The following is a 72,089-nucleotide window of genomic DNA, read 5'->3' as shown; positions in this document are numbered from 1 at the left end:
GCTCATACCGGACGGGGTATGAAAACGATCATATAATTAAGATTGTTAAGGAAAATGGTTCACGTGTAGTGGGGACACCCCTATGGATTCTCATGGATACTAGTAGGCTGGTAAAACGAGAAGCGGTAATGATTAATTATTATTAATGAATACGAATTTATGATATATTCTATGTTACTGATTATGCATGAAATTTTGATCCGTATGATATTATTGCTTTTATAAATTATTTCCATAAATTTCACAGTGGTAAGTGAATTATAAATGATGTTATTTATGATAAACGAATCTATTTAAATTTACTACTCCATTGGTTGTTTTGATTTTCTACCAACCTTTCTTCTGTGACGGCGATATAGTGTGATGTCTTTACTGGGCTAGTGTAGCTCACCCCTTATTTAACCATTTCAGATCATGAGGACCCGATTTTCGAGCCCGATCTGCAAGAAGGCTATGAGTAGATGCTAGATACTTTATAGTTTCCTTTATTTTTTCTATTTTTCGTATTTCTTTCAGAGAATTTGTTATGTGATGTTTGTTAGTACTTTTAAGTTATCATGTAAGGGATGTTAACCTTAACCTTTACTTCGCTTCCGCGCTCAAATTTTTATATGCATTTCTTTTTATATTTCTGGGGTCGTTACAATCTGCCCCTTTTAAAATAAATTTGGTCATCCAAATTTTTCGTGACCAGGTTTTTTGAAGACATCCTTACTCGTTTTCAAGTTTCCTCTTTAACCTAATGGTTTTGTTATAATGTTTTCACTAGGGAGCTCTCTTTAGTTCGTAATTAGTTCATTTCTAGCTCCCATAATCAAGGTATACTTGCTAAGAGTGCACCTCTCAATTCTAAATGTTATGTACAATTTTGGTAAGATATTAGGGCTTTCAAGAGCTTTTCCCTCCCGTACCCGATGACTTGATGTCTATATAGATTATCTTTTAATTAAATCGTATAGTTCCTCTAATTTCATTTAAGACTGTAAAATTTTTATAATACCCTTCATTCTCTATCCTTAGCAAGAATGAGTTTTTAATTACCTGAATACCCTGACACTATGGAATGTTTACCTTCTATCAAATTTCATGTCTTAAGTGAAAATTCTTTGTTATCTGATTTCCAAAAATTACCTTTGAAAATTCTAAAAATACTTTAGTATTGAAACTTCCTTCTCTTTACTCAGTGGGTTTGGTGCCAAAGTGAGTTACTCTCTAGTTGAGTCAAATTGTACTTCTACCCCATCAAGGTTTGAATGATTTCCAAGGCACCTCAGCACTTGATTGGATTTTTCTTAAGGTCTTTTTAAGTAAGTGATTATGAAATTTATACACTTACTGGAATTTATTAAGAGTATTTGATAGAGGGGTCATATAATGGCCTAGCTAAAAATGATTATAATCTACCTATTTCATTTCTTTTATGGTTAAATACTACACCTTTCGCTTCCCAATGTTGCAAGTGATTATTCTTAGGTATGTCACTAAGGTATGACTCGTGGGTTTATCGTATTCTCATTTAGTCTTTGTTGACTTGAAAAACATTTCCTCATGTGTTTAATTTTTAATTTGAGGGTGTCTACTTTGAAGATTCATCTTGATATATTGGTATAACATATAAATTTTACATTCTAATTTAAGAATAAACAAACAATATGCGAGGCTTATTCACATTAACAGTTTTGTTATTTGAAAATATCATCACAACTAATGGCTACTGAAGGTTCGATTGGGTTAATTATGATCATCTGAATTTATTGTTGGTCGTACTATGTCTAGAAATTTTACTTTTAGAAAGGTTGGTTTGTAGTATCCTGATCGAATGTCAATCTTGTAGGAAATTGGATTTACAGTTGTCTTCTCTCCTTTTTCTTCATGATTGGTCATAATCATGGAGCATATTTTTATCAATGGTTGAGAACATTTAAGGTCTCTTCTACATGAGAGAGTAGGAAGGTCATATACTTTCATATTGGAGCAGTCTATAGTAGTAGTTGGGTTGATCATAGGGTTTTTTATTATGCCTAGTTCACTTATAGTGATACTTAGATGGTTTAGAGAGAAATCTTTAATGTGTGGTAGTTTATGGATCCAAACTACACTTTCGTTGCACCACTCTGAATAGTGTTTATCTGGGTGTATTGTATCATTTTTGTGTTACCCTTCGGCATAAGGAATTATATTCTGAGTTATTATTATATTATCAATAATTTGTGGTTAAAACATGTTCTTAGGATAACCTCTTCTCCCACGGAAATTTAATTTAATAGCGATAAGGACTTCTGGAAGAAGAGTGCTAATCAGGTATACTCTCATCATCTGATACATAGTTTTTTTTTTCCATCAAGCATATGATGATTTAATTCTTAAGGATTTCTAAAGTAGCATTATAACTCCCATACGACATCTCAATAAGGATTTGGAGTAGCTAAGGTATTCGTTCTTCTTAAGGAAGGTTCATAAGAAATTCTATATTTTATCAAAGTACTAAATAGTTATTTAGTTTCCCAAAAATGCTTTCTTTTTAGTCTACTTTTTTTAAGATTTCTTTCTTTCTTGGTCTCTAATGAAATTAGGAAAGGTTCTTCCATCTCATAACGAATCAATTGAAGGTAAATTATTGACTGACCAAAATATCCCAAATAGTGGTTATTACTAGAGATAACATTCTGAAGCATTAAGAACCTAAGCATTTGCAAAAACACAGGTAGGGGAAAAAGGAGGCTAAAAGCTTTCTCAATTTGGGAGAATATCCATTATGATGAAGACTCAAATAATCTCTATGTGATAAGTAAATCAAGTAAATAGGTCGCGTCGAAACTCTCTAAAATGAAAGAATGGTCTAGGCCTCTAAACTCTCTATTATGTCATAATTCTAATACAGACCATGACGTTATTAACAATAACAAACTCCTTAGTCATTTAGTTCACAACATAATAAGTTTATAACTTGTAATACTAATTGCAATCTTACAATTAATTTTCCTATGCAAAACGAAAATTGGTTAGGTGATGGGATATGGTTGGTTAAAAAAGATAAGAATCATCATAAATAATTATGAAAAAAAATAGGTGTATCAGTAAACATATAAAGAAAACTTAAAAGACATGATTCAACAATGGATGAGATACTATAACGGTCATAAGCAAATGTAATTGTAGCAAATGTTTAAGCCCAAATGTCTTGCATTGGTTCGAGAGTGCATATAACAAGTCCTCAACTATAACTTGAACTATCTCTTTGAACACATTATCACATTGTTAAAGAGGAATGATTGGGAATATATCAACATTGTCCTAGAGCTAGACACTTCCTAAGGTGAAGATGTTGGCCTTAAGGATGAGAGAAGGTTCTTATCGTTCAACCCTTTAGAATATTATAATAATTATCTGATTATATAAGAGGACTCTTCTAAAACCCACTTACTTGGGGGTTTTCTTCCACTTAGGAGAATTCTTTCACACCTAAGGTCGTTCTCCCATTTGAGATATTTTCTTCTTGCTTTGGAGAATCTTTTTCTACTAAAACTCATTTCCCAACTCGAGGGAAATTCATGGTCTTTCCCAAAAATTTATCTACTTGCTCCAAGTAGGTAATCTCTTCAGTAATACTTAAGTTTTCTATGGTTTCATATCATATGATAGATTAAGATTGTTGCTTATTTGCCATCTCTAGTTGGCTTCGGAGTGAAGCCCTAATTCTTTGATCTCTAAGTTTATTACATTCCAACCCTTGTAACTTCTATTTTTTCAGGCCTTCGAAACTATAATTCCACTTCTTCAAATCTGAAAATGTTTTAGAGGAAGTTCTAAAACATCTCCTAAGGTGTGTATTACATAATTTATTTGGACTCTAAATCTCATGAGAATCCTAAACCTCATGATATAAGGGATGGTTCTAAGGAACGTGAGCTCTGATACCAATTGTAACGACTCGCTTTTTCCGTTGAGAAATGAGCACTACTCTACACATATAGCATGATAAATTTACGTAGCAATAAACGAAAACCTAAGATTTAATCATCCATCTACGGAATTAAAAGACATGAGGCTTACAAGATCCTTTATATTACATCGCTATAATATAATTAAACTGACTTTACAAGATGAATTCTTACTCTCACTAAAGATTCTTCAAAGTCTTCCTTCGACCTTAAACTTACTCTTGATCTGGACTAATTTGCATTGGGGTGTGAATTGGGGTGAGCTTCACGGACTCAGTAAGAAAAAAAGGGCAATGCCCACAACAAAGACATGCACACACTCAATCACCAAATCTTCTAAATCAATTTATTCGATAAACATTCAAAATTCCTTATTTCAGTATTATAACTTAGGGTATAAACAGTTTCATAAATAACATCATTCAGTATTCAGTATCATAATTTAAGCAGTAAGCAATTCAGTAGATATTAGTTTAGTATTTTAGTATCGTAAACTGTACTCACGAATTTCTATTCCTTTATATCAGTTTATATCATATTAAAAATAGTTTCACCGCTCGATGTCGTTTCTCTTATAGGAAGAAGAAGAGGAAGAAAAGGTGTGTACGCCTCTTCCCTCCACCAAAGAAGAAGGAAGGCCCGTATGGGGCTCTCCTCTCTCCAACTATTAAAATAGAGAGAGAGCGAGCCAGGAAGAGGGAGAGTGGTGTGAAGAGAGAGAAAGAGATCTCCGTAGAGAGAGAGAGAGAGAGAGGGAAAAGGAGTGGCGGTTGCCACCGACCTGCATGAGGCAGTCTATGACGGTGCATGGCTTTCCTCACAATGTGTCAAGGAGTCTAGGCAGCCGAGGATATGTGCGAACGGAAGCTAGAGAGAGAATCGTGTGACAGCGGCTGAATAACTTTATAAGAAGCCAAAATTTTAAAGAAAAAAATCAACCAAAAAATTCATTCTTCTTGACATGAATCACATAAGAGGAACTTCAGAGAGAGAGACTAGTTTTTCTTTTCTGTACCTTTTTTTTTAACTTCATGTCATATTATGATAACTAATCACTTATTAGATTTAAGTGATAACTGCTAAACAGTTACCACTACTAATTAATAATTAATTATTATCAATCCAAACCGGGTCAGATCCCATCATGGGTGACCCACCCGATTAAATTCAATAATATATATGCTTAAGTTGATTTGGACAGGCTTTTGGTGGGTGTGGTAAGTGTAGCAGAAATTAGTCATCTTCAACAAATGAGTCTCTTTGGTGGGATGGGTGAGGAGTCAAAATTAATAAAAAATAATAATAAAATAAAAAATTGGGAGTTGATAACCAACCAAAATAATAACATATGCCAATTTAGCTCGAAAATGAAACTATTTATAAATTAAGCTTAAGCCGCTAAAGCCTTTTTTAAGTACTTCCTTCCATGGCTCTAGCTTTTTTTAAAATCAAGAAAAAATATTAAACAATTTACATCACAAAAAAGAAAAATTCCCAAAAGGTTAGGCCACAAGGCACGTGCATTAATAACTCACAGGTCTTCATAATAGAAAATAAGGGTATAAGTAAAAGTAGAGATCCTAAAAGATGCAATAAAGAGAAATTAAGTTGTTATCATTGCGGCAAAGAATGACATATAAAAAGAAACTACAGAGGCTGGAAAAAAAACGATAATAGTGAAAAAATCAAAGAAAGGCGAATGATCAGAATAATATAACAACTATTGCTGATGATGAAGAGGTGGTTATACTTTCTTCTGTTGAGGATTATGGTCATATTAATGATCTTGATACTAAATGGGTTGTTGATTCAACAACGTTATATCATGCTACATCTAGGAGAGATGTCTTTACTATGTACAAGACAAAGAGTTTTGGCAGAGTAAAGATGGGTAACACAAGCTACACAGATATTATATGTATTGGTGATATTTGTGTGTAGACAAATATCGATTGTACGTTGACCATAAAAATATGCAACATGTGCCCGATTTACATCTGAATATGATTTCTACTCCTGATTTGGATCTAAAAAGTTATTACAACTTATTTGGTAGTAGAAAATAGAACTTACTAAAGGTTCAATTGTGGTTGCTAGAGATAGATTGTGTCACACACTTTACAAGATCAAGTAAAGTTGATTAGAGGTGTTTTAATTGTAATTGAGAATGATGCTTCGCCATACTTGTGGCAAAGTGCTTGGCTCATATGAGAGAGAAAGGGTTGCAGATTCTAGCAAATAAGTCTCTCATTCTCTTTTCTAAAGGTATGAGTTTAAACCTTTGTGATAATTACTTATATGGTGAACAACACATAATTTCTTTTAGTTTTTCTGAAAGAAAAAGAATGTACTTTATTTAATCTATTATGATGTATGTGGTCCAATTGGTGTGAAATTACTAGGTGGTAGTAAATATTTTATTACTTATATTGATGATGCTTCACGAAAGGTTTTTTAAGTGTTTGTTTCAAGAATAAAAGATCATGCCTTATAGTACTTCAAGCAATTCCATACTATGGTAGAAAGATAAATTGGAACATCCTTAAAATATCTTCATAATGACGATGGTGGTGAATCCATTTTAAAGAAGTTTAAAAATTACTATTTATGTCATGAAATTAGACATGAGAAGACTATTCAAAGTACTTATTAGCATAATAGTGTTGCTAAAAGAACAAATAGAACCATCACAGAGAATATTAGATTTCTACTAAAAATGGATAATCTATCAAAGTCTTTTTTAGATAAAGCACTTTACATCATTTGCTATATAATGAATCGCTCTCCTTCAACTATTTTAGATTTTGATATTTTTGAGGGAGTATGGTCTTGAAAAATATTACTTTCTCTCACTAGAATGTATTTGAGTGCAGAGCATTGATGTATTTGCCTAAGGAACAGAGACAGAAACTAGAAGTTAGAACTATTCCATGTATTCTTCTAGGCTATGAAGATGTAGACTTTGGGTACAAATTATGGGATCCAGTGAAGAAAAATGTCATCAGCTCTAGAGATGTGATATTTGATGAACACAAGACCTTACTAGACTTTGAGATATCAGAAAAGACTATGAAAAGTGGAGACATTCCTCTCCTGTACTAATTTCTCATTTAATTAGAGATGCCACTAATGAAGGAGATAATGTGTTGGCACCATTAGATGTCAATGGTGATGTTGAACAGGAGGAACAATCCACTCTAGCTCAGATCGGAGAAGAACCTCAAGTTAGAAGGTTAACCAGAACACATCATCCATCTATCAGATATCCCAGTTCTAAGTATGTCATTGTTACTGAATATGGAGAGTTAGAGAGCTTCCAATAAGTGCAAAATCTCAAAGAAAAAACTCAATAAATGAATGCAATATAGCAGAAGTTGAGTTTTTTTTTTAATAAAATTCACATTGATCTGGTTGACATGTTGACCAACGTGTGACTCATGACAAACATCAGTCCTGCAGCAAGAAGGTGGGGTTGAGTGGCAATTGAGCAATATATGTATGGACATCTCCCCATGGCCTGGAGGGGGAGATTGTTGGTCTTTTCCAGCCCATAGGCCTAATAAAGAAAAAAAATAAAAAAGAAGAAAACTGCCACCAATTTATGGCACTTTATATATATATATATATATATATATACATTCACGAAAATCAAGTTGAGAGGGTTGACCACAAGAAAAAATGCAAATTTCAATTCAATTTTTGTTTTGTCTTCTTATATGCTCATACATGGGAACCAAGATAGAAAAAGCGTGATTGGGTTTTCTCATAGATGCACAAAAATCGAAAACAGTTAAAAAAAAATGTTGCTTTGCTTCTCTCATAGAAGGCTTGCTGTTTGTTTCTCCTCTCTCTCACGCACGGGACCTGTGGAATGAAAAAGTGTTAGCAAACTTTAGTATTTTTTTATCTTGCTTTAATTAAGTGAATGATCAAACATTGCAACTAAATTATGGATCAATTTTGAAGGGTTATTCCATAACACTCGGGCCTGAAAATTAGCCCGGGATAATTTTTACGGATTATAAATATATATATATAATAATTAAAAAAATTTATTTTATGTTGATTTGATTGAATTTTTGTGAAAAAAAAATTAGTAATGAAATTGAAAATAATTTGGGAAGAAACGGTGAAATATGAGTTCGATGGGTGTTTTTGAAAGAACAATTAAAAATATGGGGTTAAAGTACAAATAGAAAAAGTTCGGCCACGTAGGACTGCCCAGTTAGCGGCCTTGACAAATCGGAGTGCGCCGTGTGGCCAGACGCGCTGATGCCGGCGTCACGCGGGAGACCATGCTGGCGATCCGCGTGCCCCGCGATCGGAAGGTCCAGGATTGATCCCGCGCACATAGATGGTCCAAATTCATTTATCCTTTAGGTGCGATCGAACGGTCGAGATCGAATGCGATGAACAGTCCAGATGCGTTTTCTCTTTAGGCGAGATCGAACAGTTCAGATTTGTTTCCTTCTTAGGTGTGATCGGACTGACAAAATCGATCGCGATGGATAGCCCAGATTAACATGGGAAGGGTATAAATATTTCGCATCACACAGAAACCGAACCCTAGCCAACAGCCCCCCGCCGGAGAAGAAGAAACAGACGCCAGAGAAGGAAGCCGACCGCCGATTGCTGCCGCACCAGAGCCACCTTCGACCGTAAAAAAAGTAAAAATTCTCCTACCCATTTGGAATTCGATTCTGAGCACCTCTGTAGCTATATCGGTGCAAAACAAACGGCAAGTGAGTCAAAAACTGTTGGCAAAGTCCGGCAGGGCCGCCGCAGCCCAAAACCCGCAACCTCTTCTAATAAACCCCTTCCTGGTTAACGTTTCGTATAATTTTTCTATCATTGTGTTCATCGTTCTATTTTCTGCAGGTTGACCAAATGAAGAATTCCAACCGCGAAGGAGAGCAGGGAGAGCTGCCGTTTCTGAAAAATCCACCTTTGATAGGTTTTGGTTTCTTGATTTTTTCGGCCAACCAAGGCTCCCTAACGTGTTTTTTCACAAGGATATGTGTAAAATGGTCGAAACTGGCCTAAACTGACCGAAAACGGCCATACCGAGGCAAACTGCCACCGTAAGCGGTGCTACTATGCCAAAATTCCGAAATTGACTGGAATGAATTTTTAACACTGATTTTAGATTTTTGTAGTATTTTTTTAGGTACGTCGAACATGTTTATTTTTTGTAGAAAAATTCAGAAAATTCAGGGACTGCTGGGAGGCGCAGTAGAAAGTACGGTGTTTCGAACACCGATTCGGGTGAGAATCCCTCACCCTATTCCCTGTTATGAAATTGAAGCTTAAAAATCAACAATATGGTATTTTGTGAATTTTAAAAAACTTTGGGAATAATTATATGTCATCAATGGAGCGAGACCAGTTAGTTATTTATTTGTTCTATTTAACTGATTATTTACTTGTACAACTTTAAATACATGATAATATATTAAAATAGTTAAATGATTCAGTTGTGTGTTTTTTATACATATATCGCTTGTTTTGTGTGATTTACAATTGATTGTGAAACTTGAAATTTATATATAAATGAGAAATTGTTTGATGATGTGAATTAATAAATGATTGTCTTACTGGATATCTTGAAAAATGGTGGGCGGACTGGGTACATAGGGAACCCTACCATGAATGTTACCTCATACCGGACGAGGTATCGAGGGATGGTATTTTTGGCGCTCATACTAGATAGGGTATGGGGACAACCTGATTCACCCTCATACCGGACGGGGTATCGAGGGATGACATTTTTTGCCTTCATATTGGACGGGGTATGGGAATGACCGAATAATTGACAAGTTCAGATATTGGGTTCACGCATAAGAGGGCATCCCTATGGACTCCCAGAGGTACTAGTAAGTAGATAAAAAAAAAAGAAAAAAGAAGAAAAGTTGTTGTTCTTGCTCACTTATATAAAAAATCATAATGTTATTTGAGTTATTGTCTCTATAGGTTGATTTTGGAAATATCATAACGATAAGTATGCAATAAATGATTTTTCTTATGATAAATGAATTTACTTAAATTAAGAATTTCATTAGTCGTTTTATGTTTTTTACCAACTTCAGTTTTCGGATTGATGAGTAGTATGATATTCTTATTAGGCTAGTATAACTCACCCCTATTAATCATTTCAAATCAAGAAGATCAACACTTAGATCCTAATCAGCAGGAGGGCTGTGAGTAGGTATCCCTCAGATCCCATCAAGAGTTAATGGAGGTTAACCTCCCTACAATATTTATTTACTATTTTCATATGTTTATTTCGTTTTTTTTCATGAACTGCTATGAAATGGACATTTCTGTAGCCTTATTGGGCATTCAAATTTATGTGTAAGGAATATAAACTCTAACGTTATTTTACGCTTTCGCATTAAATTTATGAATTTATTTTCCTTCTAGTTTCGAGCTGTTTCATATTCTCTAGGTTCTTGATATGATCATTCAAGAAACATTAGGTTTGGTTAGAGAAGTATTTATATATTTTCTCCATTGATGATGATATGAAGTATAGGTTACTTCATAATATTATGTACTTGGATTGTTTTATAATAGATTTGATTCGAAATTTAGCCTGTGAATTTTTTTTTTACACTGGAGAGTTTTCTACATAAATTTTGTGTCTCTTTATTTTGTAATTGTTCATTTGCTTGCATTGGTATTGATTTACAGGGCTGATGGCTTGGAAGTATTAATTGGACTTTATGGATTACTGTTGTAATTAGCTTAATTTACACAAGAGATTAATATATTTTGAAAGATCCAGCACCTCACACACTCAGACACTATCCAAACTCTTTTTATCTTTTTTTCATCATTAACATACTCCTCGAGTACGTCCACCATTCTACTCATCCTTCCAACCATCTAAATAACTTAATAATAAAAAAACTTGCAAAATAGAAAAAACAAGTGAAAGAAATAGTAGGCTAATATTCAATCTCCAAGTGTTCTCCAGAAAAGTTTTATAGACATAGTAGGCTAATATTCAACAAACTGATAATGTTTTGATCCTAGGAGGTTCAAAATAAACATCAATGCTAGCCTGTCGCACAAATAAATTAGTACCATAGTTCACTCTCATCTTGCAAAACCATCCGTTATCGAGTTTTTTTTCCTTTATTAACATTCATAAAACTTGTGTTTTTCAGTACCATTTTTAAATTTATAATCTCATTAACAATCATATTTAAGCCTAATGAAAAGAATTATTCACATTCTATGAAACAACCACCATTGAATTGCTTTCCATAAAAAAAAGTTCATTCGATCAAGTTGTTTACAAGAATACATAGTGCCTCCTTTATTGTTATCAACTCCACTTGATTTGGGTCTAACAAACCATCATTTTTTTAGAAAAAAAAATTTATGATATTACTGGTCTACTTCTTCAAAACTGTTGAAGATTAATTTATAATTGTTATAGTAAGACTTATTTCTTATTGTTATCATTCGTGATTTTGGGAATTTTGTAGGATTTTTTAACTTCAAATTAGTTTTAGCAAATCATATTAATTAAGATTTTCTAGTTTTTTTTTTTTAATATTTATTTACTTTCAGTTTTAAACCTGTAGTTGGGCATTCTTAGTTGTGACAAGAGCAATGTAACTTTAATTCAAATTATTAATGTCAATTTTACAATAGAGTGTTTTTCAATTCTTTGCTTGAATTTTATCTCCCCTATTCTGTTACTTCTCCTTCTTTTCCTTATATTTCTGGTATGCGAGCCATAGTCATCAATTAGCAATGCATTTAGCATTTCACAACCCTTTCTTTATCTATATTTTCAAAGGAGAGAGTTATGAGTTTTGGAATAGTAGAATAAATATTAAAGTCTCTATTTAAGTCTTAAGATTTTTGAGATTTAACAGAGAATGAATATGCTAATCTTTATAAAAATAACTGGTTAAGGGAGAACAAAAGGAGGAACTCCAAGGCACCTTTTTTTTTATTAAAAAATTATAACCTCATAAAAAATATTCCAGTATCTCAGTAAACCACTTGCCTCGTCTTCCATTGTAAAATGATTAATTAATACATACATACATACATAGAGATTGGTTCACAAGAGAAATAAAAACTTCTCATAAAACTAGGAACAATATTCAATGGAATAGCTGCGTTACATTTTGAATTTAAGAAATTAATGTATATACTGTCTTTTTTTTTATAAAATAAACAAATGGTCAGATTTCACATGGCATGGGTAAGAATCAAAGAGTTAGTGTTCTTTTTCCTAAAAAATAAATAACTATATTACTGACAAAATCCAAAATTCTAAAATTTACCTGATGTGGGTTCATATCCAAATCAGTCTTTTTCTTCTTTGGGTCAAATTGGGACTACTGTGTTCAAGTTTAAAGTTTAAAAAAAAAAAATGCTTGAACCGGACCCAATTATATATGTATAATTAAAAATATAAAATATATATACTAGAGCGAGGCAGTTTTAACCAAAGATTCACGCGAATCAAATGAAATAGTGTTTTCAAGAATTTCCCCATATCCATGAAGGATTCGAATTCCTTTAATTCATGATCTTCGGCTCAGGTTTTGCAAATCCGCTTTGAACCCGACTTGTTATCATCCTCAATTACGTTGCTTATGCCATGTTCAAGAGAAGCTATCCTCTAACTATTTGAAACTCTATTCTATTTTATTTTATTCTATTAAGCAAACTAAACGTGTCATAAATGTATGTGTGTCATTGTTACTAGTTCAATCGATCCATTAAGTAAGAGTTTTGTGGGCTTTCAAAAGTTTTTCTTAGGGCCAACCATAATACATTTGATGATTATTAACTGGAACTGGTAAATCCTGCAAGGAATCCTTTTTTGGCTCTGGAAAACTAATAACCTTTTCCCTTTCTTGATCAGAAATGCCATTTGACTATTCTAGCCGTTGTTGTTGATTGATTATTGGATTCTTTGAAAAATCCCTCTATGATTTTGAGAAAATCTATCGTAGCTTTCATCCATTGGTTAAGAGGATGTTTTTGGATTTTCAAATACATGTCAAAACCTGACAGCCAATCAGGGAAAGGTTGAAGATCCACATGGATAGGATTGTGGACCTCACAGCATCCTATATAAAAACCACCGTTCACTCCCCTCTTCATCCATCACCAGATACAACTAACAGCCAGCAACAGCAGCCCTACCTAAAACAAGATACATGGCTACCATGGCACTCTCATCACCATTCGCAGGCAAAGCTGTCCCTCTCAATGCAGGGACAGAGCTTTCATCAGCTGTCCGCAGCGGCAATGGAAGAGTGTCAATGAGGAAAACAGGAAAGCCAGCTGCTTCCTCTGGGAGTCCCTGGTACGGCCCTGATCGTGTCAAGTACCTTGGACCTTTCTCTGGTGAGCCCCCATCTTACCTAACTGGTGAATTCCCTGGTGACTATGGCTGGGACACTGCAGGACTATCAGCTGATCCTGAAACCTTTGCCAAGAACCGAGAGCTTGAGGTCATTCACTGCAGGTGGGCAATGCTGGGAGCTTTGGGATGTGTTTTCCCAGAACTTCTCGCCAGGAACGGTGTTAAGTTTGGTGAGGCAGTTTGGTTCAAGGCTGGTGCTCAGATCTTCAGTGAGGGTGGTCTTGACTATCTTGGAAACCCAAGCCTCATCCATGCTCAAAGCATTTTGGCCATATGGGCAACTCAGGTTATCTTGATGGGCGCTGTTGAAGGTTACCGCATTGCTGGAGGACCACTTGGTGAGGTCACTGATCCCCTCTACCCAGGTGGCAGCTTTGACCCCTTGGGACTAGCTGATGATCCTGAGGCATTTGCCGAGCTTAAGGTGAAAGAAATTAAGAACGGACGACTGGCCATGTTCTCAATGTTTGGGTTCTTTGTCCAGGCCATTGTAACTGGAAAGGGACCACTTGAAAACCTTGCTGATCACCTGGCTGACCCTGTGAACAACAATGCCTGGGCTTACGCTACCAACTTCGTTCCTGGGAAATGAAATATCCAACTTTAATGGCAAATGTTTCAATAGTTCTATGTGATGTAACATTACATATTTGTGCCATAAATATGTTGGACCTATTTTTCAAAAACAAAACCTTTCCTTACGTCAGACCAATTCCAAACATATATTAAATAATCCCAACTGCTATAGACACATGGTACACCTGATAGATCTCCAACTCTTCAGTTAATCTGATTAGAGTTGATAGCCAATTGTTTCAGAATGACATAATCCGTTTCACAAACATAAAAAAAGAAATTAAGACTATGAACTAACCTACAAAATCTGGTTCAGAAATAAACCAGAACTCAAAAAATTGGCTGACTTAACATGAAATGTGATGGAATCAGTTGTGCATCAAGCACATAAAATGTCAAGAATGCATACAAAAAAAATTTAAGACAAGCACTTAGAAACCTGGTAAAAGAATAGTGGGCTCTCCAGATACTTAAATATTAATATTTATCTGAGGGTGTAGCAGGCTGGTAAACTGATCTTCAGTGAGGGTGGTCTTGACTGCATTTCTGAATGTAAACAGAGATCAGTGCTTGCAGTCACTAAATCAATTACTGGATACTTCTTCATGGGCTGCAAAGAACTCAACAATTTGCATCCCTCTTCCTGCCACAGCTATTTGATAATTGTTCCTGCATAAGAACAAACAAACCAAAAATAATTTATCTGAAATCATAACAAGCTACTTCTATGGACATAAATATGACGCTTCGTTTACTTGGTGAAGACTCTAGCATCCAATGCTTCTGGCTCTGGCACGCAAGTTATTGTGTGTGAATGCTCAACTGGCTTGCCATGTTCATCAAGAAGCCAACACCTAATGCGCTGATCAAGACCAGTAGAAAACACCCAAATCCCATCTGTCCAAACACCTTCATGGAGTAAAATTGAACTTAAATATTAATATAAGTGCCAATCTCCAAAGAAGACTTTTTGGAAGTACCAGCATTTATAGTTATTCTTGAAAAAATGAGTTCAAAAAATATTAAATTACAGGACAATGGTAAAGTTTTGAAAGCTCCTGATTATTTGGCACAAGACTGGAGGAGAAATTCAGAGAAGGTCTAAAAAGCAAATTAATCTATTCGAATAAATCATCAGAAACAGAAAAGGAAAAGCAACTGAATCTTTTTAGTGAAACATAGAACTCAAGTGCTTGTACATCAACAGAGACAAGGTAAGTGAAAGGTGCTCAAACATGAAAACTTCTGTTTTAAGATAAGAACTGCATACCAATACTGAAATGATGGTTTTACCTTTTATGGCAGAACTGTGTGCTGCCGCAATTGAGTGATGGTTAAAGAATCTGATCCCATAATTTTGAATTTGGTTTTGATTGTTAGGAATAGAGCTCTTCATACTTCCCATCTTTGCAATAGACTTTCCAGTATCTGGTGTGACAATCTCAGAATCCAGTTTGGTTGATAAGAATGTCAAATCAAATATGAGAGAATAGAGTGCTTGGTCATCACCCCCACTTACTAAATTGAATAGAAACACATCATCATTATTTTGACCGTATATACGAGCAACATGAAGACAGTTTACACCAGATTGGTGGACATTCCTTAGGACACACAGAGGCTGTATTTCACATGTCTCAGATGAAGAATCAACAGTATCTTTTTCTGATAAAGCATTTAATTTTCTTGATGCACCACATGAAGCACGATTTAGCAACTCGCAATTAGCCTCCCTAGTGCTTGAAGCAGTTGGGTCACTACCTGAACTTCTCTTGGACAAGTTGCTGCTGCTCAGGGATCTCCGACGCCGTCCACCCTGACTTCCTCTCCCTGTCCGTGGCCGTTTCTGGCAATCAATTAACTTATCTAAATGGACAGAGGACACTTGCCGTACAAAGGCTTCAACACTCTCAGTTAGATCCCAAAATGCAATAGTTCCATCTGTAGCTCCACCAATCACAACATAAGTACCTCCAACTTCAGCAGCCTCTGTGAAATCAAGATTATAACAGAAAAAAATTATTAAATTATTAACAATGACATGAAAAATTTATACCATAAGCTTCCCTGCCAAGAAACTTACTAAAGGTTCTGGGAGCATCAAATTTTCATTATGCAGGTATATTCATTTGCAATTTACTGCAACATTTGCAATTCAACTATGATATTGCAGGTTCCTTTGGCTTCACTTCACTAGTCCACTTTTGCTTATTTTAAGTACTAGTTCAAATGAAAAATACCACTTCTCAGTATTGTTTTTCCATGGATTAAAATCAAGTCATTTACATAAATAATCTCTTCTTTTCCAAAATTCTAGCCGCTAGCACAACCTTCATCACTAATCACCACAGTTGGCAATCAGTTAATGGTTGGAGACTAGAAAAGAATTGCTAGTAGACAGTTGAAACTTACTGCAACACTTGCAATTCAACTATGATATTGCAGGTTCCTTTGGCTTCACTTCACTAGTCCACTTTTTTTTTTGAGATAAAAGTGCGAAATGTATTAATAGAAGGCACCAAAAGGATGCCACTCATGTACAAAAAATTTACAAATCAATAAATATATCTATAATGAAAGCAAAATCAATAATTCTATCAAGGTTGTAACCAAGAACAATAGACCCAAAAAGATGCAGCCATTCGTCCTTGATAGCGACAAAATCTAATTCTTTACCCTCAAAAACTCCACTATTTCTTTCTTTCCAAATGATTCAAAAAATAACTAAGGGAATGATTTTATGATCAGTTCTTCTCATGCATAGGCCTTCCCAGGCAAATAGTTTCAGTTTTGTCAAAATGATCCAAAAAAATAGCTAAGGGAATGATTTTATGATCAGCTTTTTTTCCTGCATAGGCCTTCTCAGGCAACTAGTTCCTCTCTGACAGAACCGGTAGTGACCAGGATAAATTCATGATGCTTAAAACCAGAGACCAGAGAGAATGAGAAAAGGGGCACCAAAGGAGAAGGTGATTGCAACTTTCCAAATCTAATTTACAAAGTAAACATCTATTGACCACAGTGATACCTCTCTTTTGGAGGTTGTCTAGAGTTAGAATGTGTTCTTTAGCAGCTTCCCAAGCAAAGAAGGAAATTCTAGGTGGGGCCTTAGATTTCCAAATAATATTGACTGGAAATTTTCGTCTGACAGAGCTGGTGTGGTTAGCCAGTTGGAGAGTAAAGAGACTTTACAGAGAAAGCAACATGTTTACTCAGATTCCATAATAATTTGTCTTCGTTGTTATTTAATATGGTACTAGACAGAATCAGAGCCAAAGACAGGAATTCCTCCACCTCCCAGTCTTGTAAATTTTTGTTTAGGGGAAGTTCCATTCCTCAGAATATTGACAATGAGGGCGTTTTTCTCTCTGGCAATAACAAATATATTGAAAAATCTGTTATGAAACATATCCTGGCCATTCCAAATATCTTTCCAAAATCTTGTCTTCCTACTATTACCGATTAACCATCTGGAGTAATGAGATACAGTATTCCCTGCCTGCTTGATGCTCTTCCACAAGCTGTAGCCTTGCTGACTATGACCCAATAAATTGGTATTGTGTAAGTCTTCCCCATACCATTTGTGAATAATAAAGTTCCTCCATAGGCTGTTTTCTTTGTTCCAAAACCTCCAAGTTCATTTTCCAAGTAAAGCTTGGTTAAGTGTGGTGACAGATCTGATTCCCAGTCCTTCGGAAATATTAGGTTGTTTGAGATCATTCCATTTGACAAGGTGAATTTTTCTTGTGTTAAAATATTATAAAATATTCTCTATACATAATAATATGATTATCTTTCCAAATATGTATGTGTAATTAGGAAGAAAATAATTAGAGTAATTTATATTACTTATCATATATAAATCCATCTATATGTATATATATTCTGACTTTTATTTCAATAATAATATAAGAATTATTCAGTATTTTTCTTTCCTAACTTTTTACATGGTATTAAAGTGAGGGTTAGGGTTCGGGTTAGCATTTGGGGTTTGACCAAATAAGGGTTGAACAACCCATTCCTTGCGCCAAAAGAAGTCGACCACCGTTCTCCAGCCAGTTCAGATCACGGCCGACATGGTGGTGCACGTAGAAGGGACGGAGGAAGCCATTTTTATGGCGGTTTGGAGTCCTCAAGCACGGGTGAACCAAAGAAGGCCGGTTCGTGTGCGAGTCGAGTTCGGTGTGAAGTCAGTACTTGAAGAGACACTCGGTTGGCCTATTCTGAGCAAGTTGATGATATTGTTCGTGAACTTCAAACCCAAGTACCACCACTAATTGTTCATGCTTATTACAGAAGACAACAAACTAATGATATATATCTTGTACCAGATCCGTCGTCATCTGATTCTGCCGCACAGGACCTTGATCTTTCCATTGGTCTTCGTAAAGATAAACATCAATGCACCATTTCTATGCCAACTTATCCCATTGCTAATTGTATATTATATGACCATCTGTCTCTTTCGTCTACTGTTTTAATTACTTTTATAGATTCAACTTCTATATATAAGATAATTAAGGAGGCTCAGAATCACTTTGGTTAACGTAATATTATGGTTGATGAGATAAATGTTCTTAATGATAATTATATTTGGGATCTGATAGATTTACTCAAAAAAAAAAAAAGTTGTAAAGTACAAATGGGTATTAGCAATCAAAGTGAATCTAGATGGTTTTGTGGCAAGACTTGAAATTCGACTGGTAGCGAAAAGCTATACTCATACTTATGGGGTGGACTATTTTAATACATTCTCTCCAGTAGTCAAACTTATCTTTATCCGTTTATTAATATCTATTGTAGTCTCTCGAGATTGGCCTTACACCAGATGGATATTAAAAACGTATTTCTTCATGGTGATCTCTTATAAGAAGTGTATATGAAGCAACCACCTAAATTTATTGCTCAAGGGGAGCACGGGAAAGTCTGTGATTTGAAAAAATCTTTGTATAGTCTAAAGTAGAGTTCTCGTACGTGATTTGGCAAGTTTAGTGAGATAGTATGTGAGTTCGGATTGAAAAAGAGGAAATACGATCATTCAATCTTTTATAAACAATCAACAACTGATATTATATTTTTTATTATTTATGTTGATGATATTGTGATTACAGTAGATGACCATATAGGAATATCCTCTCTCAAGTCATTCTTGCATACCAAGTTCAATACCAAAAACTTAAGATAGTTAAAATATTTTTTAGGGATTGAAGTAACAAGGAAGGAATTTTGTTATCTAAGAGAAAGTATGTACTTGATCTACTTGCAGAAATAGGAAAACTGGGAGTTAAGCCATACAATACACTAATAATACCAAATATACATCTTACAAAAGATAATGGTGATCTCCTTGATGACCCAAAGAAATACAGACGATCAATTAGAAAATTAAATTATCTTACTGTGACTCCTCCAGATATTGCTACCCCGTTAGTGTTGTTAGTCAGTTTATGTCGGCACTTACAGTCAAACATTGAGAGGTTTTAGAACAGATTTTGTGTTATTTAAAAAGTATCGCGGGACTTGGCATAGTGTTTAAAACCATGGGTATACTCACATTAAATGTTTCACAACTGTTGATTGGGTTGGATCTAAAATTGATAGGAGGTTTACTACGGGTTATTGTGTTTTTGTTGGTGAGAATCTCGTATCATAGAAAAGTAAAAAGCAAACAATTGTATTTTTCTCAAGCGTAGAGTCCAAATATAGAGTTATGGCCCAGTGCACATATAAAATCTTATGGGTACATCATCTGTTAGATGAAGTGGGTTTGAAGCTCACATGTCCAGCAAAACTCTGGTGCGATAATCAGGCTGCTCTTCATATTGTCTCAAATCCTGTGTGCCATAAGAGAACCAAACATATCGAAATTGATTGTCACTTCATTTAAGAGAAAATTCAGGAAACTTTATATCTACTGCTTATGTGAAGACAGAAAAATAACTTAATGATACATTCATAAATCCTCTTAATGAAACGCGGATCGAGTATTTTCAGAACAAACTTGGTATGATTAATATCTATACTCCAACTTGAGGGAAAGTGTTAGAATATTATATAATATTCTTTATATATAATAATATAATTATCTTTTCAAATATTTAAGCGTCATTAGAAAGAAAATAACCAGGGTCATTTATATTAGTTACCATATATGAATCCGTCTACATATATAAATATCCCGATTTTCAATTCAATAATAATATAAGAATTATTCAGTATATTTCTTCTCTAACCCTCTACATTTTGTTAATCTCACCACCCTAAAGGAAGCAATTTTGAATAGCTTCCAATTTTTTAGCTATTTTTTTAGGAATACGCAGTACGAACATATAATAGATTGGAAGATTCGATAGTGTCTTTTATGAGTGTTAATCTAACTCCCTCAGAGAGAAAATTTCTTTTCCAACCAGCGAGCTTGTTTTCAACAATTTCAATGATTGGGTCCCAACTTTTCCCCGTCATTGTATCGAGCATCGAGGGACATTCTCAAATATTTGATGGGTAATTGAGCAATTTTACAGTTTAAAACCTAAGCCAAGCTCTGCCCATTATTGACATCGCCAAGCTCCACAAGTTTTGATTTATGCAAGTTTATTTTGAGGCCGGAGACAGCTTGTAAGCAAAGAAGAATACACCTTAGAGTGAGAAGTGAATCAACATCCGGTTGACAAAACATTAGGGTGTCATCAGCAAAGAAAAAATGAGTGATTTCCAATTTTTTGATAAAATTTCCCACTTCAATACCCCTTAATAATTGTAAATTTCTAGCTTTTTCAATGAGTTTATTTACTCCTTCCATAACAATGACGAATAATAAAGGGGAGAGGAGGTCACATTGTGTCAAACCCCTCGTAGCCAAAAAAAACTTGAAAGAGCCACCATTTACCATAACTGCATAATTGGACATGGATATACAAGTGCGGATCCACCTACGCCATCTCTCACCAAAACTCATCCTACCTAGCATGTAATCAATGAATTTCCATGATCAAAGGCCTTTTCCATGTCCAATTTGCAAAGGACTCCCCCTCCTTTTACTTTTGTGTATATCATCCACAACTTCGTTTACAGTAAGAAGCGCACTGTGATTTGTCTACCGGATATAAAAGCCAACTAACTTTCCCCAATGATCTTAAGGAGGCAGTTTGAGAGCCTCTTAGATAGGACTTTGGAGAGGAGTTGTAAATGCATCCTACAAGGCTTAGGCGCCAAAAGTCTTTGATGCAATTTGCTCCTGTTTTTTCGGGGATCATGACAATGAATGTGGACTTCAAAAATCTAACATGGAGCCATTTTTGTGTAAGTCTATGAAAAATTCTAGAATATCAGCTTTGAGAACCTCCCATTAAAGTTGCAGAAATTTAAAATTGAACCCGTCCGGGACAGGGGCTTTATCCCCATTACATTCTTTGAGGCAACCATAGATTTCTGATTCAGTAAACTCAGCTTCAAGTTGCAGTCTGTCCGAGGTATCTAAGCATGCAAACTGCAGACCATGTAATTTAGGTCTGTTTTCTAACTCTTCTGTGTACAGCTCTTTAAAATAAGACTAGGCACTTTCCCTCATATTATCATTTCCTTTGACACAGTTTCCATCAACAATGATTTCCTCAACATAGTTGATTCTTCTTCTATGGTTAGCCAAGCAATGAAAATACTTGGTATTCCGGTCACCATCCTTAAGTCACTTTTCCCTCGCCTTTTACTTCCAAGATATGACTTCACTAGTCTGCTTTTGCTTATTTTAAGTACTAGTTCAAATGAAAATTACCACTTCTCAGTATTTTTTATTTCCATGGATTGAAGTCAAATAATTTACATAAATACTCTCTTCTTTTTCAAAATTCTAGCCATTAGCACAACCTCCATCACTAATCACCACAATTGGCCATCAGTTAATGATTGGAGACTAGAAAAGAATTACTAGTACACAGTTGCAACTGCAGCCATTAATAGCAGTCATGAGCGCATTTGTCAATTTCTAAAAAAGTTTAAATTTAATTATTATTTTTACGATTTATAATTTTATATTATAAACTATTATTAATTTATTATATCAAATATTATTACTTTAATTAGTTTTTACATTTTATTCTCATGTCATTTTCCTAACCTTACATTCTTTAACCAAAAAGACTATAGAACATAATGCCTGAGACACCATGAGATGCCTCCTACATATTGCACCGAAATAACATCAGTCCAAACGGATGCAAGTTTTAAGGCACTTCATGGCCGGTGATCTAACCGGTAATCAATCAGATCACATGGAAAACTAGCAAAAATTCAAACAATTTTTCTTTCTTTAATTAACTAAAAGGATAGGGAGTTATGCCAATCCTAGACTAGTCTTTGCACGAGCATAATTATCATTCAAGATTCTGAAGAGGATGAATCTAAAAAGGGCAAGTGTAACTTGCAAGAGAAGAGAATTTGCTACAGGGAAGAAGATCACTCATATTAACAATGCGTCTAGAATATAAGTACAACCCAAAATCGAGTGTTGTTAGAGTGTTTAAAGAGACTCGCCTACAGAAGGCATATGCATGGGAATGACAACATGCTGTAACGTCAAAACTGGTGATGACAGGGGAACCAAGAAAGCAACATCAAACCTGTAGTGAGTAAAAAAAATCTTTAGTGAGTAAAGAAGAGATGGATACTGAGAACAAACATGACATGAAAAGGTTATTACAGGTAGAGCTCATGAAAATTATTAAGAAACTATATCACCGGTGAGTACCATAATCGGTATGGTAAAACAAGAGCCCGCAATGCAAGTGTAGCATCCGAACAAGCGACAACAACAAAACAGATGGTTAAGCTGAAAGGAAGAAAAATATGGTCACTCACTCTGAAAGGAAAAGTTAAAAGGGAAAAGTATATTTTAAACAAAAGTGCTCATCTTACCTGGAACCAGCACATTTAACAAGAAAAGCAGTGACAGCCAGGTATCTCCAATCATCTTCATATTTTTCATCATTGGATTTTTTAGATAGTGCCTGCCCCTTTTCCAGAAAATCTGATTCAGATTTTGCAGCAGTAACAGTAATATCATTGGGCATCCCTTTTTTCTCACTGTTCTCTGTTCTTCCACAAGCACTTGCATTTCTGGTTGGCATGTCAGTGGAAAGCCACTGAAATGACATTGATGAGAACGCACCTGATGTAGCATTGCTGCCATGTCCACCTCCTTTCTGTTGTTCAACATGCATGTCTTCCTTATTATCTAGTCTCCTATTTCTTAGTAGCCAAGAAGTCAGGACCCTCTTTGCTCCAACAGAAATCAGTAAGCATGGAGTTTCTCTGTCCTCTAAAATCCCATTTTGTCCACCTCTGCTGTCAGGCATGTTAGTAACATCTGAAGCAATTATGTGCAACTTTGAAACGAAGCATATTGCCCTCACAGCAGAGCCACCCACATGCTCCCCCAGCATTTTTGATGCTGACCAATTCTCAGTTCCTGGAATGTACCTGCGTAAATTATGCATTTAGCTGGTCATGATAAAATGTCCTACCGATTGCTCAGCTAGTAAAGTTAGATGGAAAAGACAGGGCACATGGAAGAGGAAGAGTACACATAAGGAAACTAATTAGTAATTCACAAGATAGAAAGACTACAGTGCTTTCTTTTCCAAGAAGAAGCGCTAGATATTGTAGAGATAGGAACCAAGAAGGTGCTGCCAATGGAAATATATGCAGAACACTCCAACAATAAAATCTTTCTTGTCATTTTCGCACTAGGTTCTAAATGGATAAATGGTAATGACTATAGGCATACCTCGTCAATCTCACAGTTCCATCTTCACAACCAGTGGCGATCCAACTAGAGTTATCATAAAGCTCCTCCAAATTTGGTCCAGTTTTCAAATCTCTTGATACAAAGCATAAGGAATGCATCTCTCTCCCATGAAATTGGATATGGAGATTCTGCAGGAATATTTTTCTCCCATTTTCTCTGACAATCTGTCTATGAACATAGATAACTTCATCCTGATGAAGAGAAATAAATGTCACACTTAAAGGTTAGATAAGCTTGAAAAACAGAGAAGATTTAATGCAAAAATAATCCATGAAGTATAAAGAGATCCACACAATAAAAATTATTAACTAAGTTGGAAAGAAATTTGGTGACCATATCGCTATAATATTATTCTTCAAGGATTTATTTCTTTTTTGATAAATATTCTTAAAGATTTATAATTCTAGTAATGGCTTCCTGAATGTGTTATAAGAGAAAGGGAACTTTAAAGAACAGAAAAAGGAAGAGGCTGATGATTAGCAAGAAGCCATCTCAAATTATTGTTTCTTCTGTTATAAGCAGAATTAAATGAACAAAGAAAGACATAAAATACTTTGGCCTAATGTTAGGGAAGAAAAGAGAAGCCAGAACAAAATTTACTTCCATTTATGCAATGTTTGACAAGAAGCAATAAATCCAATAAGTGAAGAACATTAAATCCTTCAGCTCTGTACATATATGGTAAATATCTAGGCCAATGTCATACTTAGTCAGTTTCCTTTTTACCCAGTATGCAGTTGCTACCAACTGGATGGTGATTGCCATCAAATACAGGGTTGGTTACTCAAGTCAACTACTATCTATTAATAGTTAACTTGGTAGTGGAAGGAGTTGAAATGACATCGATATCTTACCTTCACATATGCAAAACAATTCTTCATCTCTGGTACCTCACCGAAACAAAAGGAATGAGGACGACGCCATCCACCACATGAGATTTGTACAACCTGCTCCAAAATGCTACTCATAACACCAAAAGAAATAACATGCATAAAAATTTACATCATCAGATATGAAAAGAGAGGTAGAGATACCTTCGTCTCAGTTGTTAAGTTCCAGAGTATGAAATCAGTTGACATAAAACCAGCTACACAATTGAGATTTGCCAGATCATCAGCAGAGTTTTTATCCATGGAGACAAATTGAATTAAGCTCAATTCTTTAACTTGTTTCATCCCTATAAATTCTAATGTTTGTCTATCTCTATTGTACTCCAAATAGCATATGCATCCATCTCCTCCAGTCTGAACAAGAAAAGCAGCAGAATAACTATTAAGCCACTAACTCTATACCTACTTCCATGTCTGATGTCTGAATTCATACATGCACAAAAAGACAAACTTGATGATAATGTTAAGAATAGTTGAACGTATGTTTTATTGAATATCATAACCCTATATATAGAAATTTTCTAAAATAAAAAAAGAAAATAATTAAGTAATTACATAGAGTATACTTTACTCTAATGTCATTAACCCAATTTACATACAATACATTTTCTTTAACATTCCCCTCAAACTAGGAATAAATATTGTCTATCCTCAGCTTGCCAATAATAGTCTAGGATGTTTGACCATTCAAAACTTTGGTTAACACATCTACTAACCGTGAACTGGTAAGCATGTACGAAGTACATATTAGGCCGCAGTCGAATTTCTATTTAATAAGGTGTATGCCGACCTCAATATATTTGGTCCCATCATGTCGTACTAGATTGTGTGTAATTTTTATGATCGATTTATTGTCATTTTATAGGTGTATAGGGCTCTCCCATTCGATTCTCATATCTTTTAAAATTCTTTTTAGTTATAATAATTCACACATCTTTGGGTCATTGCTCAAAACTCTAATTTTTCACTTAATCTTACAACTATATTTTATTTTTTAGTACTCCAAGTAACCAGACTACCCACTAAGGAAGGTACAATAACATGTGATAAATCTTCTATCCACCATTGACCCTACATAATATGCATCCATATAGGCTTTTACGAGCAACTTATCACTCTTTCTACACATTATCCCTTTCGTGGGTCACTTTTTTAGATAACATAACAATCTGTAAACTATCTATCAGTATACTTCTTTAGATTTGTACATGAGTTGACTTATAACACTTACTACAAAGGCTTACTCTTATGGACATGTATATCAGTATTTTAACTAATCTCTTATATATCTCTTTATCTAACAGTGTATCTTCTTCTACCACTCTCAATTTGTAATTGGGATCAATAGAAGTACAAACCAATTTACATACTAGCTTGCCAATATCTTTTAACAGGTCATTAACGTACTTTGCTGAGATACGAAGGTCTCTGATTTTGGCAGGACAATTTCGATTCCACAGAAATACTTCAACTTACTTGGCTAATTGATTTCAAACTCTCTTACCAAACATTGCTTTAACATCAAATTTTCTATTTTATAATCTCCTGTTACAACAACGTCATCATTATATACTAGAAATGTTGTAACTCCTCATATCTTTGAGTGCTTGATTAACAGAGTGTGGTCTTCCTGAATCTACTTATATCCCAAAACTATCATCATCTTTACAAATCTGCCAAACTATAGGCAACTAATTAAGTCCACATAATGTCTTCTTCAATTTACAAACTTTATTTGGTCCTATTTCTCTAACAAAACTTGGTGGAATCTTTATGTAAATTTCTTCTTTTAAATCTTCATACATGAAGACATTTTTCACATTAAATTGTTCTAATTGTCAATTAAAGTGGTCAACTAAAAGCAACAAGATTCCGCATTGTGTTTATCTAATCCTATTATTCACCTTTCCATGACAATGCAGAAAAGAACAAAACAAATGACAGCTAATTTCCTACATCTTTCTACACTCCCCCTCAATCTAGTTTTACATATATGTTAAGTAAACCTAAATTAGATATTATGTTATCAAAATTCCCTTTTGGTAGGGCTTTTGTTAAGATGCCGGCAATCTGGTGGCTGGTTGGAATGTGCATGAATGTTATAGTGTCATCTTTCAATTTCTCTTTAATGAAATGTCGATCGATCTCAACGTATTTGGTTCTGTCATGATGTATTGGATTTTGGCCATACTAATTGCTGACTGATTGTCACACCAGACTTTCATAAGTGCATTATCTGAAATATTTAACTCAATAAGTATCCTTCTCAATCATATCCTTCACATACCCCATGGGCAAGAGCCCGAAACTCGGATTCCGCACTATTTCGTGATACCACAGATTGTTTCTTATTGCGCCATGTAACCAAGTTTTCCCAAACATCTGTGTAGTAACCAGATGTTGATCTTCTGTCAGTTATTGAGCATGTTCAATCAGCGTCAGTGAAGATCTCAACTTCTCTTTTCATTGTCTTTTGGAAAAACAGTCCTTGGTCTGGAGTCATTTTTAGGTATTTCAGAATTTTATAGACAACCTTCATATGTTCATTAGTTGGCTGATTCATGAATTAACTTATCACACTGACTGCAATGCTAATCTCTGGTCTCGTATGTGCCAGGTAGATGAGTTTGCCAACTAGTCGTTGATATCTTCCTTTGTCAACAGTCTTGTCATCGATCTTGGATCCGAGTTTGATAGTGGAGTCCATGATCGTGTCGGCTGGTTTGTTACCAAGCATCTCAGTCTCTTTAAGAAGATCTAAAACATATTTTCGTTGTGATACAAAAATCTCTTTCTTTGATCGAGCTGCTTCCATTCCAAGAAAGTACTTGAATGTCCCAAGGTCTTTGATTTCAAATTCTGTGGCCAAGAATCTCTTGAGTTCCTGAATTTCTTCAATGTGATCCCCCTGTTAGGATGATATCATCCACAGACAATTAGAATGGATTTTCTCCCAAAAACACAATTTTTAACAAACATTGTATAATCTGACTGACACTGCCCATATTTTTTTCGTTTCACAGCTTTTGTAAATTTGTCAAACCATTGCCTCGGAGATTGTTTTAGACCATAGAGTACCTTTTTCAGTCTGTACATTTTTTGTGATTTGTTTCCTAGTTCAAGTCCTGGTGGAATGTCCATATACACTTCTTCTTCAAGATCACTATTGAGGAAGGCATTCTTCACATCTAATTGATAAAGTAGCCAATCAAGATTCGAGGTAAGAGACAGAAGTACTTGGATTGTATTATATTTAGCTACATAAGCAAATGTCTCTTGATAGTCGATCCTATAGTACTGAGTAAAACCTTTGGCCACCAGACGAGCCTTATATCGATTCACATTTCTATCTGGATTGTATTTAGTTGTGAAGACCCACTTGCACCCCACCTGACATTTTTCTAGAGGTAACTCTGTTAGTTCCCATGTTCTATTCTTCTCAATGGCACTAATTTTCTCTTGAATGACAACTTTTCATTCAGGAATTTAGAGAGCTTCATGAACTGTTTTTGGCTCTAGAGAAGTGTTGTCCAATTTGCTTGCAAAGGCATGGTGATCTGAAGATAACTTCTCTAATGAAATGTAATCCTGTATAGGATGTTTAGTGCATACTCGAGTCCCTCTTCTCAAGGCTATAGGTAATTCAGAGTCAGTATCAGTAGTAGGGATAGAAATTTCATTACTTGTGAATTTCTGGACATTTGGAGCTGGGACAGATTCATGGCAAAGCTTGGTGGAGTCAGGAATTTTCTCTTCTCGAACTTTGTTCATTCTAGTATAGACACGTAACTCTTTATTTGTAAGTACTGTCATTGGGTCAGGGCCTTCTAGAGGTGTCTGAATCTGTGGATAGAGAGGAGGTACGTCTACATCCCACAATTGATATTCTTGAATAGATTTCTCTCCCTGAATATCTGTAGTGGGGTAATATGGTTAGTTCTCAAATAATGTGACATTCATGGTATTGTAGAATTTGCAGGTGTCCGGAACTAAACATTTGTATTTTTTTTTGTCATACGAGTATCTGACAAAGATACATTTGAAGGCCCTTGGGTCAAATTTGCCCCGGAGATGACTATAAACATGCACGTAACCTGAACAACCGAAAACTTTAAGTGGTAATGTGTTTATAAGGTGTGATTCAGGGAACATTTGTGATAGGGTGATATATGGTGATTGAAAATTTAAAACCCGAAAGGGTATTCTGTTTATCAAGTATGTGGCTGTGAGTACAGCTTCTCCCCAGATAAATTTGGGAACATGGATAGTAAACATAAGGGATCGAGCTACCTCAAGAATGTGTCTATTTTTCCTTTCGGCTATTCCATTTTATTGAGGTGTATGCACACAAGAGTTTTGGTGAACAATGCCATCTTTAGTAAGGTAAGTACCAAGGGTGGTTTCAAAATATTCACGTGCATTATCAGATTTTAGCACCTGAATGGAAGCATGAAATTGCGTTGGATCATGGCGTGAAATTTTTTGGAAAATATGGCCAACTTCATATTTTTTCCTCATAAAAAATACTCAAGTGATTCTCGTATGATCATCATCAATGAAGAATACAAACCACCTAGTTCCGATGATGTTAGTGATCTTAGAAGGACTCCATACATCGCTATGAATGAGTGCAAATGGTTTTGAAGGTTTATATTGTAGACTAGGAATTGAACTTTAAAAGTGTTTAGAAAATTGACAGATTTCACATTGAAATAGAGTAGGATCTTTATTCTTGAACAGTAAAGAAAACAACTTTTTGAGGTACACAAAGTTTGGATGTCCTACTCTATAATGCCACAACATAATATCATGGTCATTACTTGAATGACTTATAGAGACTGCATTGTGAGTTTGTCTACTAGAAATATTTGGTTGTAGCAGATACAGTCCTGATTTTTCCCTAGCATTGCCAATCATCCTCTCCGAGTCTGAATCCTGAAATTCACATAGATCAGAAACAAACTTAGCCACACAGTTCATTTCTTTGCACAACTTGCTTACAGATAGTAAGTTACAATCAAGATTAGGAACATGGAGAATAAAATAAAGAGTTAAGTGAGATGATAACATCACAGAACCTATTCTGGCAACTTTAGAGAGAGATCCATCAGCGATTTTGATTGAGTAGTCTTTTTTACACGGACTGTATTGATGGAACAGTAAAGCATCCCTAGTCATGTGATCAGATGCCCCTGAATCCACAACCCAAATTTGTTTTCTAGTAGAATAAACTGATAAGCCAAAATTATTACATTTGTGAGCCATCGAAGCCATTGAAATGGATAAAGACAACCTTTTCTGGGACAGTAGGCGCTGAAGAACTTCCATCTATTCAGGGCTGAAGAGGTTATTTTCCACAATAGTAGGCGACATCTCCTCTGTAGCAGCACAGTGCCCTTGATAGCTGTTTAAAGATTCTGGTTTTAGTGATTTTTTGTCCTCTAGTTTACCGTGGAGCTTCCAGCATTTCTCGCGAGTGTGACCAAGCTTTCTGCAGTGGTCACACCAAGGGCGGCTCTTCTTCGTCCGAGAATCGTGAGTTTTAGTCGTGAATGCAGAGCTGTCTTCATACAGTCGAGTGAGATGCGCACCTCCCAGCATGACCTTTCTTCAACTTTCTTCTCTCCTTACCTCCAAAAATGTTTCGCGCAAACTGAGCAGTGGTTTGACACCAAGGACACGTCCCCGAACTTCATCAAGATCCTTGTTTAATCCCATCAGGAATTTAAATACCCACTTATACTCCGTGATTGTCTTGAAGAGTTTAGCCTCGGCTGAGCAACTCCATTGATGTTCTTCGAAGACATCCAACTGTTGCCAGCTGCGAGCTAGGAGATTGTACTACTGAGCTACGCTCAATTCGCTCTGTCACAGGTCATGGACCGTTGATTCAACCTCAAAAATGTTGGACATGTTTTCCTTACTGCAGTAAAATTCCTGAGTCGCTTCCTATATCTCTTGTGCAGTCTTGTAAAATAGGAAATTTTCTCCAATTTCAGGTTTCATTGAGTTCACGAGTCAGGACATGACCATACTGTTCTCAATCTTCCATAAGCGAGCATTCGGGTCGTTCGGAGAAGGAGGGGTGAGTTCCCCTGGTGAGGTGTTCGTCGCGCCCTTTACCTTAGATGAATAACAGAACAGATGATGACCATTGTAAGTAGTTGTCTCCATTTAGCTTATGTCCGGTGATAAACAACGTAGATGATTCTCCTAGGCCATGAATGACAGGTGTTGGAAGGTAGGAACCCGTGGTGACTTCAGGTGGAGAGGGTGGAAGCTCATCCGTCGCCATTTGTATATGTGGCGTAATCGGGAAGGCTTTCTTGGATCAGTTATGGATCTGATACCATGAAGCTTTTCATGATGAGGTGAAAAAGAATTCTTCCTCTAATTTTTGCTTATCATTCTCAGCATCAAATGGGCTGATTTATACAGGAAAAAAAAAATCCAACAACTTTGTAACAAACTTCTTGGATCAGGGAATAATCAAAATTGGTACAGGACACCTCACTAATCCTGTTATTCACCTTTCCATGACAGTACAGAAAAGAACAAAACAAATGACAGCTATAATAATAGCTAATTTCCTACATCTTTCTACACATATATTTGATTGTGAACACCCACTTGCATCTCACAAGTTTTTTTTCTTTGCGTATGTCTACCACTTGTCATGTCTAGTTCTTCTCTATTGCCTGTATTTTCACATTTTTACCATGTTTCAATTTCTCACAAGATAATGCCTTAGATACAGCGTTAAGGATAGACTTAGTATGCAAACTTGTTAAATATTTTTTATATGACTGTAAACACTTACAAATGGTACAAATTATGAGATAGGATAAATAAGATGTTTGATATATTCCCTGGTATTTTTAAGAAGCGCAATAGATATATTATTATCAAACTATGTAGGATTTTCAAGACTTACGAATTAAGATCAGATGCTTGGACTAACTTAAGCTCAAAACTCAAATTCTTCGTCCTTTGATATGCCCCAAAGATCAGCAAGAGTGCCACATAAGAACCCAAAATTTACGGATTAAAGGGGACACGAAAGAGTCAAAATAGAAGCAGTCAACATAGAAGAATCTGCTCTTAGGATTTCCAGTCGTTGAATATGCTCTTCAGTTAGGATTTCTAGTCGTTGAAAGTTGTTTTAGTTATCTGATTTTTTAGATTTGATTCCAACATGTTATCGTAGAAGTAGGAAAGTTTATTAATTCTTTTTATATTTAAAGACGTTTGAGATGAATAAAAGAGCATATTGAATTTCCAACAAAAACCCTATCAGTTCTGTCTCACTGCAAGCAGAAACAACCCATTTTCCTTCACTCACATTCTCCACTCTGATCGAGACCTATTAGTGATATCAAAGCCTCGCCACCATGACCACCAACGAGGAACGGATAGAAAATTTGGAGCACAGTGTCGGCAACATACAGGACCACCTGAGTCGCATGGAATTGGGCACGGCCGACAAGCTCTAGCATCTGGAAGACGTCATTCGGAGACTGACCAACACCCTCGTCTTGAATAAAGAAAGCTCCAATAGCTACCCAATGAACCAGTCAGCTCCAACCCGACCACATCACGAAGAACGCACTGACAAAACAAAGGAGCGAACGAATCTCCACTCCCAGTTAGCCAAGCTCGATTTCCCCACCTATTCGGCCGACGATCCGACTGTTTGGCTCAATCGAGTCGAGCAGCTTTTCGAATTTCAGAGAATAAAAGAAGAGCACAAGGTGTCACTTGCGGCATTCCTCCTTGACGGTGAAGCCAATCAATGGTGGTTTTGGCTGCGGAGGGCATACAGAGAATAAGTGAGGGTGATTTCCTGGACCAGGTTCGTTGAGGAGCTTTGGGCTCGTTTCGGGCCAACTGAACGAGAAGAATTTGACGAGGCCCTGTCACACGTCAAACAAACAGGCCCATTGAGAGACTACCAGCGGGAGTTTGAAAGGCTTGGGAACAAAGTGCAGGTATGGACCCAGCAAGCCTTAGTTGGGACCTTTATGGGCGGGCTTAAGCCCTAGATATTTGATGGAATCCAAATGTTTAGGCCCAAGTCCCTTAAGGAAGCAATCAGCCTAGCCCGGATGAGAGAAGATCAGCTGGATCGGCAGAAGCGGGCCAACCAGTTCGGATGAAGCTTGCTTGCCCTGAACCCGACTAGTTCCAACGGGTTTCGACCTCAAGCCCTAACCCCACCTGCCACCGCACCAAAACGCATATTGTGGGAGGAAATGCAGCGTCGGCAATCCCAAGGGATCTGTTTCAACTGTGACGAGAGGTTTACAGACAGTCATCGATGTCGTAACCTTCAGCTGCTCCTACTTGACGGAGCGACAGAAAATGAAGAAGAGGAAGGAGCGGCCGAAGAGCTGGAGATATCGTTACACGCGCTCACTGGGTGGTCGTCATCCTGCACCATGCGCGTCCTTGTCACCGTTCACAAGCAGCAACTGGTGGCCTTGATTGATAGTGAGTCAACCCACAATTTCATCAGTGACAAAGTTGCAGATTGGCTTCAGCTTCCAGTGGTGCTGCCTACTCCTTTCCTAATCAAAGTAGCCAACGGCCAACTGCTCAATTGTCAGAGAAGGTTCGAAAATGTTGATATCGGCATCCAAGGTATGATCTTCCAACTGAATATCTACTCATTACCATTGATTGGGCTTGATTTAGTTCTAGGGATTCATTGGCTTGAACAATTAGGATCTATTATGTGCAACTAGAAAAAAATAACTATGGAATTTATCTGGGATGGCAAGCCAAGTCTGTTATAGGGGTTAAATGGCCGACTAATACAGAAAGTCTCTGAAAAAGAGATGAGACAGCAAAATGCACTCTTTGCCATCTATGTGCAAACCTCCAGCACAGCAAGCTTGGTCATGGCCAAGGCAAACCTTCAAGAAGTTCTTAATGCATTTGAAGACATTTTCAGAGAGCCTGATTCTTTCCCACCAGCCAGGGAAAGAACAGAACCCATCAATATTAGGTCATACAGATATGCTCACTTTCAGAAGACAGAAATTGAGAGACAAGTTCAAGACATGTTAAAACTGGGTATCATCAAACCAAGTATCAATCCCTTTTCATCACCAGTCCTCTTGGTTAAGAAAAAGGATGGAACATGGAGATTTTGTACCAACTATAGAGCATTGAACTCGGTCACCATTAAGGACCATTTCCCTATTCCCACAGTCAAAGACATGATTGATGAGTTATATGACGCCACCTTCTTCACCAATCTCGACCTAACATCCGGATACCATCAAATCAAAATGCACCCTCCAGATACTCAGAAGACAGCGTTTAGGACTCAAAATGCGCATTATGAATATCTCGTCATACCCTTTGGCCTGTGCAATGCACCATCTACATTTCCAGCAGGGATGAATTCTATCTTCAGACCATACTCGAGAAAGTTTGTATTGGTATTTTTCGACGACATCTTGGTTTACAGCCCCAATTAGACTCCTCACTTGGAACACTTACGACAAACTTTTTGAGATATTGAAAAGCCACAATTTCTTTGTCAAAAGGAATAAATGTATATTTGGCCAGCAGAAATTGGAATACTTGAGATACATCATTACCCCATTAGGGGTCAAGGTCGATCAGGGAAAAATACAAGTCATGCTGAATTGGCCCCGACCACAGACTATTACTGAATTGAGAGGCTTCCTCAGATTAACCGGTTACTACAGGAAATTTGTCCGAAATTATGGGGTATTGGTCCAACCTCTCACCCAACTCTTGAAAAAATGAAAGTTTTTATGGGACGACAAGGCCGAAGTTGCCTTCGAAGGGTTGAAGCAAGCTATAACGACAACACCCACACTTGCTTTACCCAATTTTAGTGAGCCATTTACCATAGAGACAAACGCCTCAGGAAATGGTATTGGGGCTGTCCTCACTCAACAAGGGCAACCAATAGCATATATGAACAGGGCACTAGGGGTTGCCAAGCAAGCATGGTCAACATACGCAAAGGAAATGCTAGCAATCGTAGTAGTAATTTAAACTTGGAGACCATATTTGTTGGGCCACAAGTTCTTGATTCAAACAGATCACCGACGCCTCAAACACCTCTTAAGCCAACGCATCACAAAGCCAGAACAACAAAAATGGATATCCAAACTCTTCGGATATGATTATGAGATTGTCTACAAATAAAGGAAAGAAAATAAGGCCGCAAATACACTTTCCAGACAGGTTGACGGACCTTCATTAGATGCCTTGTTTGTCTGTGAGCACCACCTTTGGAAAGATATCAGAAAGGAAACAACAGAACACCCACATATGCAATGGATAAGTACTATGGCTCATGATCACCCAGGGAGCCCTATCAATAGAAAAATGGACTGCTTCATTACAAACATTGGGTCATGATTCCACCAAGATCCAAGATTATTTCCCAACTGCTCCACCGATACCACGACTCTCAGTTGGGGGTTCGGGAGTTTTGCAAACCTACAAACGACTGGTGCAACAATTTTACTGACCCGCAATGAAGCAAGTAGTCCAACGCTATGTGGCAACATGTGAAACTTTGAAAGAGCTAAAACTAAGACTCTCTCACCAGCTGGACTCCTACAGCCGCTACCCATTCCCTACTAAGTATGGGACGACATCATTATGGATTTCATAGAAGGTCTACCAAGCTCTAATGGTAACGATACTATATTGGTGGTGGTTGATCACCTAAGCAAAACTGCTCACTTCTTAGCCTTATCCCATCCTTACACTGCCAAGATAGTAGCCAAGAAATTCATAGAAGGTGTGGTGAAATTGCATGGCATGCCAAGAACAATAATCGGTGACAGAGACCCTATTTTTATCAGCAAGTTTTGAAATGAGTTCTTCAACAGGTCTGGAACGCAATTAAAAGTGAGTTCTGCCTACTACCCAGAAACAGACGGCCAAACCAAAGTGGTCAACCAGTGTGTAGAACAGTATCTTAGGTGCCTAGCGAATCAACGACCCCGAAAATGACATTCTCTTCTCCCATAGGAAGAATTTTGGTACAATACCACCTACCACTCCTCTATTGGGATAACACCTTTCTAGGCCCTCTATGGGCGAGCCCCACCTATCATTCCATTTTACTAGAAAGGTATGACACTAGTTCATGAAGTTGACCACCAATTGATAGAAAGAAATGACCTTCTACAACAACTCAAGGCTAATCTCCATTCCGCAAACAATCGCATGCAACAAACAGCTAATAAAAAACAATGACATATTGAGTTTCAAGGAGATTGGATCTTTTTTAGACTTCAACCGTACCGCCGACAGTCTGTTTTTAAGAGAGCAATGCAAAAACTGATCAGTCGTTTCTATGGACCATACCAAATCGACCAATGCATCAGTGTTGTGGCCTACAAACTCAAGCTGCCAGTAGGATCCCGCATTCACCATGTATTCCACATATCATTGCTTAAGCAAAAAATAGGTGATTCAACTTTCCCCACAAAAGAGCTGTCAGCCACAACAGAGGAGGGCCACGTCATTCTCCGACCAGAAGAGATCCTGGATACACATTGGGTAAAACGAGGAGCTAAGCTAGTAGAAAAAAGCCTGGTTTAATGGAAAGGATTACCTGCTGAAGACGCTACTTGGGAATCCATACAAGAATAGCTGCAACAATTTAGCTCGTTGAACTTTGAGGATAAGGTTCTTAAAAAAGGGGAGGAGTGATGATAAGCCACGAAGGTCAACAAGACTGCCATGTAAGAACCCGAAATTTATGAATTAAAGGGGACCAGAAGCAGGCAGAAGAAAGAGTCAAGACAGAAGCAGTCAACAGAGAAAAATCTTCTCTTAGGATTTCCAGTCATTGAATTTGTTCTTCAGTTAGGATTTCTAGTCGTTGTAAGTTGTTTTAAGTTATCTGATTTTTTAGATTTGATTCCATCATGTTATCGTAGAAGTAGGAAAGTCTGTTAATTCCTTTTGTATTTAAAGACGTTTGAGATGAATAAAAGAGTAGATTGAATTTCCATCAAAAACCCCTATCAATTCTGTTTCTCACTGCAAGCAGAAACAACCCATTTTCCTTCACTCACATTCTCCACTCTGATCAGGACCTATCATCCTTGAATACACCTAAGTCAATTTAGGTCAGGTATAATTTCTTGAGTGGGCAAGTTCTCTTGTAGATTCTGTGGATTTTCTTATGGTGGTGGTGTTGATGGTGTTTGGGTATGTGGTAACAATGGTAGGGTAAAGTTAGTCCAGAAATCTATATCCTTATCTTCCACTATAGAATCCCCCTAAAGATAAACTTTGGTGAAATGTGAGTCTTATTCAATAAAAATGATATTCGTAGACACATAAAATTTTTGTTAACTAATAGTAACACTTGTACCCATTATTAGAAGAGGAATATCTTGTAAATACACATTTCAAGACCCTGAGATAGAGTTTTCCCTTCTAATGGGAGTGAATATGGACAAAGACTACACATTCAAATATTCAAGGGATCAGATGATTTGTAACACTTACTTCTAAATAAAACTTAGAGAGTGCTACTAGAGGACTTCTGAAATCAAAAATACTAGAGGGTATAATGATGTAGGTGACAGTATTATTGTAGCGTATGGATGTAAAATAATTCATAAAGAATCCCTCTTGGTGAAAAAATGATTAGAATATGTGATTAAAAAAGTCTTGTGTCGTCAGTGTGCAATCTTTTATGCGGCTCCAAATTAAGTTTTTATTATATTGCAAAACTAGGGTATTATGTGGTTGACATTTGATTTCGATTTAAATTAAAAAAATCATGTGACTCAAGTACAATCATCAATAAATGATATAAACCATCTAATTACAAAAACATTAGGAATGTGAGATGGTCTTCAAATGCGAAAATGGATTAGTAAAAATGAAAAACTTTTCATTACTATTAAGAAATTTTACACGCTTATGTTTGGAAAATTCACATACATCACAATGTAAATTTTCACCAACAAAATTTTTAAATAACGAAAGAAAAATAATCTTCAGGATTGAAAAAGATGGGTGTTCAAGTCTTTGTGGTAGAGCCAAAAATTGTCTATAGGGTCTAAAGTAGTAGCAAAGAGGGATGACTTAGGTGCGTCTAAATAGTACAATTTGTTTTTGACTTCAGCATGTCCAATTATCTTCTCCAAGTTCTAATTCTTCACAATGAGAATGAAAAAATGCTACTTTACAGTTCAAATCATTTGATAATTTAGTGACTGACACAAAATTAATACAAAACTTAAGAACGTGTAACGCATTCTCTAGAATCAAAGTAGGACTAAGTTTAATGTTGTCCGTTCCTGCAATAATGTTTAGCAACACATCAACAATAACAATTTTCTTACTAATTGGATATAGAACATGTGTAAAAGTATTTTGAATAGTTGGTTATATTGTCAATGGCTCCTGAGTTTATAATCGATAATCTTTCAAAGAGTCTAATCGAGGCATTTAAAACCATGTCAAAAAAGAAAAAATCCCTGAGTATGTCACCAAGCTTGTATATGTGGGTTTTTATGGATTGGCCATGGTGGGTTTTGCACTGGTAACTAAAGATGAAACCTCTTACATGACCTGAATATTATAAGGCAATTAAGACCAATTAAATAGCGCAAAATTTAGGAATTATCAAATTGTCCGCAGCAGAGGACTACGTGTCTGAGGAATTGGCTGTGCTTGTGGGTTGTGCGCAACAGGCAGACGCAGCTTGTGGAGGTTGCATGGCTGTTGGCTGTGCACAGAAAAGCAGAGGTGCAGCTAGATTGATCATGTTGTTGAGTAAAGTCGTGACTGGAGGCGCCAAATGCATGGCAGGAGGCACTGTTTGGGGCTGGCACAGCAAAGGGCAGCTGCACAGTGACGGCCAGTTGTTTCTCGACTACTGTGACAACTATTGCGGCAGGGAGGCAAATTTGAGACTGGTGGCACAGTTGGTGGTTGCGGCTTCAGGGGACAGCAGCTGGTGGCATATGCTACAGGGATTGGCTGCAGCTGTCAGCATGCAGGTCTAGCAGCCTGGAGGAGACATGATGGAGGTCTGACCTGCACAGACAAGATGCTAGTGGATGGTGTGGCAGCCAGGAGCAACAGAGCTGGCTGGATAGTGCGCGGAAAGATGGTGGATGCACGGTTGGACAGAGATTGAGGGTGGCTGGAGGCGCAGTTGGAGGATTCTGGCTGCCAACAATGAAGGCCAATCTTGGAGCTAGCAGCCGGATGGCGGTGGCTGGCAATGAAGGCTGGCCCCTTAGGGTTTTGTATCTTATTTCGGCAATAAAGGCAAGAATTTGTGAGGGAGGCTTAGGGTTTTTTTCTTCGAGCTCTGCGACAATGTTAGAAATGGTTGAACATATATTTTATTGAATGTCATAATTCTATATATATATATATATAGGTTTTCTAGAGTAGAAAAAGAAAATAAATAATTAATTAAATAGGTTGTCATTTACTCTAATACCTTTTAACCTAATTTACATATAATACACTCTTTTTAACAGGTTATTCTCCAAATCACCAATAAGTTTCACTATCTTACTCTCGGAAGAAAAAACCAATTACTTGCTTTTTTTCGCACTGATATTAATAGTAATTCCTTAAGATAATATTCTCTTTTCTTCCAGTTATACAAGTGATGAGCAGTATGCATTAGACAATCTTTTTATTGCACTGATATTCATAGCAATTCCTTAAGACAGACTATGCTCTTTTGTTCTAGTGATGTCATAAGAGATGAAAAGTATGCCTAAAACTCCCCAAGAATTTCCAATGTTTCTTGTCAGATAATAATTAATATGCATAACTATGAATTCTACCATACCGAGCATATTTCTATCTTGCTGGAGCTTAATCTACCAAATGAAAGACTGGACACATTTGAAATACCATGAGCGCCTTTAAAATAATTTATCGGAGTTATTTTCACTCCTAGTGCAGAAGGCATGCCTGTCAACAGGTCCTTTAACAAAGGGAATAGAACCAGATTACCACGTAGATCTCCACAGACCAGCACCTGTAGAAATTTGAAGTATAGAATTTCATCAAGAAAATATATTAATCAGATTTCAGCATAAAGAAAGTACTAAACTGAGTAGCTATGGCACTTATTATTAATCACATCTGACAATCCATTAAAGCTAGAGTATTCCATGGCCCTAGTACATGGTCTCACCTTCTCTGTCATCTTCTTTATGGTTGTTTTCTATCTTTTGGTTTTGGCTTTGTGCCCCTCCCCCTCCTTTTTTGTTACTTGAAATAATAATAAGATGTTTTTTTTTGGGCTAAGTTATCACATCAACCTTTTCAAAGATAGACTTGGAATTTTTTTCATTTTTGAAATCTAAAATTCTTCACCTTTCTTTAACAATGATATATTTTTGGTCCCCTTTTCAAGATAAAATTAATTTTACAATTTTGATTTGCTTAATCTGTCTAAATTTTGTCCTTATATGAAATGGAGAATTACTATTCGTTCACATTATGCACTTGCATTTCATCAACAACCTACATTGGAGCACAGGTGGCATCTCAAAAGATGACAAAATAGGCTACCTTCTCTTTGAAGTTTTTTTTTTTTTTCCCATAAGTTGGCCAGAGAAAACTTTCTGTCAATTCATACAGCATGTTTGAGCCCAAGCTTAACCCAGAAATTTTAGAATTTTATTCAAACAGAATAATGAAGAAATTATGAAAACCAAATACCTCTTCTTCAACCAAGGCATCCAAACACATTATCCGTGCCCCAAAACATGAGGAGAATTCCGCTATAAGAGAAACATCACAAGTTTTCGAAGAATCACAAGAAACAGATGCTACAGGATCAGATAACCTCCACAACTTCAAGATCCCTCTTGGATCTGCAGTGAAAACATACCTACACACAACAAAATTCATCTTTTAATATCTCTATTTTTGTAACATCCCTAATGAAACAATACGCTTAGATATCTTTTAGCCAACAATGCCATTATTGGTACTGTTGTTAGGCTTGCAGACTGGCCCGGCGGAAAGCATTTAAAAGTGGCAGAACCGACTCCAAAATGCTATTTTTTACACTAGGAAACAGTAATATGCAGAAAAATCTATTTCACAAAAAAAGGTAAAATGCAGAAAGATCAATCTAGGTCATATATAAACCAACAACAGGCAAATTTTTAACCCTAGATATTTACAGTCCAATACAAATAGATCGCTGAGTTTAAGCTCCGATGACCTTGCAAATAAGAGCATCAGTTTGACAAAAAGTTCCTTTTGGACAACTTAGTAGTGAGAAGTCATTACCTATATCCCAATGATCTGCACCAGAAGGTTCCTAAGAGTTGTCTCTCTGGTCCAGCAGACCAGGTGAGTTCATAGCCCACTTTAGTAGTATAAGCATCATAAGTAACTCTCACAACAGTCATGTTTCCTTTACCATCTCCAAGAGCCACCCAATCGTCTAAACTACAGGAATAGCCAGGTGTATTTCTGGACAACAATTCCATACAAACAATTGGTCCACCTTCTTTGATGTGAACTAGTTTGGTCCATTTTACATTCCCAGTGTTGGATAATTGAGCACAGTACAAATAACCATGGTTTGTAGCAACATAAATGGTATCTTCACAACTGAACCGCAGACAACGTACATACTCACTTTTGCTGCAAGAAAGCAGCTAATAATGTCAATCAATAGATAGAAGAAAATGTAGGAATGCTCAAAGACAACAAAAACATCCATTGCACAAGGAACAAGAAGGCATCTTTAGAAGAATGTTTCCCGTGAAACACAAAAGGGTTACAGTTGAATGATCTTAACCACCTAATGAATTATTACAACGCCACATTTTTCAATTATTGAATGAAGATTGTTGACAAACACATGCCCAAAAAAAAAACCTTCCGGCAAGACAGAAGCAAATCCTTCACTGATGTGAATTATCCTTTACCACCATCAAATTTATATATGAGATGTGTTATTCTTCCATAAAGCAAAGCTTTTGATTGAGAAGACATTATGTTTATGTTCAAGAAATTGAGTACTGGGGCATTCTTAATATCAAGGGTTGCCTTGAGGACATCCTAAAATTAAAGACTTACTTACCTGTCCATAGGTCCAAAACATTCTGATGAATTTGGAATATGAATAGTAGATAGCTCTGTTCTCTCAATAAACTCATTTTCCTCTGTATATTCATCCAGTTTCTCACTCAAAGATTTATGCACCAGATGTACTTTGATTGCAGAGTCAAACCCAGCAGTAACAAGAAGTGAAGACTTTTGATCATACAAACATCTCCATATGCCCCTTCCTCTGAATAATAAACATAGAATTCAATTAACATATTTTCACCAGAAATCAGAAGCCAGAACACACTCTCACAACTTACATGTGTTCCTTGATCATCTTAAGCTGCTTACCATCTAATCCCCACACACGACATGTACAATCCTCGCCAGCAGTGACAATTAACTAACAGTAGTCAAAGAAGAGAAAATCATCCCAAATCTAGTCTTCGACATTCAATAATGAGACAGGAAAAAATTTCTATAAGTTTACATATCATATTTTGGCACTAAATGTTGAGCTGTGCTCATATTTAGAGAGATTACGGTTCTCAAAAAGGTGCTGATAAAGGGTGAGGGTTTATGCAGAGCCTAGGGAGCTTCTTATATGAGGGCATTTTTGTAATTTTGAATTTTCTCATTTCTCTCTATGTAGGAAAAATCTAGTTGTAAGATTTAGCTGTCAAAAGTTCAAAATTGAAAAGTTCACTGGTGATTCCATAGAGTAGGCATGGCCCATTGCCAAAACACATTTAAATTCTCCTGTGTTCTTTATCTCTTACGTTTGATTTAATCTGCATTCTGTGTGGGTATTTTCTTTAAACTTAACATTTTTTTTAAAACAGGGGGATTATTAATATAAAGACTATATCTAAAGCACCAATATCCACTGTGGATGAAATGGAAAATTCATAAGAATGTTTGCAAGTCTAAAATAAAAAGAAACATCAAAACAAGTAAACTTTGATGATGAAACACAGGGTCAGGAATTTTCACTTGTGTCATAAATTGTTATTTCTGTGGCACTAGACACTAGAAGAGAAAAGGAGGTTACTAATATGCTAAATACACTAGAACTAAAGCACCAATCAACTGTGAGTGTTATGGTCAAGAGTAAGAAATGAATCAACTGTAAATGACATAATATAGAATCAGATTATCACTTATGCCATAAACTGTGATTTTCTTTCTTAAAGCTGGTTTTCTTATGAACCAGAATGAACACAAAGAAAAGTGAGCACACCATGATCATATGAAGCTTACAGAATCAGAGATACAGCAGTCCCAAACCCGAGCATTATGACCAAATAGCACTTGGCCAACATCCTCCTCCAAGTTATCAGAATATTTCCGTTCAACATCAATAGTCCAAATACGGGCACTATAACCATGTCGAAATCATGTCATTGATTTGGATAACTCAAAGCAGGGAAAAAAAGAGGACAATAGAATCATTAAAAACTTACTCACCTACGATCATCAGAGACAGACACCAGTTTAGATCCATCGGAAGACCACTCTATGCGAAATATTGAACCTTCATGTCCAACAAGTCTACATATATGAACAGCTTCATACTGCTTAAAATAAAGGCTGCTACTATTAGAGCATGAAGTATTAAGCTTTGTTTGGTCTTCCAGAGTGCCGCAGACAGAGACCACTTTCCAAACAATAATCTGTCCAAAACAATGACATAAAAAAGACATTGGGCATCTCAGTGATTAATTGGAAGAACAAATTTCATTTCAATGTAAAAAAAAAAAAAATCCATTTTTGTTAGACGCAATAACCAATTGTGAGGCAGTGAAGACAATGTGTAAAAGAAGAAAATCAAGTAGATTGATGTTCACCCCTCAAAAATCGTACAAATAAAGCAGTGCAGATTTTAGGAAGATTAGCCACCTCATTGTAAATAGTGCCGGATGCAATATGGAGATGTTCAAGATTATCACCCCATAACCGCATGGAATATAAAAGGCACCTGTCTGCAATGCAACAAGATGGAGATGATGAAATCTAATGGTCCAAACCTTATTTTAATCTGATTATCAAAAAGAAAAGGAAAAGAACTGACCCGGAGATTGAACTTCGAGAATCACACTGGACTCTGAAATATTCCAACAAAAAACAGAATTATCACTGCACCCTATAGCAAGACAATCCTCTTCTTGACACCCCTGTTAGCAATGGGAAAAAAAATAACAAAGGACAAAACAGTAAGCATGATCTTTTCCAAATTCGGTGAAGCATTGTAGTCAAACGAAAAGTAGCAAACTTTGACCTTCAGGAAACAAACGTCCAAAACCCAATTATTAAACCTCGGTAAGGAATGAACAAAGTTTAAATCCACAAGAACTTCTGATTGAGCTTCGGAAGTCAAGGCCACTTCAACGTTTAAGCTAAAAAGCTTCACTCTCTTTTCCCCAAAAACAGCTAGCTTGTAAGCGAGCTTAACGGACAATGATCCTTCATTGCAAATAACAGAGCTACAAGTAATTCCATGGACACGAATTCCTTCAAATACGTGAAATGAACGTATCATTTGGCCCGTTTCCAACTCATAAAGCAGAATTTGTGAACCAGAACCTGCTTTTAATTTTTTTTAAATAGCAACAAATCAATAATTAAAAATCAGCAAACTGTTGTGACCGTTAGAACGAAAAAATATCTACTCCTGCTGGTTTTCATTGAACTGAGCTCAAAATAAAGGGGGGTGTGCGTGTGTGTGTGTGTCTAACTATGTAGAAGGAATTGATGGACTGAGGAGGGAAAAGCGAACCAGCAATGAGAAAGGGAAGAAAAGAGAGGCCAGAAGGAGGAAGGAGAAAATAAAGGGCAGAGATTTCGCCGAGGTATTGCCCGCAATGGAGGTGCAACTTGCTCTGCTGCCGCTCCGCCATAGCCGCTGCCCAGTCCGCCTGTTTCTCTTTTTATGAGCTTTTATTCAAAGCTTATGGCCTGTTCTTTCATTTTAGCTTCCCTAAAGAAGTTTTAAGCTAATGGGTTGGACCCTCGGTAGCCTCAAAAAAATAAACTCGAAATTGGAAAAAGAAATGCGGTGAGCGTGGATCGAACACGCGACCTTCAGATCTTCAGTCTGACGCTCTCCCAACTGAGCTATCCCCGCTTGATGATTTTTTGATAGAAGCTAACCTATTTCTTAAATGACGTGATTCCTAGCTTGCACGGGTTATCTTCCTGTGCACCGATCCGTACTTATCCATTTGCGTTTCCGTCTTGCTTTCGAGTTATCGACACAGGCAAAGATGGGAAAGACAGAGTCTTTCAAGGACGAATTCACTTTCGGTATGTTCTCTTCTTTCATGTTTGGTTTCTAACTCTGTTTACTGTCGTCTAATTTTGTGGAAAATTGTCTACTTTCTTAACCCGTTATTACAGAAGAAAGGCTCGAAGAATCACGCGATATTATTGGAAAGTATCCTAATCGAGTTCCCGTAAGTCCATATTTTAAAACCGTTACACTTTTTAACTTTTTTGTAGTGTTCTTCTTTTTCTGATCGATATGTTAATTGGATCATCTCGATAGTTATTCGAACCCTAAAATATGGTCCTGAATAATCTCTTCCTGGGAATTTATTATGAATTCCCATTCTTTACATTATTGCTTCGGACAAGTAGCTCGATCTTTTTTCTGTTTTAATAATTTGAGATGCATTAAGATATGTGTTTTTATATTTGTTCTATAAATTGAGAATTCTGATTTTTTTGATGATTAATGTTTATCACTTGCAAAGGAACTTTAGCTGTGGAATAAAGAGATTGGATTCCCTGGGTTCATGATGTATGAATTGAAAAGCATTAGCAGATGACTTACCTGGATAGGAAAGATGATAAAGAAAATGTTAGCCAACTAATACAATCTGCTCGAAATGTCCTTTTTTTCTTTTTGAAAGAAAAAGAACACAGAAAATATAAACTCGCCCACCGCGGGGCAAGAATTCTGCTTGAAATGTCCTTATGGGCTTAAGAAAGGTTGTTTGATTCAATGTGGTTAATTTGTTACTCAGATTCTAAGATACTGCTTTTAAATTTTGCTTGCCCTTTTTGGAAATTGATTGGCTGCTAAATTAGAGAGATTATTCACTCTGCAGGTAATTGTTGAGAGGTACTCAAAGACTGACCTTCCTGAGATGGAAAAGAAGAAGTAAGCTTCAACTGAACTGCTTACAAGTCAATTTTGGTGAATGAGATGCCTCTTATTTAATATATTCTATTAGCGCTATTATCATGAGATAGTCTTTCTAATCTTTTTGCTAATATCTTATCTTTTTTCTTGCTAGTAGAGCTAACAATGGTGGAGTAGATTTTTTCTTAGTGTTCAGTAACTTTTTTCTCAGTAGAAATGTTTAGTTTATTACACTAGTAATTTGAAGGTCATTAGTTTTTAAACTTAGGGTCCTCAGCCACATTGTTGCTGGCATAACAGCAATGCACTGGTGCCCAAATGATTGGACTAAACCACTATATGAACTTCAACCTAGAGAATGAGGTGTTGTTGGTCGAGAAAATCTACTCTTCAGTGGTGAATACATAGAAGATGTCAATGTAATCATTGACCAGGTTTAGAATCAGTAGCTTTATAACCATAGTATGAGAAGAATTATTAATATTCAGCAAGCAAAATTGACTTTAGACTGAGCAAAACTGAGTCATATCCGTCCTCAGAAGTTGGGTGTTTCACATACCAACTTGTTTGTTTGTGGAACTTCCCCGTTTGTTTTCATATAAAACAAATGCACTCTGCGACAGAAATGTAGAATCAATTTCCAAATTTTTGTTTCTAAGTTTAGAACGATTCAAGTACTGGAATTTATTTTAAAATGATTTCGATATGAGATTTGAGCAAGTGCGTTTCAAAACCTACCAAATTTAGAAGAATGTTGAAAGGAACTTGAGAGTTTAGGGGGAAGTCTAAGGTGATTGGTGGTCTTTGTCCTTCCTCTATCCTAATCAGTTGGAGCATAGGTGTGATTATTTGCTTCACGGGCAAATAACATGTGCAGGTAGCCTGGGAGAAGTGAAGCAAGCTACCCTTCCCTAACTCCCATCTATATCTACGAGCAGTAATGGTAAGAGCTAAAACATTTGAAGTCCAGATGCAGTTGGTACTTTTGGATCGATTCAAAAGGTTCTCACAAACACCAAGCATGTTTGGGTGGTGAAGGTGTCATATTTACATAGAAGTTTAAATTATTTTTTTGCAATCTTGTTTGTGTTTCTCAAAATATAGGGATTTAATTGAATTCTGAAAGCATTGTAGAAATTCCTGATTTATTTAAAATAAGAAAGTTCATTTGTAAATAAATTTATTGTTCAATTTATTTAGATATCAAACTAAGTTTATTGTTTCTTTATTCCAAACAAAGCCCTAGGGTTTAGTTATTAGATGCAGAGTATAAACTGTAGTTGGTTAATGTGCATGATGAAAGGGTGTGTCTTTGTTCATAATTATCGTGTCTCAATAAAGTGGTAAATCCGCTCAGAATCTTAAATTTGTTTACTGGTGAAATAATGCTAAATGTTGGTGAGCTGATAAATTTTGGAATAAAACTTTCATCATATTCAGAACCAACTCATTGCAAATTTGAACCTTCATGTATAGAATGTGAATAAAAATGAAATTGGCAAATAAATTTTGCTCTTTGTTTGTAAATTCATTTTGTTCAAATGCCAAGTATTCTGTTTCACGTAAATATTTCCATATATGGTAATTATCCTAATCTAAGTTCTCCTTATTTTATGAGCAGATATCTGGTTCCCAGAGACATGTCTGTTGGGCAATTCATTCACGTCTTAAGTAACAGGCTTCATGTGGCACCTGGGAGAGCTATATTTGTCTTTGTGAAGAATACTTTACCTCCAACAGGTATCATCTATTAGATGTTTCTTGAGTACCATCTCTTTAAATTATTTTTGAGACAATCTGCTGATATGGAGCTAATTTGCAGCTACTTTGATGGATTCGGTCTATGAGTCGTACAAGGATGAAGATGGATTTCTTTACATGTGCTACAGCAGTGAGAAAACGTTCGGACATTCTGGTAGTCAAATTCTTGAATATTGATGTTTGTAAATTAGCAGTAAAATTATGCAGTTCTCAGTTGATAAAATGTTTAGAACTTATGAGGACTGCATGTATTATGATTGACTTTGTAAATTATGTATGAGAAATGAGTTGAAAGTCATTTCCGACAGTATGTTGCAAAAATATATATATACAGAAATTTCCCTGTTACAAGTAGTTGCATATGTTTGTCAATTTACTCCAGGTTCCTAGTTGTGTAGTATTACGTTCTATATGAGAAAAAAACAATATCATGACAATTTGACAAACTTAAAAGGTGGTGACGCAAAACCTCATCATGCACTACATGATTTGACTAACGATTACGTGAGGGAAATTAGAGCCAATGTTGATAAAACTTGTCAAGTGCAGAAGAGAGCCCTTGAATTGTGGCTCCATGAGGGTAAAAATTCCTCTCATGCTTGCCAATTGTTGAGATTTAAAATGGGCAAAAGAACTTTCCCTTAAGCGTTTTATTAAACAGAGGAAACAAAGAACTAAAGAGTTTCATGGTGAATTGGAGTGTTCAAATTACAGAATAGAATTCCATCCCTCCTTATTTAGAAAAAGAATAAATAAAAATAAAATAAACATCTCGGGAGTACAACAAAACAAATCACCGAACACCTTCCAAATTTTACCAAACCTTCTAATTTGTATATAGAATATGAACACTTCAATGTCCGTTGGTGAGATATGTTTACACCAACTACCACCTTTCAAAATTTTTTCCCCAGACATCAATCTAACAACCCCAATGGTCAGAAAATATTGAAAATCTTGACAAACATTGGGTTCCCTATCTGGCACAAGGACTTCTAAAAACATCGAAGCCCAAACTAGTTTTTGCTAACATATCTTTGGCAGCATGTCTAGAGGAAGAGTTTCTGACCACCCCCCTTCCGCCACACACCTCGTACAGGCAGTCCATTGTGATTCTGGTTACCGTTCAATCTGTTTTCCTGTGGATCAGAATTTTTTAGATCTAATAATGCTGCCATTGAGCCATCACCCAACCGCACTCTCTGGAACTTTGAGGTCTTTTTCCGTTGTTTACTACCACCACCACCTTCCCCTAATCCACCTCCAGCTGCTGATGAGACACCATTCTGGCCACCTGGTTCTGCCCCTGGTTGACTAACCAAATTTTGCTCTCGTGGTTGCTCATCGACTGTTGCCTTTGATTTACCTTTGGAAGAACGGTAACCATCCTTTGATAGCACCTCTACCTCTTCTTCTGAAGACTTGTAAGTTGTCTGCAACTTCCTGACCATGCCGATTACACTGTCTGCTAATGCACCCTTGGAATTAGTATCTTCTGAAAGTATAGCCTTCCCTTTACCTTTTTTCTTAGACCCACTATTATCCTTTGATCGGCCTGTACTCTTAGTCCAACCCTGTTCTTCCAGAGTGTCACTCCTCAAGCTAGCATTGTAAGTTTCAACCAGCTCTTTCTGCTTCTGAGCATTGGGACAGAGCCTAGCCAACTCAAGCACTAGATGGGACAAGCCATATTGCTTCACATAATCCAAATAAGTTCTTGTGTCAATCAAACCCTGGCGATACTGCCCTGATATATCTTTAAATGCAGTATATTTTTCTTCATTATATTCAAGGGCTGCCTGCATCTTTTCCACCAAAGATTTGTTTGCAGTGTGGACATCTTCGACATTCAGCAAAGCCTGGCCATTCGAATGCGACACGTGCATTTGTGTTGCAGAAACCAGAGGAAAATCAAAATCAGAATGTTCCAACTGTCTGTTCTCAGAAAGATTAGGAGCAGATGAAGATTGGGTTACCACATTGGCGGTACCTAAACTCCATGGAGAACCAGCTGATACAAGTCCACGAACTGTTGCAGGTCGCACTGGATGCTGAGTTTGTGCAGAGCTTGCATAGCTTGGTACTGCAGGCGAGGAACTTGTATTTAATGTAGTAGGGACAATATTAGTTATAGGCCTAACCTTTGATGAACTACTTGATGCTTGGATAGGCCCACGATTTGTTGCTGGCCATGCTGCCCCTGAATTTATAACATTTACTTTTTCATTGTTTTGGCGGCGTAGGTGCGCTGCCATGCTTTTATCATGTAAATCATTTGATCTGGGTTTTTGTCGGGTGCTACTTGGGCCAACAGGAAGGGGAGGAAATGAAGATTCTTCCAGAGCCACATTCCTAGAGTTGTGGCCCAAAGCCTGAAGGTATCTTGAAGATGATTCTACATCTGCTGTTGTCAATGATTCAAAAGGCTGTATGATGGAATCAATATCGTCAGCCCCTAGATTGTCTGACAACGATTGGGCAATAGCTGATGATAATTGATCATGGAATGTGCTCTCTGTTCTAGCCATCTCAATAGAAAGTTCATCATCACCATGTTCGCGTCGGAATGTTCTGCCCCTTCCACGACGACTATCTTGTTCACTGTTTCTCCGATATCGAAAGCTAGTTGGGATCTGGAAAGAGAGCAAAACAAACCTAATTAGTGCAAACTTATCTACAAGGAAAATGCACATCACTGGATGAAATGAAAATCACTAAAAATGAACATAAATTTTGAAATCAGCATCTTAAAGAAATACATGCCTGAAGAGCGGCATTACGCTTTGAACGAGACATACGCCCCCCGTGTTCAATTGTATTATGCCTCTGTAAGCAAAAACAGGAATATAATTTAGGACTATTACAGAATCTGGTTAAAAAAAATCAATTTGATCCATAAACATGCACAATTTCATATACAGGCAACGCAACTTGCTCTAGAACACACAAATATAAGTACAGCACACTTATTGAGGAGTCACCTTCATTTCGGCTTCAGTTTGAAAGACGATAAATTTTTTGGCAAGGCAGGCTTCATCTTCACAAAGGAAATGCTCTCGACCGAAGTGAATCTGTTACAGACAGATGATAAGTCATTTACAGAGTCAGAATACAACAGTTTTAAGAACAGATTCATCTCACTGGCATAGAAAATAGTGTAACTTGCCTCCAAATCATCATAATTCTTATAATATTCATATTGTCCCGGATGCTGCCTACATGAAATATTGAACTGGTTATTGCCATACAAGACACGTGACATTACCAGAAATCCCAATTTGACCAGCATAAAATGCCTTACCTTTGGCATATGTGGCAGGTATAATGCTCTGTAGACATATGCGAGTACAACTCATTATCTCCATAAAATGAAGTCTTGCAAAACTCACACATGGGATGTCCCATGAAGCCACCTCTTTCACTTTCACTTCCATCCACCTCGGAGTCACCTGTGCTTATATGCTGATTAAGTTGCGTTCTTGTATACAATTTTTGTTCACAAATAAAAACCTGTTTCATATGACAGGGCTAGTGAGAAGACTGCACCATCCATTATTAAGGAAGGATAAAAAAAGTCTGTCAGAAACTGATATAAACACATGCAAGACAGACATATCACAGCCTATATGTCGTGACTGAAAACATGCCAGTTTGTACTGTGTTACCTTCCTTCCTTCCAGACATAGACTGCACATATGCAACCTATGTCGATGATATAAATGACCCTTTAACTGTTCAATATTTCTAAACCTTGCCCGTCGCTTTGGCCCATCATTTGATTGCTCTTCCATCTTGTCACATTCACTGCATGAAAGTCTGCACATAGCCTTTATCATTTTGTAGTGGTCCACATCATCAAAGAATGCTTGGGTGTCTTCATGATACCAGAAGGATCCTAATTGACCCTCCCTCACTTCTGAGGGGAAAACTGAAAAGTCACTTATCACCCTTGTATAGTCACCCAATGCCTGCAATAATAGAAGAGGTGCAATGTTCTATAAGGTGAAGGTATAGTATCAAAAGAAATGAAGAGAGAAAGCAATGAAACAGAGCCAATCTCAAATTCACTTCTCACTAGAATCACTGACCAAGTAGCAGCAAACCCAAGAAGGCAAGAACAATGGATCAACAACAAATTTTTTGAAGGTTCTGTTTGGGAGAGGGGATAAGGGATTAAGAAACAGAACGAAAAAGAACAAAGATATCTCCCCTTATTTGGATAAGATAGTACTTGAAGTATTACCCGGTTTGGATTGTAAGTGAAAAAGAATGGAATGGAATTATTGTCTAAAGCCAATACACCCTTTTTCATTATAACTAAATAATAATGGAAGCTTACTTAACACTTTAAAATTACATGCTACTTCAAAATACTCTAAATATTAAACATAACATCTACTTCTATTACATGTTAACTAAATTTCATAAGATATTTATAAATTCATGCAAAACAAAAATATAATTGCACAAAGTTATCACCCACATGTTAAAAGAATTCAAGCAATATTAAGAAAAAAGGAGCAAAAAAAGATTGATATACTCTTAAAGTTCATGATTCATGAGCTGGCATATACTGGAAAAAAATGATGTACACAGTTTTTGTGCGGTTCTACCAGAGTTAATTACTGGTCCAAGACATGTTGAAAAGAAGTTTGCAAAAGGAAATGATTCTTATTCGAAGTCTCTTAACAACATATGCAACAAATACGGAAGACCTTTCTCTAGTTACTCCCTCATTCTTAGCTAATTTCCATTACTGAAACTCGAATACAAGTCAAAGCCCCAACTAACATGTATATTCAGTCTATGTGACAATGAAAAATAAAATGGTGACAAACTGCATACAGGCAGTAGAATGCAGGAAAAGAGGATGGTGACGAACGAGGGATTCAACATTAAACCAAAAAGGACTTTTAGTGATTACTCCATGCAACGAAATATTTCAGTTCCATTTATTCTTCCCAGTCTGGACAGAAAATTTTGGACTTTGAGGAAGAATATAGTTTGTTCCACCATAAAGTTCTCTCTCAAAGAAGATAAAAAATTTCGCCATCTCCATCCCCAACTTCCCCTTCGCCCCCCTACCCACCCTCCCCACACCCAAAAAAAACACAGCAAAGAGAGAAAATAAGGAAAATGGGAAGGAATTCTTGTTCTTCTAAGTCGTGCATCCACCAAAAATTCATCAAACAAAGTTTAGTGTTTAACAAGTATGGTTTTGAAAGAAATTCCGCGGAAATAAACCAAGAGATATAACTAGGAAAGTTAAGTTCCAACTGCATCGATTATCATGTCGTGATTCTAAAATTACGATTGTATTCAACATAATTTGAACAAAGCACATGAATATCTGAATGCCCACCACTCCTATTAGCATTTGCTTTTCGAACAATAAACTGAAAACAGTATAGTTACGATTGCAAACTTAAAAAGAGTATTAAACATAAAGTGGATTAGAGGGGAAATTTTAGAAACGACGGATCGGACTTATAGTGAAATTGATATTAGGAAAAAGAAGGGAGATATTAAAGAAAACTAACCTTGGTAACAAATACGACGGAGGATTCCATCTTGCAGATGCAGCATCGGCGATCGCCACAGATGAAACGGAGTCGAGCCACGCACGTCGAGCACACTTCCCGATGACCGCATGCTCCGTATGCCACCCATTCGAGGTTATCGGCACACACCGCACAGCTATCATCCATTATAGGCGATCTAGGGTTTACAGGCGAAAATCGGAGAAGACGATTAGAAAAGGCGAACGAACAGAACCTCTATGTAACTACAGGGTTTTGATGTTAATGAACCGATCGGGGAATTTATTAGGAAATAGAGTTCGATGTATAGATGGCTTTCGGAATACTTTCATTTACTTAATATTTCTTTTTTCAATATTTGGCTTTCTATTTTACGTGGCCCTCACTCCAAATAACCAGGATCCAAAACTACGTCGTTTGGAGAAATTATACAACCCACAAACTTTAAGCCACATGTCCTCTAGTTCTTTTTATATTAAAATCTTCGGCATTGGAAAATGTTAAAAATACATTAGCAATTATTATGGGAGGAGCAAAAGAGAATGTACAACTTTACCTCCTCCATTTAGTAAATTTTTACTAAAAATAATTTTGATAAAATTTGTCTAAAAATATTTTCTGTAATATTATTTTAAATAAATTGAATTATAAAACTAATAGTAACTTTGTTACTAATAAAATTAATAATATATATTGACATAATAATGTAGTATTAGTAAATATAATAATTAATATAATATTATCCTCCTACAACGTAAATCATATATTAGAAATATCTATTTTTATATTTTGATATAATGTTTATTAAAAAATAAAATTTAAATTTTAAATTTTATCTAAAAGCATTTATATTTTTTAATATTGAGCAAATTACCAAATTAGTTTTCAAAGTTTAGTACTTATTACAATTTGCTATTTAATTTTTTTTTGTTACAAATTTATCTCTAACATTTTCTATTTGTTTCAAACATATAATTTTCTTTCATTTTTTAATAGAACAAGTTAACATAATTAAGTCATATTATGATGCTTTAACAAATTATTTAAAAGAATTGATTTGATTAATTAATTTAATTAATAAATTTGACAATAAATTAATAGACCAATATTAATAAAAAGTTGTTATTAATTTACTAATTTAATTAATTAGTTCATGTCATTTTTAAGCTATTATGTTGAAAAACTAAACTTAATTTGACTTTGTTGGAAAATTAAACTAATCAACAATAAAGAGGGAGAAGGTAAGTAGGTAACTTTGGAGCTTATATCTAGAGTTTACACAATATTAGGGTGTGATGTGAAAAAATTGAATAAGGTTTGTTAGTATCAACAAACTAATACATAACAGGTTTTGGTGTGAAATTGTCTTATTAGTGTTGTAAAATTTACCTTATAAAATTTTTGTTCTTTCTATTAATAAAATTTTGAGTATTTATTTGATTATCAAATTCGTTATCTTAATAATTACAACAAACTTAAATTGCCAATATTTGATAATATGCAAGAGATATCTTGAAAAAATTAAGATGAAAGCCTACAAACCAATATTAACACAAGTGGAAGAAATGTTAAAGCTTGTGAAAAACGGTAACGATGACTTGGTTAATGCAACAAACTTAAGGAGACTTATTGGAAGCTTGAGATACTTAATAACAACTAGATCTAACATTGTTTATGAAGTTAGTATTGTGAGCAGATTTATGGAATTATTATGACAATCTCATTGGCAAGCTGCACAAAAAAAAAAAAGATATATCAAATGAACATTTGATGATGGAACTTTCTATTCAACCACTAACAAGATAGGATTAGTTGGTTATACAGACAATATTGGACAAGTGACATTAAAGAAAGGAAAAGTATTTCAAGTTATGTGTTTAATCTTAGTTCAAGTGCATTTTATTGGTCATCTAAAAAAAACAACTAGTAGTGCTTTCGACAACATAAGCAAAGAATATAGCAGTTGCAAGTTGCACTACCCAAAGTGTTTAGCTATGAATGATACTTAATGAATTAGAATATTAACAAGATAGTCCAATGACAATTTATCGTGATAATAAATTTATTATCCCCTTCACAAAGAACCTAGTATTCCATGGTCATAACAAACACATCGACATCAAACATCACTACATTCTTGACTTGATGAAAGATAAAGAGATCATGGTCGAGTATTATGTATATAAAAATAAAATCACATATATTTTCACAAACCACTTAAAACATATATATTTATCAAGTTAAATAAAATATTAAAAATAATTAAATCAAGTTTAAGGAAAGATGTTGGAAAACTAAGAAAACTAAACTTTATTTAATTTTGTTGAAAAATTAAATTAATCAACAATAAAGAGGGAGAAGGTAAAGAGCAACTTTGTTGCTTATTTATAGAGTCTAGACATAAGGAAAAAAACACATCGGGATATGAGGTGAAAAAAATTTAGTGAGATCTATTAGTATCAACAAGTCGATGCATAACAGATTTAGTTGTGAAATTTTCTTGTGAGTATTATAAAATTTGTGTTCTTTTTATCAGTTAAATTTCGAGTTTTTGTTTGATTACCAAATTCATACTCTTGATAATTACAACAAAATTAAATTCCCAACATATTTTTTAAAATATAAAAAAATTGTCTAACTATTTTAATTTTTTTTATTAGAAAATAAAAATGAAACATTTAAAACAAATGAAAAATACTATGAACCAAAATTTAACAAAAAATATTAAGGACCAAATGTTTTGTAACAAGTATCAAAATTTGGGAGAAATTTAGTAATTTGTTCTTTAATATTTGACAAAATTTTTTGCTAGTTGGTACCAAAAACAAAACTAAAAAATCTAGTAAAAAAACACTAAAATATCACATAAAGACTAAAATATAATAATTCCCTCTTAACTATGTAAAAATTCTCAAAATTCTTCTAAATTATTTTTTTTACAAAGTTTGCTTTGAACTTTAAAAAATGGGAGAAAATTCATCCTCTTTGTTAAGTTTCTCTAATGTTATTTGAACATGCTCACGTAGTATGTGACATGTCAAGTCATGTGTATATCATTTTTTAATTTGATAATGTATTGTTCACTTCAACACATGTGTGGATGCCACGTCAGCATTTTTAAAACAATAATATTATTAAACTAATTTCAATTGGTTAACTTTAATTCTAATAATTTTTTTCTTCACTAAAGAACACGCACTGGAGCACAACAATTCGATTCTCAAAACCCAAATAACCTACTCCAAATTCACCAGTGAACCCATCCTCCATTCAACCTCCTTTAATCTCTTCAACCTCTTTCCCTCTAACTAACCTATTTTTTAATAGATCCTTGAAATATAAATCGAAAATGTAATTAATGTTATATATGACATATGACTTCCCATCAACTGTAACGAACCACTTTCTCTGGATAGAAATGAGCGTTATCTCACATATAAACTTAATAAATTTTGCGCAACATGCTAATCTCTAAAAATTAATAATACATCCCTTATACGAAGTCATAATTCATGAGCCTCATAACAATCTTTCGAAATTACATTACAATAATATATTTAGATCTACTTTACAATAAACGTCTAAAGTAGCTAAAAGATTTTTCGAAGTCTTCCTTTGATCTTGAACTCACTCTTGACCTGAACTAATTCGTACTGGGGGGTATGAATTAGACTGAGCTTCACGGACTCGGTAAGAATAAAGTAGTGTTCAAAATAGAGATATGCAAATGCACATTTATACAAGTTTAATAAAACAAAGGCAAATTTTACCGAATAAAATTCAAAATCGAACAATAGTCATAACCATTATCCTCTTTCTTTTTATTGAAAACATTATTATTTCTTTCTCTTATTAGCAATCTTCTAAACACAATAAACTAAGATATAATCAGAATTATGATTACTTACTATTTTTTATTTCTATCACATATTGTCATTTCCATCACTGGTATCGCTATGGGATCCCCTCTACACATGGATGTATAAAATATTTCTTTTACAATTCACTGATTGTACCCATACCTCGTCCATTAATGAGAGCCATAATTATAAATCATCTCAATACCTCATCTGATAATGAGCATTGCAATTATAAATCGTCTTAATACCTCGTTCGATATGAGCATAATTAGACCAATTCTCAACTCCGTCCGATATAAGACTTTCCAACCCCGTATGACTGAGGGCATATTCACAGTAGGGTTCACCCTATATATCAAGTTCGTAGACTCTCTCACATGATACCTGTTAAGATACATGTTGAGTTTTTTCCTCTTCAAGAATTATCTCTATTTCATATCTCAACTTTAGAAATTCAAACACTAATCACAAACATACATATTCTCATATTTCTATACTTACAGACTTGTTCGCGTATCCATTGTATTATATGTATGTAACACACTTTATATTACATATAAATACACACATAACAATATATATCTTAACTATCCCTACATATATTTTGCATATAATCATCTCTACCATTAAAAACTTACAAATTTACATCCATACTCATACAACAGCTTTAATTATTTACCGATATATACACTGTATTACATACACTCATACATACACATCACTTATCCACATATTCTTACGTGTGTATACACAAATTTAATATATTCATATGTTTGCACTCTTTATCAGCACACAAACACACATTAAAAACTTATATACACCTATACACATCCAAACACTCATACATATGCATATTAAGACACCCATGTAATTCACTCTCATTCACATATGCATATACGTCTGTATAATAGTATCCATATACATATATATGTATATATATATATATTTACTTGTGCTTGCACAATTAAGTTATATACGTACACACACTACCACATGACTTTCATTATATATAATTTAACACACACTCATAAATGCATATGCACCTAATTTATGCATATGTCATCCTGCACACATGCATTCATCTTACCCATATGTTGTATATATTTAACATATATCACATATATTCATACAAAATCATATACTGTTCATTCAAAATAATTACCCAAATAATTATATGTATATGTATATCAAGACATACAGTTTGCAAACATACACTCTCACCCATTATCTTCTGTATGTCTATCTATTAGCACACACACATACATTCAAACACTTTATGTATTGATACAGTTTCAACATTATTTTTAATTACACAAATTATAATAGCCCCGGAAATTTAAAATGAAATATGTGTATTAAAAATGTCAAATGCGGAAGCGAAGTCAGAATTTCGATCAACATCCCTTACACTAAAACCAAAAACGTGCTCAAAATATAAAAGATCAAACTAACTAAAAGAGAAATTCGAAAGTAAAAGCTATGAATATGACTATGGAGTCTTTAGGCGTCCCCTTCGTCGTCTTCCTGCGGAACGAGCTCGGGAACAATGTCTTCCTGATCTAAAATGATTAAATAAGGAATGAGCTACATTAGCCCAGTAAAGACATCACAATATCTCACCGTCACGGAGGTAAATGTGGGTAGAAAACACAAAAAGACCAATGGAGCATAATTTACAACAAATCCTTTTATCAATAATAAAATCCTTTACCATCCACTTACCTCGGTGAAATTCATAAAACAATATACGAAAGCAATAACATTATCATCATCATGAAATCATATAAACTGTATAACATAATACTTATCACGCCTTTTGTAATTTAATCATTACACAACATATTTTTCCTCTTTTACCAGCCTACTAGTATCCATGGGGATCCATAGGGGTCCCGCTACTCGTGAACCCTTAACACTTGTAATCAGATTCTAGGACCGTCCCCATACCCCGTCCGGTATGGGCGCCAAAACTATAAACCTCAATACCCCGTCCAGTATGAGGGTGAAACGGGCCGTCCCCATATCCCGTCCGGTATGGGCACCAAAACACATAAGGTCTCCATACCCCGTCTGGTATGAGAGACCACAATCCCGGTAGGGTTTCCTATGGACCCAGTCCGTCCACCATCTCCCAGGATATCTAGTCAGACTGATCACATTATACAATTATCAATTTACATAACCTTTCACTCCCCTTTTTCCTCAGTCAGCATCATCAATTTACACACAAACAAGCGAACCAGTAATTTATGTCAAATAAGACAACATACAGCATCGGTTTCTTAATCATTCAACCCATAATCAATAAAACAGTAAAATATGCACATGAAACTATGAAATGAAAACATCAGACCTCATACTGCATTTAAAACTGTAAAATAGGCCAAATAACAGTTAACCGACAAACACACCAGACTCGGGCTCCATTAGCGACCTTAAACAATTTCACACATTTGTTGATTCAAGAAATACCGTTTTATCATTATTGAACTTTAATACCGTGATAGAAAATAGGGTGAGGGCTCCTTACTCATTTTGGGGTCTGAACACGGCTCCACAGTGCGCCTACAGGCTGTCCCTAATTTTTCCTGATTTTTTCCCGGGGAACTGAAACGCACTACTGGTACCTGCACGTGTTCTAAAAAATCCCAAATTAGACCCAGGGCCCCTTTCGGCCAATATCGCAATTTCGGCACGGCGGCTACGCCGTGCTCCGGCGACGGCGCCACCGCAAGCGGCGGCGATTCGCCTCGGGTTGGCCATTTTCGGCCACACTTGCATCGGTCCCTGTGATAAAACAACCCTAGGGCCCTCAGGGGGCCAAAAAATTACGAAAAAACCGAAGCTTACCGGCGGCAGCCCTCCAGCGAGGTTCATGTTTTGGTGATTCGGCTCTGATCAATTTGTAGAGAAAAGAATGGTGATCACGGTGATATAAAAATTGCATCAAACGGAGGCCGGGAAGGGCCTCATCGGAGGTAAAAATCGAGGAGGGGCGCTGCGGCGCCGCTGGGTTTCGACCGTGTTTTCCGGCCGTTTGGCCGGGATTTGGCTCTGATTTGGCCACAGGGGAACTCAGCGTGAAAAAACGAGTCGGGGGTATGAAATTTACCTCGATCGGCGGTCAAAAAACTCCCCGGTGCGGTTGTGGGTGGCGGCGGTCGGCTCCTCCAGCGTCTGGTTCGTCTTCTCCGGCGAGGGCAGGCGGCTAGGGTTTTTGTGGTCAGGTGTGGGGGTTCTATTTATACCCTATTGCCTTTTGATCACAGCCGTCCATTTTGATTAAATCTGGGCCGTCCATTTTGATTAAATCTGAGCCGTTCGTTTTTTATTGAATCTGGGCCGTCCGTGCGCACGCTTGATCTGGGCCGTCCGTGCGCGCGGGGACACATCTGAGCCTTCCGATCGCGCGCACGCGGATCGCCCACGTGGCCCGTTCTCTGGTCGACGTGGTCTTGCCACGCGGCAGGTCCTGGTTGGCCAGGGCTGCTGACTGGGCCGCTGACGTGGCGCTTTTTAAAAAAAAATATATAAATTAAACTAAATAAATCAAATTAATAAAATAATAACAAAAATGATGAAATTATTTAGGCGTTACACAAATACAATTGTAGGAAGTCATTCACATAGTTTCACATATAGATGATAATTTGTAAAAAAAAAATACATTCTAAAATCATCCATCAAACTTGGGTTCATCATTTTGAAATTAATAAATTATTTTATGAAAACATGAAATCACCGAATGAGAACTAACTAAATTCGTACCATAATCTCCAATGAAAGAAGAAATTGGAAAGCTTTGGAATAACTTTAGTTCCATACAGTCAGCTTCCTTTTCAGTTTCTTATTCCTAATTTTCTTAAAAATTTCATACACATGATTAAAAATTTAATTTAAAATAATAACTGAATGTAAGGTGGAAGAAAATTTACTGAAACTAGTGTCGAATTCGGGCTTCCGACCCAAAAGAGTGTGGTTTCAGTCTCTCTCTCCAGTTCTCTGATTTTTGGCATCACACAGATCTTTGAATATAGTTGGAACATCGTGTAGTAGTCTGCCTCATGCGGATCATGTCCACCCAACATGTGTTTTGCTTCTTCTTCTTTAGCAAGGCGTGTCGCGCCCCCCAGCACTGTTCACTGCGCCTAGCTCTTCTCTTTCGGTCACACGCGTCGCACACCATGCTTCCTTCCTTCCTCCTCTTCCTTCTTCTTCCTCTTCCTCTTCTTTTTCGTTTTCTTCTTCTTTTTCTTCTTCTTTTTTTTTCCTTCTTTTTTTTTCTTCTCCGGTAGCGCACACTGCACGAATGATTTTTCAGCCACGTGGGCCGCTCGCGTTGCGCCCACACTTCCTTCCTTCTTTTTTTTGTTCTTATTCTTTTTATTCTTTTTTTTTCTTCTTCTTCTTCTCCTTCTTCTTTTCTTTGTTTCCCTGCCCCTGTTCCCCTTTCTGCTAGGGTTTCTCTTTATTTTTTTATTTTTTTTACTATTGTTTTTTTATTTTTTATTTTTTTATTTTCATTTTGGCTTGGGTTGAGTTTCCTCCTCTCCTTAGCTCTGGATGTTACAATCTCCACTCCTTAGAAAAATATGATCCTTTAAATTTGATTTTACTAGAGGTTTGGGAGTTATTAACCTTTCTGATTTTTCAATGGTTGATTCAACAAAACGGTAGGGTTATAATATTTTACTATATGAGGGAATATCATCTTGGTTTATGTTGGGTTTTCCAATTTCATAATTGCCTATTATCCCCAATAATAACTTGAGGGATTGTCATTACCATTTAGCATTATTTTGAAGTATTATGACATGTTTGGTCATCATTACAAGAGTCTCTCAATAAACCTCGCACAATGATTCATCACAAGGATGAGTTCTTAATTACCTAAATAACCCCAACATTATGGTATGTTTATAGTCCCTCAAGGTTCATATCCCTAAGCAAAAATTATTTGTTTTGTGACCTTCTAAGGTTCCCTTTGAAAATTCTGAAAATGTTCTAGTGTTAAAGCTTTTGCCCTATTTTTTTTTTTGGATTTAGTGTTTAGGTAAGTTACTCTTAGTTGAGTCAAATTGTATCTCCACCCCATTAATATTTGGATGATTTCAAAGGCACCTGAGTATTTTACCATTACTTTTTTTTTCGAATGTCTTTTTACGTAAGCGATCATGGAATTTATATTTCTTACTGAAAATCATTAGGAGTATTTGATATAAGTGTCATATAAAGGGTTGGCTAAAATTAATTATATTCTCCACCTATTCCAATCCTCCAAGGGTTAAGTACCACACCCTCGCTTACCAATATTACAAATGATTATTCTTAGGCATGACCTTAAGATATGATTCGTAGGTTTGTCATATTCTCATTTATTCCTCATTGGTTTAAAAAGCATTTTTTCATGTGTTTAAATTTTAATATCGAAGTGTCTACTTTGAGGATCTATCTGATGTATTTGTATAATGTACAAATTTAGAATGAGGGAATGATATGCGACGGGTATTCACAATAAGGGTTTTGTTATTGTTAGGATATATCATTAAAGATACTTTCTCTTTAGGAATGTAATTTAGGAGGGACAAAGTCCTTTAGTAAGATCTTCCAGTCAGGTATACCTTTTTTAAGATGTTGGATTATGTGTTAAGAACAAATCATTATGGCCACTGGCTAATGAAGGTTTGGTTGGTTTAATTTAGGTCATCTGTGTTTTACTAATAATCATACTATATTTAGAAATTTTACTTTCAGTGAGGTTCTTTATTTATTTATTTTTTGTATCCTAATCGAATTTTGATCTTGTAGGATATTGAATCTATTGTTATCACCCCCTTTTTTTGCTTCAATACTTGATTAGTTCTTTTTTTTTTTCTAAAGCCCACTAGAGTATACTTGGTGATTTATGAAATCTATAGTCATTATCGATAATCATTATGAGTTCCTTATGCGGGAGGTCATTTAATAACCTTGCTACTAATGAGGAAACTTGATTTTCTCTTATTCTTTTAAGGCGAGGTATTATACCCATTAGGTTTTCACAATTTTTTTTTTGTGATCGTTCATAAGTATAGTTTTAGGGTTTAAATCTCATGTTTATCCCATCAATAATTTCTCTTTGTCCGTTCAAGAGAAAGCTTTCATGTGTGATGGTTCATGGATCTACAACACACTTTCACTGTGCCACTCTGACAGTGTTGACTTTAAGGGTTTATCTTCGTATATTGCATCCTTTTTTTTTTTGTATTACCTTTTGGCATAAGAGAACTATATTCCAGATTTATTTTTATATTACTAATGATTTAGGGTCATAACATGCCCCTAGGACATCCTCTTATTCCTTAGAACTTAATTTAGGAGGAATAATGACTTTCAAGAATAAGAATACTAATAAGGTGTACTCTGTCTCATTTAATATATATATTTGTTTACCAAGCACATAATTTATTTCATCTCCCAAAATGTTTTCATCCACGAGGTATATGAGTTGCAATGTAGAACCTCGATGGGAATTCATAACAAACAAGATATTCGTTCTCCCTAAAGGAAATTTCATGGGGAGTTCTAAAAGGCATCAAAATATTGGATAATCATTTGGTCTTTCAAAATATTGCTTATGAGTCTACTTGTTTTTAGGATTTCTCTTTATTCTTGGTATCTAAAGGCTCTTCCATTTCGTAAGGAATCGATTAAAGGTAAATTATTCATTAACCAAAATATCCCTAGTAATGTCTATTGCTAGAGATAGTAGTATTAGAACATCAATAACCTAAGTGTTTGCAGAAGCACTTATAAGGAAATAGGAGGTTAAAGGTTGTCTCGCATCATAAAAATATCATCTATTATGAAAATCTAATAATATCTACAAGATAAGTAATTAAGTAATTGAGATTATATCGAGGCTTTCTAAGATAAAAGAATGGTCCAAACCTCCAAGCTCTCTATTATTTCATGATCTTGATATAGGTCATGACATAATTAGCAATAATAAACTCTTTGGCCCTTTTTTTTGTTTGGGGAATTTATTTTTTTCTTAGAAATTTTTCTCTTACTTTGGTGGTCTCCCCCCTTTAAAGATCCTTTGTCCAAACTTAAGGGGAAATTTAGTTCCCTCCCAGGATTTTACTTTATTATTATGCCTTTATTGGATCAACTTTTCGATAGAAGTTTAAACTCTAATAGTTTTACATATACACCATTCCCACTTGGCTTTGGAGTAAAGCTCTAACCTCTTATTTGTTAGAATTATCACATTCCAACAAATGTAACTCCTATCTCCTCAGAATTTCAAATTTGTAATTCTATTTTCCCATGTTTTCGAAAAAAGTTTCAAAAAATCTTCTAAGGTGTATATCACATAATTTCCTTTGGCTCTAAACCTCATAAGAATCCTACGCCTCATGATGCAAAGAATGGTTATGAGGAAAGCAGCTTTGATACCAACTGTAACAAACCATTTTCTCTGAAGAGAAATGAGCGTTACTTCACATATAAACCTAATAAATTTTGTTCAACATTATACTAATCTCTATAAATCAATAATGCATCTCTTGTACAAAGTCACAATTCATGAGACTCACAACAGTCTTCAAAAATTACATCACAATAATATATTCAGATCTACTTTACAATAAACATACAAGGTAACTAAAAGATTCTTCGAAATCTTCCATTGATCTTGAATTCACTCCTGACCTGAAATAATATGTACTGGGGGGTACGAATTGGGATGAGCTTTATGGACTCAGTAAGAATAAAGTAGTGTTCAAAACAGAGATATGTAAACAGACATTCATACAGGTTTAATAAAACATATGCAAAATTTATTGAATAAAATTTAAAACTGAACAACAATCATAACCCTCGTTTTTTTTCTTCTCACTGAAAATATTATTATTTCTTTCTCTTACTAGCAATCTTCCAAACATAATAAACTAAGATATAATCAGAATCATAATTACTTATCATTTTCATTTCTATAACATATTATCATTTTCATTACCGGTATCACTGGAGGTCCATAGGGATCTTTGCTACATGTGGATGTACAAAATATTTCTTTTATAATTCACTTACTGTCTCCATACCTCGTCCAGTAATGGACGCCACAATTATAAACTATCTCAATACCATGTTTGATAATGAATGCCATAATTATAAATCGTCTCAATACCTCGTTCGGTATGAGCATAATTAAACTAATTTCAACTCTGTCCGGTATGAAACTTTTCAACCCCGTACGATTGAGGACACATTCACAGTAGGGTTCACTCTATGTACCAAGTCTGTACACTCTCTCTCATGATACCTGGTAAGCTTTTTCCTCTTCAAGAATTATCTATATTTCATATCTCAACTTCAAAAACTCAACCACTAATCTCAAACATACACATTCTCATATTTTTACACTTACAGACTTGTTCGCGTATCCATTTTACATATAATTTATATGTATGTAGCATACTTCATATTATATATACATACATGCACAATAATATATATCTTAACTACCCCTACACATATTTCGCATATAATCATGTCTACCACTAAAAACTTACAGATTTATACCCACACTCATACAACAGCTTTAATCACTTATCGATATATATACTGTATTATATATGCTCACACATGCACATCACTTATCCACATATTCTTATGTGTATATACAAATTTAATATATACATATGTTTGCACTCATTATCAGCACACACAGGACATATTAAAACCTTATATACACTTATAAACATCCAAACACTCATACATATGTCTATTAAGACACCCATGCACTTCACTCTCATTCACATATGCACATATATCTATATAATAGTATCCATATACATATTTATGTATATATATATTTACCTATGCTTGCACAATTAAGTTATATACGTACACACACTTCCACACGACTTTCATTACATATAAGTCAACACGTATACACAAATGCGTATGCACATAATTTATGCATATGTCATCCTACACACATGCATTCATCTTACCTATATATTGTATATATTTAATATATATCACATATATCCATACGAAATCATATATTGTTCATTCAAAATAATTACCCACATAATCATATGTATATGTATATCAAGACATACAGTTTGTAAACATACACTTTCACCCATTATCTCATTATATGTGTATCTATTGGTACACACACATATATTCAAACAAACTCAGTTATGTATTCATACCGCTTCAACATTATTTTTAATTACATAAACACAATTGTAGAAAGTCATTCACACACTTTTACATACAGATGATAATTTGTAAAAAAAACACATTCTAAAATTATCTATCAAACACAGGTTCATCATTTTAAAACTAATAAACTATTTTACAAAACATGAAATCCCCGAATGAAAACTAACTCAATTCTTACCAGAATCTCCAACGAAAGAAGAAATTGAAAAACATTCGAGCAACTTTGGTTCTATACAGTCAACTCCATTTTTAGTTTCTTATTCCCAATTTTCCTAAAAATTCCACACACATGATTAATGATTTAATTTAAAATAATAACCGAATATAAGGTGGAAGAAAATTTACCGAAAATAGTGTCGAATTCGGGCTTCTGACCTGAAAGAGTGCGGTTTTGATCTCTCTATCCGGTTCCCTAATTTTTGGCCTCGCACAAACCTTTGAACAAATTTAGAATTTCGCGTCATGGTCTGCCTCATGTGGATCAAGTCCACCCAACACGCGCTTTGCTTCTTTTTCTTCAGTAACTTGTGTCACTCGCGTCACACACAATGCTTCCTTCCTCCTCCACCTCCTTCTTCCTCTTTCTCTTCTTCTTTTTCTTTTTCTTCTTCTTCTTCTCCGGCAGCGCACACTACGCGCTTGACTTTTCGGCTGCTCGCGTTGCGCCCACACTTCCTTACCTTTCTTTCTTTTTTTTGTTGTTCTTCTTCTTCTTTTTCTTTTTCTTTTTCTTTATCCCTATTCCCCTTTCTGCTAGGGCTTCTCTTTATTTATTTTATTTTATTTATTTTTTATTTTGGCCTGGGCTAGGTTTCCTCCTCTCCTTGGGCCTAGTTGTTACATCAACATCAATTCTCTACTTTGCCTCACACCTATTTTCCTTGAATGGCTCCTGCAGCCTCATCAGATTGTACTTTTAACAAAACTGAACCATCTCCACTAGTTTAGTGAATCTGATATTGTCCAATTCAAAATCTAACCTGGCTTCATCCCCGACTTGTAACGACTCTGAAAATTTCAAATAAAATAGATTATGAATCTAGTGCAGAAGCGAAATAAATAATGAAGGTTCACATTCCTTACACATAAACTTAATGTCCCAAATAGTGCTACGAAAATTACCCGTTTAAAAAAAATACAAAAAATTAAGGAAATAAACGTGAATTACCTCTTTTGGCAGTCGAAAAGGGCTCCGGTGTGGCGGCAGGTGGTAGCGGCTCTCCTTCCCGGTGGTTGGGTCTTCTTCTCCGGCGAGGGCGTCTGGCGGCTAGGGTTAGGGTTTGGTGTAAAGAAGGTTATTTATATATGTCCTCATCTAATATGGGTCGTCCATCGTGTTTCATCTGGTCCGTCCGATTACAGTTAAATAAGGAGTAAATCTGGATCATTCATCGCGATCTAATCTGAACCGTCTAATCAAGTTTAAATCTGGTCGTCTGATCGCGTTTGGGGAGGGAACGCATATAGGTTGTCCGTGCGCGCGGGAACAGATCTGGGCCGTTCGATCACGGGTACGCAGATAACCCGCGTGGCCTCCTACGTGGCACTGCGTTAGTGTCCGTTGCTACGCGGCACGTCTTGATTCGTTGGGGCTGCTGACTGAGCATGCTAGATGGTAAAACTTTTCTAAATTGTATTTTAACCCAATAATTTCTAATTTTTCTTTCAAAAATATCCCCAAAATCCAAATTTCCACCATTTTTTTCCAAAATTATTTTCAATTTCATCCCCCATCATATTTCCTTCATTTTTACACTAAATTAAAATTAAAAAATTAAAAAATTATATTTATAATTAACTTAATTTACAATTAAATTAATTTGGGCATTACAACTCTCTCCCCCTAAAAGAAATTTGGTCCCTCAAATTTTTGTCTCTCACTCTCAATCAAATAACTGGGGATATTGGGCTTTGAAGTCTTATTCTAACTTCCATGTGGCCTCTCTTGGTGTGTGATTCTGCCACATAACCTTAACAAAGGAAATTTTCTTGTTGCGGAGTAATATGCTCTTTCGGTCCACAATACCGACTGGTACTTTATCGTAGGACAAAACCTCTTGGAGTGGAAGAGACTCGTGGGCCAAGATGTGAGAGGGGTCCGGGTTGTACTTGCGTAGCATGGACACATGAAACACATTATGGACCCTACAAAGTTCTGAAAACAGTTTCAGTCTGTAGGCGACAGTACCAATTTTATCTAAGATCTCGGATGGCCCGATAAACCGGGGGTTTAGTTTCTGCCTCTTGCTAAACCTACTAATTCACTTGAAATAAGTGACCTTAAGGCACACTCGGTTGCCTTTTTTAAATTTCAAATTCCTCCTTTGGGTGTCTGCATAACTCTTTTGCCTGCTCTGAGCTGTTTAAATATTTTTCAACATATTCGAGATCTGGACCGAACAGTTTTCTATCACCCACTTTTTTTCAACATATCAGTGATCTGCATGAGCGGCCATACAAAACCTCATATGGAGCCATACCAATACTTGCTTGGTAGTTGTTGTTGTAAGCGAACTCTATCATAGGTAGATGATCATCCCAATGGCCCCCAAAGTCAAGAACACAAGCTCAGAGAATATCCTCAAGTGTGCGGATCGTCTTTTCTGACTGTCCATCGGTTTTCAGGGTAGAATGCAATACTAAGGGACAATTTTATTCCCATGGCTTGCTGAAAGCTAGATCAGAACCGAGAAGTGAACCTGGGGTCCCTGTAGGACACTACTATCACTGGCACTCCATATAATCTGACTATTTTTCGGATGTATATTCTTGCCAACTTGTCTAAGAAATCGGTCATCCTGATGGCCAAGAAGTGAAAAAACTTGGTAAGCCAGTTAACAATTACCTAGATGGCATTATGTCCTAAGCGTGTCTAAGGCAATCCTATCACAAAATTTATGATGATATGTTCCCACATCCACTCCGGAATTAATAACGACTAAAGCAGCCCACCCGGGTGTTGATACTCTGTCTTGACCGGCTGACATACCAAACACTTAGAAATAAAGTCAGTTATATCTTTCTTCATCCCATTCTACCAAAATCGGGGTCGCATACTTTGATACATCTTAGTGCTTTTGAGATCCATGACAAACTTTCAATTATAGACCTCTACCATGATGTCCATTTTCAACTCATTATCATCTAGAACACACACTCTGTTCTGGAATCTGAGTAACCCATCGGTAGAGACTCAAAATTCTGAGTTAACTCTCTGTTCTGCATCTTTCTTAAGGGTTGCTAGGGTAGAATCGGTGGATTGAGCTTCCTTTATTCTCTCAATTAACTCCGGCTGAACAGTCAAGTGACCCAAATATTTGACTCTTTACAGGTCTTAAAGTTGTACCTGTTGTGCGGCCCCTATCTGCCTGCATTCTGAAACCATTAAATGAGCTAATGTACCTGCGCTTTTCCTGCTGAGTGCGTCGGCTACCACATTGTCCTTACTCAGGTGATACATGATGTCACGATCATAGTCTTTGAGGAGTTATATCCACCTTCTCTGACGTACGTAGAGATCTTTTTGAGTGAATATATATTTCAAGTTCTTATGATCGATATAGATCTGAAAGGTCTCCCCATACAAATAATGGCACTAAGTCTTCAATGCGTGGATAATTACAGCAAGTTCTAAGTCATGGGTGGAGTAGTTTTTCTCATTACTCTTCAATTGCCTGGACCCATAGGCTATGACCTTCCCATTCTGCATCAAAACACAACCCAACCTTAGGTAGGAGGCATCACTGTAAACTGTATATCAGCCTGATCTGTTCGGCAAGGCCAACAAAGGTGTAGTAGTCAGCCGCTTCTTTAGTTCTAAAAAATTTCTTTCACAGTTCTCGTTTCATTCAAACTTGACATTCTTCTTTGTGAGCCAAGTCAGAGGAGCAGTAGACTAGAAAACCCTTCTACAAACCTGTAGTAATAACTTGTCATCCCCAGAAAGCTATAAATCTCTTTAACCGAGCTTAATTTTTCCAATCTGAGCATTGCTTAACTTTTTCGGGGTTCACTGACACTCCAACCTTTGATATAATGTGTCATAGGAAGGTAGTTTGCTCAAGCTAGAACTCATACTTACTTAACTTTGCATATAACTTCTTCTCCCTGAGAACCTGCAAAACTTGAGTCAGATGGTGAGCGTGTTCCTCTCTACTCTTTAAATAAACCAAAATATCATCGATGAACAGAATGACAAACTGATCTAGGAATTGTCTGAAAACCCTGTTCATTAAGTCCATGAAGATGGTTGGAGCATTGGTTAGTCCAAATGGCATAATCAGGAACTCATAGTATCCGTACCTGGTTCGAAAGGCTGTTTTGAGAATGTCTTCTGCCCTGATTTTTATCTTATGATAATCTGAATGCAGCTCTATCTTGGATAAGACCTAGACACCCTGCAACTAATCAAAGAGGTCATCGATCTTAGGGAATGGATACTTGTTCTTGATCGTGACCCTATTCAGACCTCTATAATCAATACATAACCTCAACGTCCCATCTTCCTTTCTTGTAAATGTGACTCCAGCACCCCAAGGGGACACACTATGTTGGATGAATCCACTGTCCTGCAATTCCGTGATCTGTTTCCTCAATTTCTCCATCTCAGTGCGACATATGCGATAAGGAGCAACCAAAATAGGCTGGGTGTCTGGCTGAAGGTTTATGATGAATTCGACTTCTCTGTCCACTGACAGTTCAGGTAATTTATCCAGAAATACATATGGAAAGTTTTGAACTATCAAAATCTCTTGAATACAAATTTCTTTCTTGGGTTTGCTTAGTTAAAGAAAACAACTTGGTTAAAGTACTTGATAATAAGAAAATTTACCATGAGAGAACAAATGGTAAATGATTTTATTAATTTATAAATGACTTCTCATTAGGAGGGTTGAATACAACTTTCTTGCTAAAATAATCTACAGTGGCGTGATACGCCGCTAGCTAGTTCATTCCTAAAATTGCATCAAAGTCCCTCGCGTCAATTTCTATTAGGTCCACATTCAATTTTCTATCTGCTATATCTATGACACAGATCCTGTATACAACCTTCTTCAGTAGTGTTCTACTCCTAGGAGTAGACACAAATAACACAGAATTAAGTTTTTTAGGTAATACATCTAATTTTGATGCAAAAACATGTGAAACAAATGAATGCGATGCACCAATATCAATCAAGACATGAGCAAGACGGTTACAAATAGTGTATATATCTTGTACTACGTTCGAGTTGGCTTTTGCATCATGCTGAGTGAGATTTTAAGCCTTGCTTTAGATAGGAAGCCTGGTCTGGTTCTAGTTCCTCGGGCACTCCCTTGCGTAATATTGGGCGCGACCACATATGCAGTAGGTGTTGTTGAGGTGATAGTAGGATCGATCCCCATGATCCTTGCCACAATGCTGATAGATCTTGCCGCGTTCTACTACTGGAACCTGAGGGGGAGCCTGAGTCATCGGCCTGGGTCTCTTGTTATATTGAACAGGTGTAGTAGGTGTTGGTATGCGGCGTGGGGTTGAGGACCTGAGGTTCCTTGCTGCTTGAGGGAAAGTGCGAAGGCTCCTCTCCGCTAACTGTGCCTTGGCTAGAACAGGCAAATAAGTACTGAGTTCGAGCACAAACAATTACAGTCTGATCTCAGGACGGAGACCCTACTCAAACCTTCTAGCCTTCTTGCCTTCATCTATTATGCTCTCAGGAGAATATCGACCCAACTCTAGGAACTTGCGAGCATATTCTGATACAGTCATGTCCCCCTGGACCAAGTGTGCAAACTCTATCTCCTTCAGATGTCGGAGATGCTCTAGGAGGTACTCTACATGAAAAGTCATTAGGAACTGTTCCCAAGTGACTGGAAAGGGCAGGGTGGTCTGTTTGAGTTGCCACCAACG

At 36.1% G+C, this 72,089-nt stretch overlaps 4 protein-coding genes and 1 non-coding gene across 5 annotated transcripts; 2 read left to right on the top strand and 3 right to left on the bottom strand.

The window, feature by feature from the left end:
• The first annotated feature begins 13,065 nt into the window (after positions 1-13,065).
• Positions 13,066-14,047, top strand: LOC110813187 (chlorophyll a-b binding protein, chloroplastic-like). The gene has a single exon (XM_022040225.2). The coding sequence runs from the start codon at positions 13,133-13,135 to the stop codon at positions 13,931-13,933; it is 801 nt and encodes a 266-aa protein (XP_021895917.1). The 5' UTR covers positions 13,066-13,132; the 3' UTR covers positions 13,934-14,047.
• Positions 14,048-14,106: 59 nt separating this feature from the next.
• Positions 14,107-44,644, bottom strand: LOC110813205 (Transducin family protein / WD-40 repeat family protein). The gene is made up of 20 exons (XM_088220397.1): positions 44,450-44,644; positions 43,952-44,256; positions 43,745-43,847; positions 43,573-43,655; positions 43,141-43,346; positions 42,934-43,051; positions 41,994-42,076; positions 41,708-41,917; positions 40,906-41,265; positions 40,327-40,498; positions 39,446-39,637; positions 24,754-24,963; positions 24,574-24,666; positions 23,699-23,910; positions 22,828-23,391; positions 22,661-22,741; positions 22,447-22,532; positions 15,211-15,906; positions 14,673-14,826; positions 14,107-14,586 (listed from the first exon to the last, which is right to left on the bottom strand). Exons 1-20 carry the CDS (start codon positions 44,568-44,570, stop codon positions 14,502-14,504), a joined length of 4,134 nt encoding a protein of 1,377 aa, XP_088076523.1. The 5' UTR covers positions 44,571-44,644; the 3' UTR covers positions 14,107-14,501.
• An 80-nt stretch (positions 44,645-44,724) lies between these two features.
• Positions 44,725-44,797, bottom strand: TRNAF-GAA (transfer RNA phenylalanine (anticodon GAA)). The gene has a single exon. It is a non-coding gene; the product is annotated as a tRNA-Phe (tRNA).
• A 25-nt stretch (positions 44,798-44,822) lies between these two features.
• APG8H (Ubiquitin-like superfamily protein) lies at positions 44,823-47,932 on the top strand. Its single transcript, XM_022040269.2, has 5 exons — positions 44,823-44,976; positions 45,070-45,125; positions 45,783-45,835; positions 47,439-47,557; positions 47,640-47,932. Exons 1-5 carry the CDS (start codon positions 44,937-44,939, stop codon positions 47,753-47,755), a joined length of 384 nt encoding a protein of 127 aa, XP_021895961.1. The 5' UTR covers positions 44,823-44,936; the 3' UTR covers positions 47,756-47,932.
• A 268-nt stretch (positions 47,933-48,200) lies between these two features.
• Positions 48,201-53,431, bottom strand: LOC110813206 (RING/U-box superfamily protein). The gene is made up of 7 exons (XM_088220398.1): positions 53,119-53,431; positions 51,244-51,546; positions 50,880-51,088; positions 50,745-50,793; positions 50,560-50,649; positions 50,342-50,404; positions 48,201-50,211 (listed from the first exon to the last, which is right to left on the bottom strand). Exons 1-7 carry the CDS (start codon positions 53,284-53,286, stop codon positions 48,628-48,630), a joined length of 2,466 nt encoding a protein of 821 aa, XP_088076524.1. The 5' UTR covers positions 53,287-53,431; the 3' UTR covers positions 48,201-48,627.
• Positions 53,432-72,089: the final 18,658 nt, after the last annotated feature.

The sequence above is a fragment of the Carica papaya genome, chromosome 5 (assembly GCF_054855325.1).
Source record: "Carica papaya isolate Zhongbai chromosome 5, ASM5485532v1, whole genome shotgun sequence".
In the NCBI taxonomy this organism is placed as follows: domain Eukaryota; kingdom Viridiplantae; phylum Streptophyta; class Magnoliopsida; order Brassicales; family Caricaceae; genus Carica; species Carica papaya.
Note: the sequence above shows the minus strand (reverse complement) of the source record. Positions and strands in the feature narration are given on the sequence as shown.

Bases quoted from the DNA above. Each gene is read 5' to 3' on its own strand.
- LOC110813205 (XM_088220397.1), bottom strand. From the start codon at position 44,570: ATGGCGGAGCGGCAGCAGAGCAAGTTGCACCTCCATTGCGGGCAATAC. The intron at 41,918-41,993 runs GTAAGTTGTGAG...TTTATTATTCAG, and splicing joins AAGATGATCAAGGAACACAT to AGGAAGGGGCATATGGAGAT. The intron at 15,907-22,446 runs GCGAGTCTCTTT...TTGATTTCACAG, and splicing joins CATGCATATGCCTTCTGTAG to AGGCTGCTGAAGTTGGAGGT.
- APG8H (XM_022040269.2), top strand. From the start codon at position 44,937: ATGGGAAAGACAGAGTCTTTCAAGGACGAATTCACTTTCG. The intron at 44,977-45,069 runs GTATGTTCTCTT...CCGTTATTACAG, and splicing joins CAAGGACGAATTCACTTTCG to AAGAAAGGCTCGAAGAATCA. The intron at 45,836-47,438 runs GTAAGCTTCAAC...TTTTATGAGCAG, and splicing joins CCTGAGATGGAAAAGAAGAA to ATATCTGGTTCCCAGAGACA.
- LOC110813206 (XM_088220398.1), bottom strand. From the start codon at position 53,286: ATGGATGATAGCTGTGCGGTGTGTGCCGATAACCTCGAATGGGTGGCA. The intron at 50,650-50,744 runs GCAAGTTACACT...TGTCTGTAACAG, and splicing joins AGAATTATGATGATTTGGAG to ATTCACTTCGGTCGAGAGCA. The intron at 50,405-50,559 runs GTGACTCCTCAA...TTTTGCTTACAG, and splicing joins AAACTGAAGCCGAAATGAAG to AGGCATAATACAATTGAACA.
- LOC110813187 (XM_022040225.2), top strand. From the start codon at position 13,133: ATGGCTACCATGGCACTCTCATCACCATTCGCAGGCAAAGCTGTCCCT.